Genomic DNA, 71,834 nt, shown 5'->3' with positions numbered 1-71,834 from the left:
TTCCCAGAGCCGGGGACCCCGCCGCTGGAATGGCATTGCCCACCCTGAAAGTGAGAAGGTAAAGTTTATTTTTTCTGGTTTTTTCCTCCCCTTTCTCTCATATACAGAAGGGATCAAGACCACCAAGAGCGGCCCTCTTTTTTTTTTTTTCCTCATTTTTTTTCCCTCTTTTTTAATTTTTTTTTCTTTTTTGTCACGATGATGTACAATTTGCATTTGTTAATAATAATAATAATAAAATCCCGCCTGAGGTCATCCACCTAGCTTTGATTTTCTTTTTTTTTTTTTTTTTTTTTCCCTTCTTTTTTTTTCTTTAAACAGGAAACGGGTTTCAGATGTTTGGAGGTTCAAAAGTAAGGCTGCTAATCTCTCTCCCAATTTACCATGCATTGACAACCGTCAGACCTTTTCTGGCTTGAGAAGAGGAGGGATTGCTTAATATTCTTATTTTTACACGGTACAATCCCTCACTCCAGGGATTTGGTTCCTAATTCCAAGGAAAAATGCCTTGGGAAGAGCAATCCAACCTTCACCCTCGGCGACTCACGGGCTGGTTGGGAAGAGCTCTCCAAGGAGGGCGTTCAAGGAAGGGTTGGTGGGGTTTGCATGAGGAGTTTGGGGTTGGATGAGCGTGGAAAATGAAACTTTTCCCTTCCCAGTGCCTGGAATAAATCTGCATTTCCAGGAAAAAAAAAAAAAAAAAAAGCCCTTAGATAAAATAATGAGCTTTTCCAGATTCCCTTCCCGCCGTCAGCGCCACGCACTCGGAATCCGAATAATCGCTGGTTTTCCTTCATTTATTTAACTGCCGTAGGAAAGGCTGGTGATATTCCACTGATATTCCCCAGGAATTCCTCTCTGGGCACTGCAGGTGATGCCCGAGGCTCTGGAGAGGAGGGCTCTGCCTCACCCAGGATTTCTGCCTGGGTTTGGGGTTTCCCAGTGGTTATTCCCATTTTTCACATGGATGTTGTCCCAATTTCTGCTGAGCTCGCTATTCCTGTTTCCCATCTCAAATACGCACCAGATTTTTGTGTCTTTACAGAGCCCAAACCCAGTTCATGATGTTGAACGAGCGTGAGGATAACATTAAATTAGTGAAGTGTTTCAATGAAAAAATAATAAAACTGACAGCTAAATTCTTTCAGTTAATTATCTTGTCTTGCAGATAAATGCTGTGGACTCCAGTGCAGATTTATCTGGAAAAAATGCTGAAGGATCATTCTAATATTCTATTAAAATCTATTACTTTGAGAATATTGCTGAACTATGTATTTATAATTATAATAACATTTTACTGGGATGTGGAAAACCTGTGTGGATCCGAGTGCTAAAGGAGAAGGTTTTTTGCTGTTCCTGCAGAGGCAAATTGAGCTCCACAAAATATTTTTCCTTCTGAATTAAAACAACAATATCCTGAGTTACTTTGTGCCCCCTAATAAATGACAGTTTTTCTTTCTAAGCCTTCCAGAAGCAAAACTTGCCTTCTGACCTGGAATGCAAAGGCAGCGCTAATCCAGCGTTAAAAATCGATGTTAAACTTACATAGAATTGAAAATAAATTGAAAAAATTTGGTTTATTTTTCACATTTTGGCAACCTCAGGGTATGCCCTGCCTTGGTTCTATGAAAAGCTTCGCGTTGAAAATACAACTGGGTGTTATGAAGATAAAATATAAAAATATAAAATACTTTTAATTGCATAAATAATATTCATTTGTTGTGTGATGATAATTTGGATTCTTCATAAAAAAAGGTGAAAAACAAAACTATAAAAGATGTTTAACCCCTATTTTAGGTTAAATATTGGCTGCTTTTGTCAAGAAAAGTGCACCACAAGCACAAGACTGATACTCAGTCTATGGGAAAAAAATACCCTCATTTAATCTTAAATATGGATCTTGGGAATTTTATTAATTCTGTCAATAAATTACCTGGTTCTTTTTAAAATTAAAAACCCCAAATTTTGCTGTTGAGTTCCAGATACAAATTACACCCCCTTATTCCGGACACATCCCTATAACAAATGGGGGAATTTGCTGATGACCACAAACATATTGGAAAAAATGTGTAAACCTCAGGCAGGGATATTTTCCAAGAGAAGCACCTGGAAGGTGTAAATCAAACTCCTGTAAACACGTCAGCGGGAACACACGGCAGGCACAGGGCTGGCTGTGCACCCAGCCCACGGAGCCCTGGAAATCCCAATGGATAAATCCGGGATCAACCCCGGGCTAATGAACGGCTCTTGTGTGAAAAGGAGGGATCCTCTGCCCCGGCAGAGACAGCAGGAGATGGATTTGGTACCTCTGGAGAAACCCCGGGGGTCATTCAAAATAATGGGACTTAAAAATAAAAGGAATTTTGAGAGTCAAGCTCGTGTGGCTTTGTGATTTGTTCAAATCAGCAGAGAAATGAATAGCTTCAATAATTTATTTATTTTCTTAGAAAGGCTTTTCAAGCCTTTATTTCCCCAATTTAAGCTTCCTAATTGCCAATGAAATATCTTTTATAGTTTTTATATAAACTATATTTATTTTTTATTTTATATAAACTATATTTATTTTTTATATCTTTTATCAATGAAAGATCTTTTATACCTACATCACATTTAACATCTACATTATATTTTACCTCTGCATGGTATTTTACCATAATATAAATTATAAAAACAATCTACATTATTTTTAAATCTAAATTGTATTCTACATCTAAATTGTATTTTACACCCACATTGTATTTTTTATCTACATTATATTTTACATCTGTATTGTATTTTCTACCTAGGTTTGATTTTCTATTTACATTGTATTTCACATCTACATTTTACACCTAAATTGTATTTTCTAGCTACATTGTCATTTATATCTACACCATATTTCACATCTATGTAATATTTTATATCCACGTTATATTTTACATTACATTTCACATCTCCCTTGTATTTTACACCTACATGTTAAATCTCTTCTATGTCATATTTTAAATTTCCATGACCAAAAGCTCCCAGCGAAGCCAAAGGGACGGAGGAAGAAATTTGGGGAGCAGATTGCTGAAAAACCACTGTGCTGAAAAACCCCTAAAACTGAGATTTTCCCTTACAAACTGAAAGAAGCCCTATTAAAATCCTATCTTCTGGAAAGCGTCAGAGAAGCAGGAGGTTGGTAAACATTATAAAAACAACCCCTCATAAAATTTTTATTGCTTTACATTTCTGTACATTTTACGGCCGGCGCGGGGGGAAAGAAGCCACAGCGATTTCTCCGCCTTGAGAACGGGCAGGAACTTTTTTTCCCCCTCACTTTTGTGCTCATCCAAATAAATAAAAATGTTGAAGCCTGTTCATTGCTCAGGCATTCGGGGGAATGATTCCACGCTCAGAAGGAGCCAAGGAAAAGCTGAAGGCTAAATGAACCTCATGATGTTAATCTGGGTGTAATAAACAAGTACTGTCCTTTTTGGACGCTGCAACATTTATTGCAGAGTGTTTTATTTCATATCCACGTGTTTTCTGATTTCCAAAAAGCAGGGAAAGCACTGCTGGAATTATTAACCCTTGGAATAATTAACTCTTGGTAAAATTATTAAGCCAGGGACTTAAAATTTCTCCCCAAAATCCAGAGTAGACGTTTGCTTCCTGAAGAAGTATTTTTAGCTTCTGAATGAAACAAGTCACGGATTTAAAAAAAAAAAAGGTAATTGTGCTTGCAAGTAAGTATTTAAATATTTACATTTGAAATATATTTGCTGCCAGCTTCTGTTAGCGAGAAGAAAAGTAATTTGGGAAATTACAACCCTTCCTATTTCCCACATTTTTTAGGATAATAAATGCGGGGCTGAATTTAGCATGCCCCGGAGCTTGGCTGGCCGGAGTGGAAGGCAAAGAGGGAGCCCGGGATAACTCATGGAGCAAAGATGCTGCTGGGGAGGGAGGTCTGCAGAGCCTGGGAGGTGCTGGGGATGGAGATGAGTTTCCTTTGGGCTGGGAAGTGCCTGGATCGCTCGGAGCAGCTGCTCCCAGCATGTGGAACCCGGCCGAGCTGATTTCTCATGTGCTGACCTCCAGATATGGTGGATCTGCTCATCCTCACCAGCTGGCAGCCTCAGGGCCTGAGTCATGTTCTCCAAACCCTCCAGCAGGGCAGCACGTGGAGATGATGGTTGGGGTCATGGTCCTTTCCCTGTGTCCCAGCCCACGCTCCATGGGAAGCCAACGCAGAAAATCCAGGAGGTGCTGGGGCGTCAGAGGGATGAGTAAAAGGAGGTGTCGTGAGGCCAAGGGGAGATGATTCCTGTAGATCCCAGCCCTGGGTAAGGACATCACCCCCAGCACCTTCTGCAGGTGTCACATTTGCATAATTGCTGATTTATTTTGCTATTTTTATTTCTCTTGGCTTCCTTGGCATTTATATAGACAGGGGTTTCCAGGGAAAATTTCCTCCTCCTGAGCAGAATGAGGAAGGAGCTCGTTGAGGTCACACAAGGTTTGAAACCAAAGGGGTGTTTTGGGTCCTTCCCAGTGAGGATCTTCACATTTTTCAGATGCTGAGAAGCCACCAAGGTGTCTTCCAAAATGATGTACAGGTGTCCAGGTCACACCCCACCATGAGCTCAGGGACTCTGTGACCTGAGTCACCACCACTGCACACCGAGTTCTGGAGTGATTCTGGAAATTCCTCATTCTTCCTTGGACTGAAGTGCAGTTCTGAGGGAACTCAGCCTTGCTTAGAGCATTGTCCAGAGCCTGGAGCTGCTTGCAGCAGTTCCTCCTTCTCTGAGGTGTGGGACAGACGTGGGATGGGACCCTCCTGTGTGACCAGAGGATAAATGTTTGGGAAGCCTGGTGAGCTTCAAGGACAGTCCAAAGTGTTATCCACCTTGTTATCCAAACCTGAGAATAGCAGATTCCATTTTATCCAGGGAAAATGTTTCTTTTATTATCGCAATTCCAGCCTGTTGTGTTCCTGCTGGTTGCCAGAGGGGACATTTCCATGGCCCAACAAGCCAGCTTCTCTCTTTTGCCCTCAGTCCTTAGAATCCCAGGATCATCAAGGTTGGAAAAGCCCTCCAAGACCATCAAATCCAACCTGTCCCAAATCCCCACCTCATCACCAGCCCAGAGCACTGAGTGCCACCTCCAGGAATTCCTGGGACACCTCCAGGGATGGGCACTCCAAACCTCCCTGGGCAGTTCCCATCCCTGAGCTCCCTTTCCATGGGAAAATTCCTGCTCTGCCCACCCTGAGCCTCTCCTGAGGCCTTTCCCTCTCCTCCTGTCCCTGTTCCCTGGGAGCAGAGCCCGATCCTCCCTCATTGTCCCCTTCTGTCAGGAGCAGAGGACACCAGGAAGGTCCCCCCTGAGCCTCCTTTGTCCCCCAGCTGCTCCTCACACGAGGGACTCTTGGTTCTCCTCTCCAGACATCCCATCCCACGGTCTGGGCCCTCATTCCTCGGGATGCCTCACTGGATTCCGAAATCCACGCTAACCAAACAGTCCTGATGACACATTTGTGGTCACATCTGCCCGCTCACCTTCCTCGTGTGACGAAAGGGAAAAACCCCAGAGCCCTCCGTGATGACGCTCGGCTGCTGTTGATTTAATCGGGTTTGGGTAAATCCGTCCTTCTGCAAACGCTCGCCGGGGCAAGCTGTCCCTTCTTGAGCTTGTGCAAATAAAACAAGGATGCAAACATGACTGCAAACACTCCAAGTGTGTGGTTCATCCTGATATCAAGTTTCATTCTAGAACTCAGTTTCAATTTTTGCAGTGTTTAATAAATGCTGTTGTGGTTTTGCTTTTTTTTTTAATCCCAGGCCAAAGCCACCAGCTTTGCTCCCTTTTTTTAGCTCCCAAATTATTATTATTATTATTATTATTATTATTATTATTATTATTATTATTATCATTATCATCATCATTATCATTATCATCATTATCATCATTATCATTATATATTTATATTTATATTTATATTTATATTTATATTTATATTTATATTTATATTTATATTTATATTTATATTTATATTTATATTTATATTTATATTTATTTTTATTTTTATTTTTATTTTTATTTTTATTTTTATTTTTATTTTTATTTTTATTTTTATTTTTATTTTTATTTTTATTTTTATTTTTATAATTTCCCAATTTATAGAGCTTTTTATAGAGGTTTTTGGGCAAAACTCGGAGCTGTTAAAATCAGTGACCTCTTTCCCACTGCCTTCAGTCAGGCTGGAATTTCACTCTCCCTGCTTTACCTTTCCATGGTTGCTCCCAGTGTGAAAAGCTTTGGTTTGGGAATTTACCAAAGCCAGAAAAATCAGCCTGAACTCTGGAAATTGTATTGTTTACTTTAAAGCATATTTTGTTTCCATTTTGCTGTAAATATGGATGAAGTGAAAATCTGCTGTTGTGGAGGGCCTGTCACTCCAGCAGCAGTTCCAGCAGGATTTCTCACATGGTCTCTCCAACCCATGGAAATTCATCCAGGGGATGGTGGCCACGGCCCTGGGAGGCATCAGCACATCCTTTGAGTTCCTCTGCAAATCAGAGCTTAAAATTACTCTGACAGAAAATAAAAATGGAATAAAATCTCACTTCTTGAGATCAATTAGTGTGTGTGTCCCACAGAGAGGAAAAATGGCAGGAAAAATTTAGAAAGAAGACAGAAATTTGTGTTTTCAGCAAATCCCTTTAATTACAGTGCAGGTTCACATGAGATGTGTTTAGATATTGGGTCTGGAGTCAAAGCTTGGAGTGGAAGGATTTATTTTAATTCATATTTAAATGAGACAACACAGATGATGAGCAGAGAAACCAGGCTGGTAGGGAAGAAAAACAGAAAATAAAAGCGAGCTGTTGGCATTCAGCTTCCTGGAAGGGTTTTGTAATATCTTAAGCCCTTGTTTATTCAAATTAAAATGCACCTGATCCTTGGATAAGCAGAGCAAGCCGAGCCCTGCCCTCCCCAGCAGACCTGGCACGTGCAGAGCAGGGCTCTGCTTTGGGTCCAGGAAGGGTTGGGAGAGTCCTGGGAGAATCCTGGGAGAGGCAAAGAGGGAGTTTAATTCACTTTCCAACCCCTCACTGCAACCTCTGCCCCTGAGAGCCCTGAGGGAAGAGGTGACTTTTCAGCCCTCCCCTCCTGGAGGCTCCCTGATAATTCCCAGGACATTCTTATGGAAGTGGGATCACCCTTCCCACCCAAATCCCAAATCCCAAATCCCACCCTGCTGCCCAAGACCTGGGACTGAGGAGCACTCACACCCTCAACGTGCAACCTGGAGAATTTTATTCTGATTTTAAAGGAAAACCTCAGTTTTACGGTGTAAATCCCAAACATGCAGAGGAGAGGGGCAGTGTGAGGAGATTTGATCCTTTTCCACGCGTTTTCTCCCCGCTGCAGATGCAGGGACACACAAGCTCGAGGTTCTGCCGGCATCTCCATGCAAAGTTGCTGTTTACAGATCTGTCAGAGATTTAGCTTTGATGATGTAACGTTGGCAAATGTCACATGGACCTTCCCTGACACTGTTTTTCTAATAAATGGCTCTTTTTCTCTGCCGTGACTTGGAAGAAAAAGAAGGAGTTTGAAAGGATTCTGAACCTTAAAACCATCTGAGCTTTGTTCAGTGTGTACCAGATTCAGTTTGGTAAAATATCTGACTCCCACTCCAAAGTTATCTCCTGGGTTTGCTATCCCAGTGCTCTCACTTACAGGAAAAATTCTCTTTTATTAAATATTGTGAAACCCTGGGTAAAAGTAGAGTTAGACAGGAACTCTGCTGTATTTATAGGATGGTTGAGGGTTTCAGGATGAGCAGGGATTTTTAGCAAGACCTCAGGTATCACAAATAGTGGTTCAGCAGGGAGAAAAACTATTCTGAAGATGGGAAAGACACCTCCAAACAGCAGAGGGAGGAATTCAGCCCTGGAGCTGGAAAAATCAGGTGAATTTAAGGAAAAGGAGCACAGAAGAAGCCAGGAGAGCAGGAAGGAGAACAAAACCCCTAAAACTGTGAGCAGCAGGATTTCTCTCAGGGTTTAGCATCTCTTCTTTTAGAGGAGGAGTCAGGGAAATGGGGAAGACGCTCTGGATTTCCAGGAAGCTTCTCCAGCCCACAAAATACCTCCCACAGCTCCCATCTGGTACCAATATTCCCCTCTTATTTTAGGAGCTGCCTGGGGAGATGCCACAGCCCAGATGCTCCCAGCCGTGCCTGGGGAAGGCAGAGGGGTGGGACAGGTAAATTTTCGCTCCTACTTTGCCACCTCTTTGCTGGTGTCACCTCTGCCACCTCACCCTGCCCTGGGGCACTGCTGGGAAATCATCCAAGGGTTGGGGACAGAAAGAGGAGAATCTGGGAGTGCAAGGGGGGCCTAATTCATTAAAGATGTGTGTCATTAATTAAGGGCACAGGGGATGAGTGTCCTGCAGGATTTTATGAGGTTGCCTGACTGAGCTCAGAATGAGGGACCAGGTTTGTGGTGGAGGGAAACTCTTCCCCCACAGCAACAATTTCGTAGACTGCCCACAAAACGCAACCCAAGGCCAAGAGAAATTCCTTGGTTTTGATCATCTGAGGCTGTAAATGAGCTGTCAACTTCCAAAAATGCGTTAATTTAGCCCACAAAAATGCGCGCTGAGCAATCAAGGAGGAGGAGGAGAACACCTCAGAGGTTGGTTTGGAGCGAGGCAAACCAGCTGGATCTGGAGAAGTGGGATGACGCTGCTCCAGCTGCATCCAGAGTTCTTCCTTTGGGGAAGAAAATTTAGGTTTTGGGGGGCCAGGTGGAGATGCTGAGGTCTCCAATTTTCATCTGAGTTGTCAGAGAGGCTTGGGCTTGGTTCATGAAGAACAGGGCTCAAATTTCTCTGTAGAGATCAATGCAAGAACTTCATCCTTTTTTTTTTTTTTTTCTTGGATGTGGGAAAAAACACAATCCTCCCAAAAATTTCTAGGGGTTCTGCTGGATCTGCCCACCACCAGCAGACTTGGCACGAAGCAGGAGGTGCTCCCTGCATCCAACCTCTGCCTCTTTACCTGTGTGAGGGAAAATCTCATCAAACCCTCGCTGTCATCCCTCTCCCAAGCAGGAAAGGTTCCCTGGACATTATCCAGAGCTGAACTCACTTGGCTCCAACATAAAAAACAACCAGTCTGGGCTCCAATTTTATTTACCACTCAAGCTCACTCTCCTTAAAAAGCACATTACACTGGATTTCTGGCCAGTTATCCGTTTTTTTTTTTAAATTGTCATTATTTTCTCCAGCTCATCAGTCCTGGCAAACAGGAAATCCATTATTCACAGCAAAGCACCAGCGAGATGCAAACACATCCCTGTTGCTGCTCCAGCTGTGTGTGGGGTGGAAAAGGACTCACTGAGATTTGTTCATAATTAGTAATTATTGCCCTGTAATGATCTTGATGACAAAAAATTGCCTTGAAATAGTTTTTGTTGATGTGGATCTTGGAAATTTAAATAGGATGACATAAATGAAGCAAGATGGAAAATTGCAGGGTCAGGTTTATGAGTGATCTCTGAAAATACAAAGTGTCATAATTTCACCACTTAAAAATTGTAAAAATCCACTTTTTTCCAACCTTTAAGTGTCTGAGACCCAGGAGAGGAAAAGCATTTGCTGCTGGGAAGTGATGCACACATCTTTCCTCCCCTGTGTTGCAATAAGCTCATTCCCCTGGCAAGGCAGTGCCTGCTCCGGGGGCATCACACCCTCAAATTCACTTCAAATGTCTGAAAGTTGAGTGTTTGCCTTCATTTCCCTGCTGCCCTCTAAGCTAAGAAAAGAAAAAAAGAAGAAAAAAAACCTGGATAAATACATTTGTGACAAATGCAGGTTGGCTCTGTTGGAGGAGTCCAGCAGAGAGTGGATGGAGATCTGAGGAGGGAAGAGAACCCACAGGGATGGGGAATTTTCAAATCCTGTCACTCATCCCCAACAATCCCAGTGCACTGAGAGCCACATCCAGGCATTCCCTGAACATCTCCAGGGGTGGGGACTCCACCACCTCCCTGGAAAACCCATTCCAATGCTTAACAACCCTTTCCAAGAAGAAATTCTCCCTGAATCCATCAGAGAATTTACCTCGGGTGTTGCTACCCATCCCAAATTGGTGCTGGTGGGGAAAGGGAAACGGGGACAATGAGGGACAACTCTTCATGAGAATCTCCCACAGAATTCCACCCCTGTGCTGGCTGCCTGCTGGGCAGGATTTTCCTTCAACTTTCTGAGTTTCCAAAGGAGAGTTTCTCCGCTTCTCCATGTTTTCGTGGTGCTCTAGGGAAGATGCTGGCATTAAAGGGAGGAAAAAAATTCTCTTCCCTCTGCAAGTGGCCTTTCCATGGTGAGCTCATGCTCTTCCCAAAAGTGCGTGCTCACTGCTGCTGGGCCACGGCCAAAGGCAGCCTCCCCTCTCCTTCTGGAGGTGGCAACAATGCACATGTGTGTCATTTCCTGATCCCACTGGAAACGGCAGGATCTGATATCCACAACCAAAAAATAAAAAAACAATAAAACATTTGGAAAACCAACGCCCACTCCCCTCAAAAAATTCCACCTTCCAGATTGCTTCACTTCTCTGTCCCGTGCCCCAGCACCTCTTGCTCTGCAGGGCCAAGGCCGTGTCCTCCTCTGGTGGCTCAGCCCCGCGTTGTCCTGCGGGTCCCCGCGGGAGGGGACGGAGCCGTGGTGGCTTGGGGACATCTCGTGTTCCCCACCTCCCGCTCTCAGCACCTCATGGGGGTCTCCAGGGGATCGTTCTGAGTGTGACAACAAAGCTGGAACCCAAAACAATCCCTAAATTATCAAAATGCATCAAGGCAGGGCGGTACATCCCCAGCGCATCTGCAAGAGCTGTCCTGCATCCAACGCTTCCCTGAGGACCTTCCCTCTTCCAATGTGCCCTCAGCCTGAGGCAAACCTGCTTCAGCATTTGGGATGTTGAAAAGGAGGGGAATCTCCTCCTGGTTGTCCATTTCCCTGCTAGAATTCCTTTTGGGAAAAGGGTTTTGTGCGTGGTTATTTTGGGGCACCGCGCTGCTGGAAACGCTCCACGCAGTAGGAGCCTGGGGAAGGAAAGCTTGAATCCCTTCCAGTCACTCTATCTCGTGTTGCTGCATTTTGGCAAACCCCAGAACAAATGAGTGGCAGAGGCAGATAAACAAGCTTAAGGTAAACATCATCTGCATCTCTCTGCTGATTTATAACCTACGTGCATCGCTGAAAAATTGACTCGGGTTTACCACAGTGCTCGGAGTAATGTTGTTAAGAATGTAACTTCTTAGGAAAACTCAGCCTGTTTTTAGCCCAGACATGCAATTAGGGGGATTAGTAACACGATACGTCATCCCCAGGAACACAGGGATCCAGTTCAGGAACCTCATGCAACCCTCTGCGAGGCAGGGCTGCTCCCAGCGTGTGTGAGCGTTCCTACAATCCTGATTCCCACTGAGGAATTCTGCTCTGAGCCAGCACAGGGCCTGCTCTGAGCGCTCTGAGGGTGAGGAGTGGCCTCCTTTTTCCACGAGAAAAAAGGAGAATGGAAGGGGCTTCAAAGTGTCCATGCAAAGCGAATTGTGAGGAATCTGTAGTGGAAAGAAGGAGATCTCATAATTCTTGTAATTCCCAGCTCGTGGAGGTGGGATCAGGGTTTGGTTCACGCTCCTTGCACAGAGTTTTTGGGTGTTTAGGTGTGAGGACTGACAGGGAAGTCCAGGGTGAGTTTTGGACAGGGTGTGCAGGCGTGTGACAGTGCTGGGTTTGGAAAGCAGCGCGGTGACTTTGGGATATTTCTGAAACATAAATCAAATCACACCTGAGCCCCAAACTGCAGCAAACCTTGCCACATTCTCCTCTTCTTTTTTGACCTAAATGAAGGGGTAAAAGCTTGGGAGGACAGGGAAAAGAGAACATCTCCTGCCACCACCGTGCAGGGTCTTGGATCCTCTCCCAGAGCTGCTGCCCTGCAGCTCCTCCACACCACCCCTCTGCCATCAGGAAAATTACAGAAAAAAAGGCCAAATCTCTCCGTCCTTTCTTCCTTCCGAGAGTCCCAGACACTCCAGCTGAATTTCACAAATTCAGGAGGCTTTTGACTGGTTTGCCTAAGCCAGAATCCAAATTTTTGGTGGCTGAACCAATCCTTGAGAAGAGGCTTTGAGGTTTTGTGTCACTGGCAGCGATCTTTGCTTTTGGTTTTGTTTTGTTTCAGGCCCGTGGTGCTACGGGATGAGGAGCTGATCCTATGTGGACCTACGTGAGGACAGCTAAGAGGATTGGGGTCTTCCCAGTAATCACTGCAAATAACAAAAAAAATCCCACAAAAATGCTGGAAAATATGAAAAGGTCAATGAAGCAGGGAAAAAGAGCCATCCAATGCTTCTGGGTTGGTTTTTTTGTTAATTTCTTCCCTTAAGGAATAATGCATTATCTGGAAATCCCACTTTATAGCTTGGAATTTGTTTTTGTGTTGGTGTCTTTCAGTCACTGAATAAAGTTCGACCACAGAAATCGGACACCAAAGCAACAGCAGTGGGTGGCAGATTTCTCCCTCACCACAAACATCCTTCCATCCTTGACAGCCCAGGCTGAAAACGTTTTGTTGTTGCTGTTGTGCATCTCATCTTCAAGCAGGCTGAAAGAGAAATTATCAATTTTTGGGGTTTTGACCCCAAAATGTTGCTGAGTTCTCTTCCCCCAAATGTCGATGGGATCATTGCAGGGTGAAATACCCAGGGGTGTTCTGGTCCCTGGGAATGGCTGTGGTCCCTCTCTGTTAGCCAGATTTGAAAGCACTGTTGGTTCCCTCGTGTGGGATTCCTGCAGGATTGGAGTTTCCTGGCCCAAAATGGGTTTCTCACCTGCTGGACCTGCCTGAAGAAGGTGAAGTGCAAAGTCACTGCAATTTCCCTAAACTTCAAAGTTTTGGCTGAAAAAAAATAAAGTCAGGGAAATGCATCTCCACAACGAGGATCCATTTCCCCCCACCCCAAACACAGATTTGTACCTCCAGCCATTCACACCTGCATTATTCACCACATTTATTTCTGCAGCTGAGCTCTTGCACCATCAACTGTGGCAGGGAAGACTCTGGCCAGGCATCCCCGCAACCCCCAGCGTGCTCCAGCCCTGATTTGTGTCAGGATCCCTGCAAGGCATAAAAACATCACCCAAACAGAGCCCCTTGGAGCTCTGCTGGCTCTGCTCCCTGCCCAACCTCTCGTTTTTTACCCCCTGTGACAGAAAGCATCCCCCACTGCCCTTGGCTCCTGCACAGCGTCAAGGCTTGTCCTTGGAGGAGTTGCTGCAGAATGAAAAAGCTCCTGGAAACACCAACCTGTGACAGGAGCTGTGATCCAGCCCTGCTTCCACGAGTCGTGGGTGATTCCAGCGGATTTTGCTGCAAACATTGGATTTTACAAACCTGATCCAAGACTAAACTGAAGCAGCTCAGTGGGGGCCAAGTGGAGATGACTGAAGGGGAAAAAACTTCCCAGAGCACGAGGCTGTTGCTTAATTTGGGATTTTACTGGAGGTGGAGACATTTTATTTGAAATTTCTCCGTTTCTCTTGATTCGAAAAGGCTCATTTTCCCTGGCTTCTCTTTGTGGGTTTTGTGTGGAGTTCAAAACTGAATCTGGGTGGTTAAAAACGTAACGGGATATGTGCTGTCCTCAGCTCTTCCCTTGCAGGCTCTCCTGCAGTCCCTGGAATTCATGGTGAGAACAGTTTTCAGCTTAAGAACAACTCTCTGCAGTCATTTCTGCACGTAATTCCAAAGTGTGTTGGCCCAGCTCTGCAGCTGCTGGAATTCCTCTTCCTTAGCAAAACTTTGGATTTTCCCAGCTCTCAGGTGGTCCCCTTGTAGTTATTTCTTTTTTTTTTTTTTTTTTTTTTTTTTTTTTTTTTTTTTTTTTTTTTGGATGACAGGCAGTTAAATCCTGCACAATAATTTATTTTTCCAGGTGAAATGATGCCTTTGTGTACCCCCAGCTGAGTGGGAAGCCTAATCTGCCCCTCAAGCACTAAAGGTTTACCACTATAACATCCCTGGCTGTTTTAATAATCAGATTAAATCACAGTAATCATTTAAAATATCAGAATATGAGAAAAACCCCACAGGTCTGATTCAAAGCTCTGTGGAGCATGGAAAAGGCTGGAATTTTTACACCAACCAATGGAACAACTCAATTTTGTTGTGTAAACTCTCCTTGGTCTGGTGTAAGAGCTGTGAATTGTCTTTAGGGAAGCATCTCCATCCAACAGAAAATATCATTAAGTCAGGATTCTTCCAGAAAGTTCCATCCTCTTCCTTTTTCCTGTTTCCCCTCCCATCTGGGATGAGGGCAGCACTGAGAGGTGAGCCCTGGGATGCTCGGGATGTGATGTCTCCACCTCCAAAGAGGAATTTTGGGAACAGCCCGGCCCTGCTGGCAAAGGGGTCTCTGCCCTCCGCCCTCCTCCCGCTCGGCTGCCAGGAAAAGCCAGGGGAGCTTTGTGGAAGGCTCCAGCATCAACAGCCCGAGTCTGAGGGCTGACAGCTCCCACCAGGCAGAAAACAGCCCCAGTTACCCCAATTACCCCAATCAGCCTTGCCAGCAGCACGCTGGGATGCTCTGGTCCCCCTCCCAGGGGACAGCAGGGACATCGTGGTCCCCACTCAACGCCCTTTGCCATCCATGGATTCCAGCATCCCATTTTGACAGAGGTGTGGAAGAGCTCTGTTAATTCCCCTGCCAGCTCAGCCCTTTTTGTTGTTGTTTTCCATGAGAACAGGATATGTTTATCTAGCTTTGATTTTTTTTCTTTTTTTTTTCTTTTTTTAATTTTCTCTTTGTAGCTGAATGAACTGATTATTGCTTTCATCTGCTTCCCTCTGCAGGGTCAGCTGAAGCCCAAATAATCAGATGGGATGTGAGTGTGTGTATGGATTTGTAATTAATAGTTTGCATACTGAGAGATGTGGGGTCCTGAAAGAATGAACGTGTAAAGAGAAAATGATCTAAAACTCGATCCTGATTTTGGTTCAACCTCAACAATTTCCTGCAGAGGAGAAGTGGTGAGATAATCTGGGGCAGATCAAACCAAACCCTGATTCTCTTCTGCTTCTCATGCCAAATGTCATCCCCTTAAGATGTGCTTTTCTCCATCTGGTGATTTTGGCTTCTCTGTGCTCCCTGTAAATCTTTGGACCTTTTTGCAGAGATGTTTGTGAGATGACTCAGAGGAACAAACAAAACAGGCAGGACCTTCGTGGAGCCGAGCACAGCGCTGGCAATAAATGGAGCTGGCTCCACCAGAGGGTTTCATAGAGGAAACCCCAAAAGGAGGACAGATAATTCAGCAAACAATGTTTCACTTGATATTTTTTTAAAAATTCTAAATATTTTTTTTAGAGAAATCAGAGCTGTTTTTCAGCAAAACCCAAACTCTTCCACATTTTCACCAAAACAAACAGAAAGCAGGTGCGTGCTGAGGGGATTTTGGCTGGGCGAGCACAGAGTGGTGCACATGGGCTTTCCTGGGCTCGGGTTTGTTCCTGTCAGTGCAGGTTTTGCTGATCCCTTCAAAGAGAGCAGGCACAGCTCTGGAGTCGTGGTATTCCTCAGGGAAGAGAGGCTGAGGCGTGCAGAGGGGGTTTTCTGTGGTCTGTGTATTTTAAGGCTTGTCACAATCCCATCCAAGTCTGGATGCAAAATGGTGCTCAGCGTTTACTCTGTAAAATGAGATTTTCCTTCGTATTTCTGGAGAGAACAGGAATAAAATGTGATCCTGTTTTCCAGCAGTTCTCTGCCACCCTTTTTTTTTATTGGCAGTGGTTTGGGTTTTGCCATGTGGAATCTGGTGCCGCTCAAAGCCATGTGGGTTTTTCCATGGGTTGGATGCCTCTTCCTGGGAATTCCTCCCTTTGTCCTGTATTTCCAGGAGGAGGAAATTCCTCTGGATTCCCAGGAGGAATTCAGAGAAGAAGACAAAAGACAAAATTTCCCATCATTTTTTCCACAGGAAAAATACAAAAAGGCAAAATTTTCATCATTTTCCACAGGAATCTTTGTCGCTGCCACAACCACCTAAGGATGCAAACCTGGAACTATAGGCTGTATTTATTTATTTATTGGGACAAACCAGGACAGACTCAGGTCCATGAGTGCTTAGATAAGGGATGGCTCATCCCAGGGCTGCTCTGTGCCAGCCCCTCCGTGATCACCTCCGAGGGATGTCTGAGCCAACACATCTCAACACACAGAGATCCCGAGTGCTCCGAGCCTCCTGAATCCATGCCCATAAAAGTCCAGCAATTCCAGGAGCGTGGATGCCTCACACGTGTGCCTGGCTGGGGACAGGGTGCCAGGCTGGCACTTGGCAGACACTGCCTGACGCGGGCATTCGTCACCCAGGGCCGGATTTAGGCTGTGCTTAGAGAAATCCTAAAGCCTGGCAAAAGGGTTTTCCCACATGTGAGGGCATGAATGGGAAATGGATTTTTAGGGGGATACCCACGAGGGGTAACTTTAGATTATTAACTTTAAGCCATTAACAGCATTGTGTGGCAAAAGCTGATAGGCCAAGAAACGCTTATAATGCATTATAATTAGGAAATAGTTTGGCTTTTGATTGTGATGGTGTAAATTATAACACCTGTACTGTCTCACCCTTCACATGGGACTGAAAATGGAATAAAAGTCTCTAAAACACCTCTCAGTTGCCCCATCTCTGGGTCAGAAAAAGGGATAATCCCACAGGCACAGATGGAATATCTGGCAGCGCTGCCATGAGGAGAGGTGGGGTTTAGGAGCTCTGCAGAAATCCCCTTCCGAAATCCAGCCTCTCCCAGTGGCTTCCTGCAAGAAAAAGGATCACAGCCCTTTCCTGTCCCAGTCCTGTCCTCCTGACGTGGCCATTCCTCTGGGAGGGGGTCACAGCTTTAATGTCCTTCCCACCAGGAAGGGGCAGGAGAAGACCTGGCTGCTGGCCCTGGGAGCCTTCGGGAAGAAAAGACTGAGAAGAGCGGGGCTGAAAGGCTCCAAAAGCAGAAAACAACTCTGTTTTCCACTCTCCTGGCATGGGATTTGTTAAAGAAAGCCCTGGGCTGTGAGGAAAGAAGAGCAGCTGGATTTTGGTGCTTTTGGAGGTTTTATTTACCTGGAGGTTGGAAGACAGCTCTGCACTGGGTGGGATCTCAGCAGGGAAACATCCCCACTCCCACACGTGCCATGGATATTTTATTCCTGTGTTGCTCAGGAGCTGGGTGAAGATACCTAAAACTTCAAGTCAGGACCTAATAAACCACCACCAAATCATAAATTGAGGTTGATTTTATCATTGTTGCCATCCAGGAGGGTTCTGGAGTGACCTTGCACAACCCAGAACCCCCTTCCAAATCTGCTTCCCCCTTCCCACCTCTGGAACTTGTATGGTTTAGCAGCTCTGGATTACTGATAATCCCAGAATTTAGGCAGAATTCTTCCCTTTTGACATGTGGAAGAATTTACACGGATCCTGTTTGCCCCCTAAACTTCAGCCATAAATGTGAAAAATTTTTAAACACGACAAAACCCAACCAGATTTCCCAGCCATGACTTCTAAGCCCTGGTGTGGATAAACAAAATGAGGCTGTAGATGAAGAAAAAATCCCAAATTGGCCAGAGGAGGAGCAAAAATGCCAAAAAAAGGTTCAGATGTGACACTGAAATGTTGCTGGAGAGTATTTTATAACCCTGAACGTGTTTTTTCTACCCTTCAAGTTATAGAAATGGGATTATTTACAGGACTTGATTGTTCTTGCTTTAGGCAGATTTATTGCTCTTTGCTCCTGGAGGATCCCAGCAATTTTCCTGTGGGGAAATCAAAGGAAAGGGAGGCAAATCTGCAAGGGAAAAGCAGGTTGCAGTGAGGTCTGTCCATGTGCCAACACTGCTGCTTCTCGAGGTGTTTTCCTGGTCGGATTTGGTGGCGCTGGAAGGATTCCAGAGCCAAGGTTCCCACGTGGGACTGTGGGATGAACTGGGACACGGCAGGGAGAAAGAGAGAGAAAAACCCAGGAATTGTTTTGGGTGCTTTAGGTTTGGAGTTGTCTCTTGGACACTCCTGGGCTCGTCCTGCACTGTTTGCATCTCGCAGAGGATCCCAATCCGACTTTTTTGTGTCTTCCTGGGATTGCAGCACTTCTCATCCGTGAGCTCCCGGTGGAAATCCTCCCATCTGATAAGGGAATGACGCTCGTTTGGAAGGGTTTTAAAAAGACCCAGAAAATCGTGGGTGCAGCCTCCAGGAATCAGATGAATTTTCCTTAAATGGGGAGTGAGCAAGAGGGAATGGGAAAGCAAAAAATACCCCAGCTGTAAGGTTTGGCCAAGGGATTTGTAATTAGGGGGATGCTTCCAAGATTCCAAACTGATTGAAGGCATTTCCTTCCCCCAGGAAACTCCAGGACTGTGTCGAGGAGGATCAATGTGCAGCCAAACTGGGCTTTAAAATCCTGGAAACAGCAGATCCTGGAAGGAAAAGGTGCCAGAGCAAGGGCTGAATGAGAGTGTTTGTAGGACAGAGGGGCTTCCCTCCCTCATTCCCACCTGGAGAGGGGAAACAGGTGAACTTTCAGGCTTGAAAGAACTTTTTAGGAGATTTCTGAGCATTTTTGTGATTGATCCTTTTCTCCCTGAGTCACCAAAATGCCCTGAAGCAGGAGCTGATCACCCTCAGGGCGAGCTGTCCCAGGCTGATCCCATCCAGCCCCAATTTCTTCCTGTTTCACTTTTTCCAGTAAAAGGTAGTCATGCATTTATAGCCACCCCCCACTTTTATTCCTGGATGTTATTTGGTGTCACTTTGGATTCTCTCCTTTGGAAAGTCCCTGCAGAAGCATCGTCCAGACTGCACAACAACCGGAAACAATGAAATGGAGAAAGATAAAATCAGGAAGAAAGAGCTTTGTTTAGAGATCTGAACAGCTTTTCCAGTAAACCAGCAAATAAAGGGATGCTTCAGACTTGGAAAGGCTGAAAATGGCATGGATGGGAAAAACAACTGGGGAAAAAAAGAAATAAAGAATATTTTCTCCCAAAGAGAATTTTTTTTGAGAGTATTGAATGAGAGACAGGAATGAGGCAAAATATCACAGATGTGGCATCATCAGGGTGATGCCTGGAGGGAAAAGGGGGATGCTCCATGGAAGCAAAAGGAATTTTTGGAAACTGCTCTTTGCCTTCTTTTGAGCTTCTAAATGGTTTCTAAAAGAAGAGGAACCAAAATGAGGTGGAAAATGCCACCAGAGGTGGTTTGGATGCAGCTGAAGACAGCAGTGAATGTGTGTCTGTGTCCAGGAGAGCAAAAGGGGAATCAAGGAATGGTCTGGGGGGGAAGGGACTCAAAGCTCATCCAGTGCCACCCCTGCCATGGCAGGGACACCTCCCACTGCCCCAGGGTGCTCCAGCCTGGCCTTGGACACTGCCAGGGATCCAGGGGCAGCCACAGCTGCTCTGGGCACCTGTGCCAGGGCCTCCCACCCTCCCAGGGAATTATTTCCTCCTGATATCCAACCTAAACCCATCCTCCTAAAGTCCCCGTGGCTCTTAAAGCCAGGAGCAGAGAGCTGAGCTGCTGCTCCTCGGGGGAAGGGGCTCCATGGCTGGCGTTCCCTGGGGATGCTCTCAGGACACTCTGCAGGGACAAAGCTGCACTGGAAGCAGAGAAGTTCTTGGTGGCAGGGAGTGCACCAGGATTTTCTCCATCCAAAGTTACCAAAAGGAGCTGCCCCAGGCACACCCCCTCTAAATACTTTTTATTGCAGTTTTTTTTTACTTCAAGGCAGACTAAGTAGGGCATTCCTAAAGCCTGGAGCATCCCAAGCACAAACCTGTTGGGTTCCACGAGCTGGACAGAGCTCCCAGTTTGTGCTCCAAGCTCATTCCCAGCCTGTTGGTTCAATTCTGCAGCTAATCTGGGAATCTTTGTGTTCCCAGCATCTTTTAATCAAGCTCAGCTCTAATCAGCACCAGAGCATTAATAATTGTGAGCCTCCACGGTCCCGAGCATCCATGGGAAATGCTGGATACAGTCATTTTCCCCGCTGGTCTTCCTGGTCCTGAAATCCCCCAGTTGGGTTTTGTAGCAAGACGTGAGTAATGGTCACTGCGAGCTCCTGGTGGCAGGACAATTCCAAGATTTCCCACTCCTGTGACACACTCAGAATGTGGGAATCAAAGCAAAGCCCACGTGTGGAAGGACCAGGAGTCGCCTCTGTGGCACCCACTCCCCTTCTCAGGAGACTCCACAGCCTCAAGGCTCCTTTCCTGTCCTCCCCAAAGGGTAGAATTAATAAAATAGTTCATAAAATTAACCACCCCCCTCACTTTCTGGACTTTCTCATCTCTTTGGAGTAAGTGATCAGCAGCAGAGCCTGGTTTGTTTGTGGGCAGGTAATTCCAGGTGCAGAGGTAGGGAAGCTTCCTCACCCATCCCAGGAAGCATCTGGGACTGGCTCCTGTCAGGGGTTACACAGAACATTTATCTGGGAATCCCGAGGATCCTGAGGAATTTTTGGGATCCTAACTCCATCCTGTCCACCCAACATCTCAGGACCTAAGCCTGAAAAAACACATTGTCAAATTAACAGGGAGCAGAATGAGAGCAGGAGGGAGAAAATGATGATTTTCCTTTAAGGGTTCAAAAATTGGTGAATTAAAAAAGAACCCAAACAGCATTTTTATGTTAAAAATGGAGAATAGAGTGTTAGAAGATGTAAATCCCCGTGGTAAGACCTGTTCATGGGCCCCAGGTGAGCGAGGCACCTATGGCAGGGCAGAGCAGGGCTGCACTCCCCAAAAATGAGTGGAATTTCCTCTGGCAGGGAGGCAGAGCAGGGACTCACTGGGCTGGACCTGGAGCCCAAATTTTGTCCAGCCTTGAGATGTTGACACAACAAATGGGGACACAAAATAACCGGGACTTGAGGGAATTTTGCCTCAATCCATTGAATTCCTCCTCCAAGGCTTGCTCCTTCCCAGGATAGACCAAGAACTGATCCAGCTCCCCATCAGAGCCTCTCCCTCCCAATCCCAGCTGGATTTCAACCCGACCCTCATCTCTGCCTGTTTCTGTGCCATTTTTCCCGTGCTTTGGTTATCTTTTCCAGGAAAATGCCATTTTGAGCTGCAGTCTGGTGCTCCAGCAGCTTTCTGCTGTCCCTGGCTGCTTTGATTCCGTGTCAGGAGCGTTCCAAAGGGGCCTGAGGGCTCCCAGTGCCCTGCCTGGCTCATCCCAGCAGCCTGACCTCCCACAGCCCAGCCTCCGAGTGTTTAAGGGTTTGTTGTTGCTTTTTTGTTATCATTAATATTATTACTCTGCTTGTTCTGGCACAAGAAAAAAAAAACAACCAAACAACCAACCCTTTTCTATTCTCTTGCCCCGCTTAGAATTTTGGTCAAAGTTTAATTAAATTTAGAGGAGCTGGAAAAACCGCATAATTCCAAAGTAAATGAAAGCCGCGGCTGCTGCCGGGGGTGGCAGCCCTGGGGACACGGGTGCTGCCGGAGCGGGAAATACCCCTGGAAATGTGGATTTTCCTGGCTGGAGAAGCAGGAAAGGGGCGAAGGGCTGTGCTTGGAGGGTCCTGGAAGGTGGGGAAGCATCGCGGGCCGGCAGAACGGAGCCCTTGTTGGTGCTGCCCGTGCGGTCAGGCGCCGTGGGTGGGAGCAGGGGGGATCTGTTTTCCCAGGCTCGCTGCCATCGGGAATTACTGAGCTGCCATGAAATGGGAGGAAATATTTCATTATAGGCACATGCGCTTCAATTTCACGTGATGGAAACTTCAGGATCGGCTTTCCCCGCCCGCCCTCGCTCCTGCCGGGCAGGGGGAGCCGGGCATCCCCCGGCTGCTCCTCCCGGGGGGCTCCGGGGCTCCTTTCTTCCACCAGAATTTTCTCCTCACAGTCCGCGATGCAGCCCCAGTTCCCCGTGGAGGTGCTGCCGAATGGAAATCCCAGCCTGAAAGCAGTTTAAAAAAAAATTAAAATACACGAGATGTGGCAGAAATGGGGTTTGGGGAGGAGAAGATGGGAGGGAAATCTCACTGTTCCCCGTGTCCAGAGGTAAAAAGGAGCTGCAAGCACCTGGCAAGGAGATATCCCCAAGGCTTTTTTTTTTCCTTTTGTTTGTTTGTTTGTTTGTTTGTTTGTTTGTTTTTTGTAAAAACCTCGTTATTTTGGAGTGACATCTGTCAGGGCTGGTGTGGCAAAGCACCGGGGACTCCCGAGATCCCTCTACCACACAATTCCTGCAGGACAGGATGCGGGTGACAAACCCCACCAGCCACCAAACCCAGCCTGGTGGGATTGAATCTTTTTGTCCCCCAGACTGTAACACTTTTCTTTCCCCGAACTCTCTCTTCTCCAGTCATTTCATCACTTTCCTATCCCCAAACTCTCTTTTCTCCCACCATTTAACCCCTTTTCCGTCTCCAAATTCTCTCTTCTCCCCCATTTAACCCCTTTTTTAATCTCCAAACTCCCTTTTCTCCCATCATTTAACCACTTTTTTATCCCCAAACTCCCTTTTCTCCCATCATTTAACCTCTTTTCCGCCCCCAAACTGCTTCTTCCTCCCATTTAAACGAACGCCCTTCTCTCCCGCAAATTGAAGCCAGACCAGGAAAAAAAAAAATTAAAAAAAGAGGGAAACGCAGCGAGGCAGGGAAGGGAAGGGACAAATTCTCAAATCCTCCTTTTCTCCTCGGTGGGCTGCGAGCCCCGAGAAGCGGCGGTGCTGCGGGGGCATCTCCCGGGGGGCGCGGCGGCGCCCGCCCGTGTCAGCGGGGTTAATGCCGGGGTCGGGGGCAGCGCCTGGCGCCGCCCGGGGGGGCCCGGCCCGGGACGGCTCCCCCGGACCCCTCCGGGCCTCGCTGCCCTGCCCGGCTCCGATCCGAGCCCCGATCCGATCCCGGCCCCGCTCCCGGCCCCGCCGACACCGGGAACCCCGGCCTGGAGCCCCCCGGTGACTCCGCTCCGGCGTGGGGAGGGACGGGAATGGTGAGAAAAATGAGAATAAAAATTGAAATAAGGATATGAGAATGAGAATGAGAATGAGAATGAGAATGAGAATGAGAATGAGAATGAGAATAAGAATAAGAATAAAAGAAGGAGAAGAAGAAGAAAAAGAAGAAGAAGAAGAAGAAAAGAATGAAAATAAGAATAGGAATAGGAATAGGAATAGGAATAGGAATAGGAATAGGAATAGGAATAGGAATAGGAATAGGAATAGGAATAGGAATAGGAATAGGAATAGGAATAGGAATAGGAATAGGAATAGGAATAGGAATAGGAATAGGAATAGGAATAGGAATAGGAATAGGAATAGGAATAGGAATAGGAATAGGAATAGGAATAGGAATAGGAATAGGAATAGGAATAGGAATAGGGATAGGAATAGGAAGAAGAAGAAGAAGAAGAAGGAGAAGAAGAGAAAAAAAAGGTGAAAATGGGGAAAGAAAGGAAAGGAAAGGAAAGGAAAGGAAAGGAAAGGAAAGGAAAGGAAAGGAAAGGAAAGGAAAGGAAAGGAAAGGAAAGGAAAGGAAAGGAAAGGAAAGGAAAGGAAAGGAAAGGAAAGGAAAGGAAAGGAAAGGAAAGGAAAGGAAAGGAAAGGAAAGGAAAGGAAAGGAAAGGAAAGGAAAGGAAAGGAAAGGAAAGGAAAGGAAAGGAAAGGATAAAGGGATAAAAATATGATGAAAATATGATGAAAATATGATAAAAATATGATAAAAATATGAAAGGAAAAGGAAAATGGAAGGCAGGAGAGAAAGGAAAAGGGGAAAAGAATCTCGTTTGAAATCAAGCACAGGTGGTTGATGTCTGAGGATGCTCTTTGCTCGCAGGGGCTCATTCCCACCCTGTGGATAAGCAGAGCATTCCCAGTGCCCCAGGGCACCCGCTGGGAGCTGCCCCGTCCCAGCAGGAGCTTTCCAGACCCCCCTCCAGCCCTCACTCCAGCAGTCCCTGATTCCATTCCTCTGCTGTAGCTGTAAGAAAGAACATTTCTTTCTGCATAAAACACTGGTTTTGCACTTTGTTGCACTCCATATCTTTTTTCCAGCCTCGAAACCATCATGCATGCAAAGGCAAAACCTGGGAGGAAAAAAAAAAAAAAAAAAAAAAAAAAGAACAGAAAAATGGAAAAAGATTTATGATGGAAAGCTGACACAACCTTAAGTGGATAATTCAATTTTTGGTCTCTTTCTTTGTTCCCTACAGAGGCACTTAGAGCTACAAAGGCCAGGCACACCCGGGGCTGTCGGGAACATCCCAGCGCTGTTTTCCAGCGGCTCCTGCCTGGGGACATTCACTGTGAGCCAGCAGGGCTGAAAAATCCCGACTTGGGTTTCCAGAGGCTCCTCTCTCTTTTTCACACTCCTGTCGCTGCTTGGGGTTTGTCGGGATTTTCTTTTAACTCCATTTTTTTTGTTGTTGTTGGAAAAACTCTCTGGGCAGGTTGAAGTCTCTGTGTCTTTTCCCAACAAATCTCCATAAATGACAGGATGTGGATTTTGGGGCGCTTTGATTGTAACTAAATTCTGATTTCTATCCCCCTGTGTTACTCTGCACCTTCTTCATCAATTTTCTGATTTTTTTTTTACCCGAGAAAATCTTTCCAAACTGGTAGAGACACAAACCCTCCCAAGCGAATTTTTGATAAAGGTAGAGAAAAACCAAACTGGGCCAGGGCAAAATGCAGAAACAGAGGGAAAAAAATTCCCTCCACAGACCAAAACTCCCGAGGTTTTGTGGGCAACACTTTGTACCCCCTGAAACTTGCTGGGCTGTTGCTTCCCATTAAATTTCTTGTGGGAATAAGGCCATTCAAAAAGGAGAATATGGAGAAGTGATGACAAGGAGAAAGCTGTTTCCTAGGAATCCTGTGGCTGAGCGTGGTTTCCTCCCACACTGGCTGGCAGGAACGAGATTATTTCCATTACAGCTGCAAAATTTACTGCTTGAATCCAAATTTCATTGCATTGAAAAGTTCCATCGCCCGGGCTTATCCACTCAGTTGACTCAGAGTCTCAAAATTGAAGCTAAAAATAGCCTGGAGAAATTCCCATCAGAAAAATTACTCTGGTTGACCCAGTCCAAAAATCGATTTATGTTTGTTTAGGGAGTGTTTTTATTAAATAAGGGCATGATTTGCCTATTTTTTTAATCCTGATTTTTTTTTTTTTAATCAACATCTCAAACATTCCCCTGTGTTGAAAAAGCATTACAGCAGGAATGTGCAATCACAGCACCCACAAACAGGGAATCACAGCAAAATATGGAATTACAGTGTTCACACACAGGGAATCATAGTAAAATATGGAATTACAGCATTCATATGCAGGGAATCACAGCAAAATATGGAATTACAACATCCACACACAGGGAATCACAGCAAAATATGGAATTATAACATTCACACACAGGGAATCATAGCAAAATATGGAATTACAGCATTCACACACAGGAAATCATAGTAAAATATGGAATTACAACAGGAAAGTGCAATCAGAGAACCCACAAACATGGAATGGCAAAATATTGAATTACAACATTCACACACATGGAATCACAGCACAAACTTGGAATTACAGCAGAAATATGGAATTACAGCAGGAATGTGCAACCAGGGCACCCACAAATGAGGAATCACAGCAAAATATGGAATTACAGCACAAACATGGAATCATAGTAAAATATGGAATTAAAACAATAATGTGCAATCAGAGCACCCACAAACAGGGAATCACAGCAAAAAAAAAAAAAAAAAAAAGGGAATCATGGCACAAAAATGGGATCACAGCATTCCCAAATGTGGAATCACAGCAGAAATATGGAATCACGGCAGGAATATGGAATCACAGCAGGAATATGGAATCACGGCAGGAATATGGAATTACAGCAGGAATATGAAATCACAGCAGGAATATAGAATCACGGCAGGAATATGGAATCACAGCAGAAATATGGAATCACAGCAGGAATATGGAATCATGGCAGGAATATGGAATCACAGCAGGAATATGGAATTACAGCAGGAATATGGAATTACAGCAGGAATATGAAATCACAGCAGGAATATGGAATCACGGCAGGAATATGAAATCACAGCAGGAATATGGAATCACAGCAGGAATATGGAATCACGGCAGGAATATGGAATCACAGCAGGAATATGAAATCACGGCAGGAATATGGAATCACAGCAGGAATATGGAATCACGGCAGGAATATGGAATTACAGCAGGAATATGGAATCATGGCAGGAATATGGAATCACGGCAGGAATATGGAATTACAGCAGGAATATGAAATCACGGCAGGAATATGGAATCACAGCAGGAATATGGAATCACGGCAGGAATATGGAATTACAGCAGGAATATGGAATCACGGTAGGAATATGGAATCACAGCAGGAATATGGAATCACAGCAGGAATATGGAATCACGGCAGGAATATGGAATCACGGCAGGAATATGGAATTACAGCAGGAATATGGAATTACAGCAGGAATGTGCCCTCAGAGCAGCCCCACACCCCTGGAGCCGTGGCACACACACGGAATCCCAGAGGAACCCCTGATCTCTCCCCACACCCCTGGGCACAGCCGGCGCTCACAGCGCACCTTGGGGTCACCCCGTGTCCCCCAGAGCCCCTCACAGCCCCGTGCCCACCCTGGGCACCCCGCAGGGGCACCCAGCCCTCCCCTCCCGCAGCCACCAGACACACAGACATATTTTTATTGCAGCTGTCAGGAACATGAAAAACCTTTCTGCCAGCACTCAGCACGGGCAATTTATGAGCCTGCTCTGTTTGAGTGAAGAAAGGAGGGGAGGGGGGCGGGCTGGGGGATCAGAGCAGAAATGATGGGAGACAAAATGGCCCATAAATTGTTCGCCATGATTTACACTGGAGTCCATTTGCAGCCTATTCTTTTAATTTTTTTTTTTTTTTTAGAGCCTCACACACACAGAGAGATCCCTGGCCCGCTCTCCTCCTCCTCCTCTGAGCCGGCCCAGCTGGAGGAAGGCAGCGCTCAGGGTTCAGGCGGTGCAGACAGAGCTAAAGTAAACAGCCGTGGTCATTCAGCAGGCAGGCAGCAGCCTCCGGACAGATGAGCGCGGCTCGGCGGGACCACACACGCCACAGCCCCGCGGACCACACAGGCACCGCACGCAGCTCCCGCCGGACCCTCCGGGGCTCCCCCGGGCCATCAGCGCTGTCCCCCCGGGCGGTGCTCCTGGAAAAATGCCACCGCTGCTTCCACGGCTCCTCAAGGCAGCTGCTGAGCTTCTCCTGTCTGCGCTCAGACCCTGCCTGGAGCTGTCACCTCCATGGGTCCCTAGCCAGGTCCCAAAATCCAGTCCACAGCCCTTCTCCACTCCCAGTTTTTGAGCAAAAAGGCCCTTTTGGGAGCAGTGCTCTGTGCCGAGGCTGAAAAGCTTCTTGACCTTTCCTGAAGCTTCACCTTGGCTAGGGAGCCCTTCCCCTGGGCTGGGCAGTGTGTGGGGCTAATTCAGCTGGAAATTACAGGTAAACAGCACGCTCGGGAACATCACAGCACCCTTCCTCTTGAGGAGATCCAGGAGGAAAGGAGAGCATCCCGGACCCCAGGATGAAAGGAGAGCATCTCTGACCCCAGGATAAAGGGAGAAGCATCCCTGAACCCCGGGATGAAGGGAGAGCATCCCTGACCCCTAGGATGAAGGGACAAATATCCCTGAATATCTCAGGATAAAGGGAGAAGCATCCCTGAACCCTGGGATGAAGGGAGAAATATCCCCAAATGCCCAGGAGGAAGGGAGAGCATCCCTGACCCCTAGGATGGAGGCAGAAATATCCCCAGACCCCCAGGATGAAGGAAGAAGCATCCCTGAACCCCACTGGGCTGCTGGGCCTCCTCCTCCTCCAGTCCCTGCAGTTTTTGCCATCATCCCCAAACCCCTTCCCTCCATCCCCGTCTGTTTTCACACCAGGAGCATCCCCCCAGTTCTTGTCCTTCCCCGGGATTTGTGGCTCAGAAGCTGCTCCACGTTTTGTGCTGGTGCTGCTGGAGCCATGGAAGTGTCAAACACTGGGAATCCCCAAGAGCTCTTGATCCCTACCCTGACCCAGCGTCCCTCCTGGACGTGCCACGGGGTCAGGCAGCTTCTCCAGCACTGCTGCTCCCGACTGGCTGAGCAGAGGAGGGAGCAGGGATTTCCTGGAAGGGGCTGAGGTAGGAGGGAGCTGGAGGTCACAGGAAGGGGCTGCCATCCCTCCCAGGTCACTGCTCACAGCTCCCAGCACCTTCAGCTGCACCTTTCAGCTGGGACATGGCCCCTTCTCCAGCCCTGCCCAGGGCGGTGAGGATCCCAGCTCTCCTCTTCTGCCACCTCCTCCCAAACTCCCCCTCAAAGCCCTGAGCTCGTTCTCCTTCTCCTCATCCCAAACACGGCCCTGCCTTCCCACCCTCCCCTCAGGAAAGCTCCTCAGGGTTCCCCCACCATTCCAGCAGAGCTCCAAGGGGAATTTCCCCGCTCCTCCATCCCCTCCTGCAGCAGCCCCGGAGCTGCAGCCAGGCCAGAGATTATAAACCAGATCAGTGTTGGCTGGAGTGAACCCTGAGAAATCACATTTGCCTGTCAGGATCATGTTAAAGCATAACACAGACTCTCATTTTCCCACTCCTTTGGCTCCGAGGGCGTTTCGGTCCCTGCTGAGAAACACGAAGGTCGTGGCCCCCAGGTTTCCAGATCTGCCCTTACAAACCACGGGGAGATCTGACAACAGCCTTATTATTTATGTACCCAGCCAGGGGCTGCCTAATGAAACCCAGAGACTTTTATTGACACATGCTGGGGCTCTGGGCAGGAGAGAAGCAATCTGGAGGCTCCTGCCCATAAACACAGTGGCCATTCATGGAGGGTCAGTGCTCAGGGTGGACTTTCCACGCCAGCTTTGACAGCCCCTAATTCGCACACTTAAGCTCGGGAGCTGCTGATGGGGCTCAGCCGGGTGCGGGGCAGCCCCTGCCAGCAGGGCTGAGTTTTTTGCTGGGTGTTTGGGGAGGATGAGTGACAGGGAGAGACCCAATTCCCTGCTGGAAATGAGGGGGGGAAAGTGGGTTTGGAAATGTGGTCGTAGGGGCCTGTGGAGGGGAAAGCGGTCTTGAGAAATCTGAAGATTTTTCACGATGATTCAGCAGAGGAAAAAGAGATGCAGTCCATGATTTTTCTACCCAGAGAGATATTACGGTTTCTCAGCCCAGAGCTCACCATTCTTACACAGTGGAGGTTTCTCAGTGGTGTTTTGAGCGTTATTTTGGTATTTTAGCCCTCCAGATTGCTTTGCTGCTGCTGGAACAGCCTCCTGCTTCGGGGTGCCCTGCAGATCCCCGTTGCGAGGTCTCATCCCTCGTGACCTGACCCCTGACTCTGCCGGGAGCTGCCTGGGTCTATCCCGGGTTCAGGAGGAAAGAGAAGCTTTTCTTGGCAAGGAAATGCCTCCTAAGCAGCCTCCTCACAAACCAGGGATGTGCAGGAAAGTTGTGCATCGGAGCCTGGCGTTTAAAGGGCTGAAAAATGATCGCAGCTTCCTTTGGTGGCTGCGGCGGGAGCCCGAGGAGGTGACCTTTGAGGAGATTCTGTTTTTACTGCGGCCCCGGGCTGGGAGCCTTGCGTGAGCTGGGCTGAGCTCTGTTCCCTGCCTTGGCTCTGACCCCTCCGGGGCTGCTCCGAGCTCGGAAAACAATGGAGAGGATACCTTGCAAGTGCTGGGGGAAAAATAAATCACTCCCAGCCCTCCCCCGAGGGTCCCGGCAGATGAGAATCCCACATGGCTGCACATCCTGTGCCCGGCGTCAGGTGCGAGGCCAGGGCTGGATTTTGGGTGATGCCACCTTCGGTTTTCAGGGATAAAGCTGCCAAAAAACCTCACAAAAACCCCCAAAACCCAGGGTTTGTTCCAAAGGTATTGATGACAGGAGTCCTCCCTGCTCTGGCTGGAAGCCACCGTGGATTTAGGAGTTTGTTGATCACCCTAATTCCATTAAATGCCTGGAAAATCCTCTTTTAGGGTCATCACAAGCACCCACCCCGCTGTCTCACAGCATTTCCAGCTCCATCCAGGAGCCTGGCACCAAAAATCTCCCACCTCCTCCCCATTTCTAAGAGTTTGTGGCTTTTTGGGGTCTCCAACATCTGGATCCAGGGGGTTGTGTCCTTTTGGGGGGGTCTTCAATCCCCTTTCCCAGGAATTTAGTGTCCCTTTAGGGATTCTCAATCCCCTTTTCCAGGTTTTTCTGTCCCCCAATCCCTTTTCCCAGGAATTTCATATCTCTTGTGGGAACCTGAAGGTCCCCAATCTCTTTTCCCAGGTTTTTTGAGACCTTTGGGTTGTCCTCAATCCCCCTTTTCCAGGAATTTTGTGTCCCTCATCCCTTTTCCCAGGAATTTCATCTCCCTTGGGAGCTTCTACATCCCTTTTTATGTCCCCCAATTCTTGTCATCAGGAATTTTTTCTCCTTTGGGGTGTCCCCAACCCCTTTTCCCATCTTTTTTTTGTGTCTCTTCCAGTCTTAAAATGAGCAGTTCAGTTTTTTACCACACAACACCCAGGTCCCCTTTCCTCCTCCCTCGCCTGGGCTTTCTTCCCTCCAAAAACATCCTAATTCCCAAAGGTATAAAACCCAAAAAATTCATGAAATCCGGCTGAAAGGCACGTGTGAGGAATGCCATCCCTAATTATCCCCGTGCCAAATGGCTCCTCCTGAATTTCACGGGGGCTGGAGCAGAGGATGAGCTGCTGGGATCTGTTTGTAATTCATGAGGAAATCTCCAGACCTGCTTTTCCTGCTGGACACTAAATCGAGCCCGTGCTGGAACAATGCTGAGAAGGTTCCCACTGCAAAAAGCACTTTCTAATAAACGGGAGGTGGAAATTTAGATCCGCTGCTGGCTTCTTTTGGTGGTGGCTGGAGGCATCCCTTGTTTCTATTCCAGCTTGGTGACAATTATAGACCCGCACTTAAGGCTGAAAAACAGCCAAAGGTGTTGCAGCTTCTTTTCCTTTTCCCAATTTCCTTGTTTTAGGTGTCCAGCACTGTCCCCTGTGTGTCCCAGGGCCTGTGTGTGGTTGGGACTGGGGACAGGCAGTCTGCCTCAGCTTCCTGGCCTGCAGTGGGTCGCCTTGCAATGGAAATTTGGGTTGGTTTCCTGAATTTCGCAGGAAAAATATATTAAAAAAATAAATTATTTCCTTTTTGTCTTTCTTTGGAGCTCCAGAGTCCTGTTCCAGCCCGGCCACCTGCAGCAGCACACGTACACATCCATTCCCCTGGCTCGTGTTTGATGCTGGCCCAAAAAGAGAAGCCCAAACCCTCCGTGCCCATCCCTGTTCCCCTGAGCCAAATCCTCGGGATTCCCAGAGCCCGGGGTGGGATGCAATGGATCCCGTGGGATTCAAAGTGGATTTTGCCTGCTGCCACCCCAGGACGAGGTGGGGTGACCTTCACTCCTTGCCTTCTCCAGCTGCTGCCAGCTCCGTGCTCCGAGGCAGAGGGAGGATTTAGGATATTCCAAGTGGAACTGGGATGGCACCTGCCAAGCAGCATTCCCCCCTGGCAAAATCCCAAACTGACTCTGGAATAAGGATGTGGCTCCTCCAGGGAGCTTTCAGCCCCCTGTGGATGGTGATGGCCGAAAAGAAGGAATATTTTTATTTTTGCTGCCTTCTCCCCATGGATAGAGAATAATAATTGGAGTTTGAGGAGAGGTTTGTTCCCTGGACCTCCAAAAGTTCCCACTCTTGCCTCAAACGATGCTCTCAAATTCTACTGAAATTTTAGGGAGCTACTTATAAACACTTAATAACATTTTTTTCTTACATTTTTGGAAAACTTTTCACCAAAACCTGGAAACTCCGTGGCCCAATTGATGTCAGATGGCAGAGCCAGGGGAGCCAGCTCCTCCCTCCCATCCCCTCATCCCTGCCGTGCAAACCAAAACAAGAGGAAAAGTTTTTAGCCCCAAGTCTTTGCTAATGAGCTGCTGTATCCATAACAGGGAATTAGCTCGGTGTCTTCCAGCAGAGCCTGCACACCCAGCGAGGGCTGGGATAGGTTTCCCTGCAATTACAGCACGAGATTGAGTTTGCAGTTGATTTGGGAATGGATAACCTCGGGTTTATTCATTTCCTTTCTGCTGGAAATCGAGAGCTGAGGGCGGAATGTGGGGTGGGATCCCTCTCCAGAGCCAGGTATTCCAAACACATCTGATGCACCTCCGGGGCCCACAGCGATTTTTGGGGAAGGTGGAAGCTGGGATTCTTTATTTTGGGCTGCAAACACGGAATTAACTCTTTCCCTGCTTTGTTGTACATCACGAATCTTCTACTTGTGTTGCTGGAAGATTTGTTCAAGTGGAAAATGTCCCTGCCCACACCAGGGGCTCTTCAAGATCCCTTCCAACCCAAACCATTCCAAATTTTCTTTTTTTTTTAATCATTCTAAAACCTTTGTTGTGTTTGGTGAGCAGGGAGTAAAATTAAATTAAAATTAAAGCTTTCATTGCAAAACAGCTCAAGCAACAGTGACAAAAAAAATATAATTATTGCACTTCAACTTTTACACAGTGATTGTTAAAAGTGATAACAATGATCTGTACGACAATAACTGGTATGGCCTCGATGTACCGGGGCTGGCTGGGCGATAAGAGTGTGATAAGAGCGATTTGTGTTTATTTTGGTGCTCTGGGAGGGTTCCAGAGGTGCTGCCGCTCGCCCAAAATGAAGTTTAAATCGCTGCCAGCCTCTGAGCGCGGGGCTCCGATGGAAATCCCGGGAGCCTCGGGGCTGCCCGTGCTGGAGAGTGAGAAATCCTTTGGAAAACAGGGGAATTCGGACAGGGCTCGCCTTGGCTCGGCCCGGCTCCTCGCATTCCAGGAGGATTTATGCGTCCCACCAGGAGAAAAACCTCCCTCGCATTTATTAACGGGGAGAGCGGCGCCTCCTTCCCCTCCACCGTAATTCCTGCAGGGCTGAGCCCAGCCGACATCCCTGCCCGAAATTCCCCTTTTAATGGGCTTCTCCTTCGCTCGGGTGGACGTGGTTTTGGTGTTTCTTCGAATTTATTCGCTCCCGGCATCCCAGATTCGGATTTGGTATTTCTTCTCCTAAAGTTATCTCTGCTTATCGCGGGGATTCGCACCTCTACGTCTTTAAAAACAATAAATCTTAATGGTAATAATATTAATATTAATAATAGTATTGATATTAATAATATCGATAATATCAATAATAATATTAATAATAATAGCAACAACAACAATAATAGTAATAGTAGTAATAGTAATAGTAATAGTAATAGTAATAGTAATAGTAATAGTAATAGTAATAGTAATAGTAATAGTAATAGTAATAGTAATAATAATAATAATGGGCTGAGTGCTAAAATCCGAGAGAAAGGAAGAATGAGTTTTTTGTTATTTAAAAAGCAGCGATTTGAGGGATGATGTCACAGCAGCAGATCCCCCTGCCCCGGGGATGGGAATATTTGTTCTTTAAATAACTGGACCTTGACCAAACTCGAGGGAAACGAAAGAGAACCCTCGATTTCCACGTGTTTGGAACAGCGTCCTGATGAAGATTTCTTCTTAATTAATTGGAAAAGCTAAATGAACTGTCAGGGTCCTGCATCTGCTTGAAATCCTGCTCAGGCTTTTATTAATTTCCACTCTCTGCTTTTGGATTCATCTGTCTAACTCAGCCTTGATTGCAAGCCTAGGAACAATTTGTCTTTTCGATCCCCCCCTGACAGGACATTTGCTTCCTGCCAGGATTACAAGGAATTTAAGAGTGACTTTCACACCCAGGTTGTGTTTTACCATTTACAGAGTCCAGCTTTGACCTTTATTTATGGAGTTTTTAACTGGAGAAATGTCATTTTTGAGTTTTGTCTCTGGATACCTGCTGTGTGCAGAGCTCCGTGTTAGTGCTGTGTTGATGCTGCAGCTATTCCTCGGAAAAAACAGGAATTTTAAAATTGTGGCAGCATGATTAAGGAAGCTCATATGGATAAAAGTAAAAGATATGTTTTTTAAAAAGAAGATAAATTCTTAAGGTGAATACAAAATTAAGAGATCAAGAAATATCTTGATAACTCTTCCACCCTACTTTCCTCCTTGGAATATGTTTTCCAGACTGAGCAAAACATTTTATTTGAAGGAAATTAGAAATACATTTAGGGCTGCTGGGTTGTTTCGGTTTTGGTTTGCAGGGAGACATGATCTGAAAGAGAAATGATCTGAAGGAGAAATGATCTGAAGGAGAAATGGTCTGAAGGAAAAATGCTGCTTTTTGAGAGGAAAAAGGGTGAGCTGCAGCTCAGGGCTGGAAAAGAAGCACTGGGCAGCCAAAGGGAGTTTGTCCTGATTTATAGGCAGCAACATTTAGGGCACAGAGGGGAAAATTCCCAGATCCTCAGGCAGAGGATAAGCAAGGAATGAGACCTGGATTTTCCTTCTCAACAGTGCCAGTGGGCAGTCAAACTGTCATTATTAGCCTGAGTTTGAATTTATGCTTTCTTATTTATTCCACGGAAGTGCTCTAATAAATTAATAAATTGACCTGTACCTGCATTTAGATGTGTCCTTCCATAGGTTTTTATTTTTCCATGGATTTTTATGTTGTCCACTGTGCACAGAAGACTATGGTTAATTAAATATTCTATATTTAGCAGCACCAAGGGGAATTGGGAGGGTGCAAAGAGAGTTTAGCTCCTGTATTTCACTTTATAAAGGTTCTCCTTTCACTTCTGGGGGGGACTCTGCCACCTCCATCTCCTAAATCCCATTTTAAAGGTTCAAATCTTTCTCTCCTCTGTGACAAGGATCAACTTTCTTTTAAAATCAAGCAGGAGGAGCCGTGCCTGGGATCCAAAGCCCAGCTCCAGGAGCATCCCTCATCCTGAAGGCTTCAGCTCCAGATGTGTCCCTGTCCCCACAGCTGTGGGCAGCGATAAGGGACGGAGCCGGGCGGATTCCAGGTCAGGATTTTACCCCCTTATCTCCCTCTGCTGCAGCTCTGCTTTTGCTGAGGTTTTGCACACTGGGGTTGTTCCTGCAGCACTATTAATTAATAATTACAGCCACTTATTATCTGATTTAATCACGGGGTTATATAAATAAAAATCTGTATATTAAGCTTTGTAATCCTTTCAGTAAAATTAAAACAAAATTGTTCATTATTTTTTTCCCCTCTCTCCAGAGCAATTAAAGGCGTAGAGATTTTTTTTTGGACAGTCTGGAAGTTCAGCTTGGAGTTTATTAAATCAGCCCCAAGCTTATCTAAACCTCCCTGGAATTGCATGATAAGAAACTCTTATCACCCGGAGTTTACAGCCCGGCCAGAGGAGCCTCTTATTTTCTTCTCCATTTCCTGCTGCTTCTGCTGCCCTCAGCTGAAAGCAGCAACACCCCCGAATTCTGATCCTTTTTTTGGGAGGACAACTTCAACCATCCCCAAAAAACTCCCCAAAACAACAACTGACCCCCAAAACCCAAACAAACAAAACCAAACCAAAACAAAAAACCCACACAAAAAACAACCAAAACAAAACAAAAAAAAAAGGGTTAATTGAAGTCCTTCAGACTTAAAAAAATATCTTTTTTTTGGGGTCGTCTGCTGGTAAAGAGGTTGATGCTTCCATTTGATCTCAACAGGTTTTTCCCATCTGGTGAGACAAGGGTTCAACTCAAAAAACCCCGGACACTTTGAATATGAAATGTTTGGCAAAATCCAGACATTGGAACATCTGTTTCAACCTGATTCGAGTCCTGCTTTCCCCCGAAGCCGCCGCCCCCGGCGCATCTGGGATTTCTCCCTTATCTCCCCAATTCCAACACCCTCCCGCCTGTGGTTTCACTCTTCGCTGGGAAATCGAGTTTTATTTTCCAAACTCAGGGAAACCACCACGAACAAGATGCCAGACAGGGGCTTTGCCCCTTCTTTACCAAGGGGTGTGAGAGAAGTTAATTTATTACAAAATATGTGGCACTGAAAGCAAAATATGAGGTTTTTGGGTGGGTTTTTTTTTTTTTTTTCTTTTTTTACCCCGTGTCTGTCACTGCAGGCTCCGTGCTCTTATCAACTTATCTCCGGCTTTTATCCTAGAGAGAAAAACCCCCTCTTTTCTCCTAGAAATACAAAATCTCCTTCTCCAGAAGGGAGCAGTGGTGCGCGCCTGCTGCATCCCGGCTCCATCCCGAGCCCCCCGGGAATTCCGTGCCCCTGGGATGGGGAAGAGGAGGATGAGGGTGGTTTGGGGTGTTTTAGGGTGATTTGGGGTGGTTTAGGGTGGAGAGCCAGCACGGGAGGACCGGGAGCCGCAAATGCCCGCAGGACACTGATAAATGACCCGATCGCTGCTCCTGCGGTTTGAAGGGGAAGGGAAAGGGCAGAGGGAGAGATAAGGAAGGGGGATGAGGAGGAGAAGAGGCCAACAGCAGGTCCAAACCCGCTGTGATTTTGCAATCAGGCAGCTTTGCTGAGTGCTATTTTCTTTTTTGATTTTTTTTTTTTTTTTTTTTTTTTTTGTTCATGCTGGATTTGTTCTCAGTGCTGAGCAGGGGAAAGTTTTCAAAATCCCTCTGAAATTCTTATTGCACAGCACTGGAGCTGGGAAGGAGAGAAAACTCTTTACAAGGATGGGTTGCTACAGCCCTACATCAGGAAAAGGGGCTCCTAAAGCAAACCCAGACCATTTTGCTCCTGATTCACCCCAAATTTAAAATGGAAATGGGGAGCAATCCAGGTTACTCTCTCTGTATCAGCTTTCCTCAGCCCCACGACACGAGAACACGGCTAACAAAGATCTTTTGAGGGCAGCAGACGGAGCTGGAACCTTGGAGCCAAGTCCAGCCCCAAGCTCAGCGAGGTCCAGGGGAGGTTTACCTCGGTCTGGGACTCATAACGGGGCCTTTCATGTGCGACCCTGGCTGGACACACACAGACACACCGGGCTCATCCCCCAAAAAACTCCCCGGATATCTGAGATAACAAAACTACCTCACCTCACTGGTCCCCTGGGGACGCTCCAAAAGCTGAGGGAAGGACATTTATTGACATTTATTGACATTTATTGACATTTATTGACATTTATTGACATTTATTGACATTTATTGACATTTATTGACTTTTATTGACCCAAGGCAAACCACTGGGTGGCCACTGCAGATCCCCACATGTGAGAACAGCGGCGGCGTTTGTTGCCTCTGGCTTGTGAGAGATTTTTGAGGGTGAAATGGGTTTAAAAGGACATGAATCCCTTAAAAACGAGCTCAGAATACCCCAGGCATGATCTGAAGGAAGTTAGAGGTGTGTAGCTGGTATCTGGATCTGATTAATGCACAGCCAGGAGGAGACAGCCGTGAGGAAATGGGGTAAATTCAGCTGGAACAAGCAGAGGCAGCAATGCTCACCAGCTTTCCTGGGACATGATGTGTTTTTCAGGGATGCTGTTGGAGACCCAGTGCCCTCTGTTCCGGCTTTTAATGCATATTCCTTCACACAGGAAAAGAAATCCCTGCATTCCCAGTGTTTTAGTGTTAACCAGAAGGAAAGGAGTGGCACAGGTTTGTCTTCGTATCTGGAATGGAAACCTGGGGATGGAAACATTTTTCCTCAAATGCCCTGGAGATGCCCAGAGCTGCCAGGGAAAGGGGGACTGAACTCAATTCTCAAAGTTTCTTCATCTCCACTGCAGGAACACCCAGGGCACCTTGTCTGGGGGATCTCTGCATCTTGTACCCTGCTGGTCCATCCTGTCCTCACTCACATCCAAAAGAGGATGTCTGAGGGTTGCAGGTCCCTTTTCACCATCAGATGGGAGGAAAAAAAAACTATTCCCAGCTGTGATTTCCTTGTGGGATGGGGGATAAACACCCAGTGCAGCCCAAGGTCAGCACATTTGGGATGGAGCCTGTGTCCATCAGTGGATGTCACATCAATGCTGAGGTGAGAGACAAATATAACACCAGGCACCTGCAGCAATCAGATCCATGGAAATGAGGAGAAAAACAAGATGAAGTACACAGATAATATTTTTTTCATGTTTCTTATCAGGGTTTTCTTTTAATTTTTGGAAGTTGGGATGCTTCCTCTTACCCATTCAGCTGAAATTCACTGTTTTGCCTGGAAAGCAAAGCCAGTGGAGAATGGGAGAGCAGCTAATTTTGTTATAAAAATAATCTTTTATCTGTGCACGACAGCAATATTTATTCAGGAAGGGTACACAGACAGCAGGAGGTCAGCACTCCCACTGCTTGGCTCAAAGGCTCCACCACACTCTTTATTTTGTTTTATTTCTCCTTTTTTTTTTTTTTTTTTTTTTTTTTTTTTTTTTTTTTTTTTTTTTGACAATTAGTTCCCATTGATATTTATTTTTTTCCCTGAAAAGCCTTGAGCTGATTTCACCCGTCCTCATTTCAAACCAATAAACTCATGGTGGCTCCCTGAGTTGGGGCTTTTAGGTCACAATTTATGCTTGTACTTGATGGTCCCACATAACTTCCCCCTGCCTTTCCACAACAAAAAAGACTTTATTCCTTCAATCCAGGCTCCTGGAATTTGTGGTGGCTGTAGCTGTACACATTTCCCTTGAACTAAAACCTGAGAACTTGGTGAGATGTTGCAACACTCTTTATTTTTTTAATACACACCAATATTTTTTACGCTTCTCCTTTTCCCCATTCCAGTCCTGGGAGGTGTTGGTGCCTCCTCCAGCGTCTCTCCAAACACTCTGCAAAAACACATCAGTTAAGAGCAACCTTTTTGTCAGCACAGAGATGCCAAAACCTAAATAGAATTTGTCATCTCATTAAGAAGGAAGGGAATTTGGTGTTGCTTCACTCCCCTGCCGTAGCTCCAGGATGCTCCTCTTGGTGGGTGACGGAGACGAGCAGGGAGGAGATGACATTTAGGGCACAGGAGAAAAAATTGGATTGAAAACCTGAAAAAATCCCTCTGTTTCAGGTGAACAGCTCTAAACTTGAAGGCTGTGTTTCAACCTCATTAAAATACTGCCTGGGCTCTGGAGGAACAGGGATCTGTCAGTGGAGGAACTAAAGGAGGATGTTATTCCAATGTTCGCTGTCTCTTTCTATCCATTTTCATCCCACGTCGTGATATAAGGCTTTAAAAAGCCTTTAAGCACCTGTAATAACATTCACCTTTTCATCAAAATCTCCTTGGAGCATGAGAAATGATGTTTATTTAAATTTTGCAACGGGCTAACGATAAAGTCCTCTCTCTATTTTCCTGCTTCTGTGATTTGCACATGAAAAGTTTTAGCCGGGCTGGGTTTTGTTTGGGCTCCTCTCTCACTTTATTAGGGGGAACACAGCCTCCCCTCAGACTGGAGCGATGTGGTCCAAAAAACTCTGTTATATACAACAAAATAACCTAATTTTTGTTTTATTTTGTTCCAGCTAACCCGGGCAATGCAGGATAACTCCCACCTCCCTGCAAAGATAACCCTGCGAGGTTATTTTGACTCTTTCTGCAGCGGTTCTGATGCAGCAAATCCTGCTTGTAGAAAGCAAATAAATCCCTGGAAGGCTCACCAACCAGGAAAGCAAAATTACAACTATTTAAACCTCTTGTTCAGGAGGGTTTTTTTATTTTTGCCTTGCTGCACTGCAAAGAACGCCTCGCTTTGCTGATGGAGCACGTCCTGAGCGCTGCTCGGCGGTGTCAGCAGAGAAAGGGGGAGTGAGAAGAAGGAGAAAAAGATCTGGGTTTGACAGACCTAATCTCAGCCCTGCTGAAAGACGGGGCTGGCTGAGCGCGCCCCATCCGTCACCATCTTCTCGCCTTTCAAACCTCCACGGGGGTGTTCCCTCCTGGATTCCCTCCTGGATTCCCTCCTGGATGGAGGGACAGGCTCTGCTCAGCCTCCAGCCCTTCCTGGCTCTACCCCACCACCCCAGGCAGGAACCAAGACTCCCCCAAGCTGTAGAAAATTGGGGTAAAATCCCATTTTTGCCTCCTTTCTGAGCAGAATGGCTCCGACCCCTCAGAGCAGCTCCAGGCAAGGCGTTTCCCTCCTGATTTTTTGTGAGTGCCAGGGGCTGAGCAGCCCTTGGGTTTCCCTCAGCTGAGCCTGGCAGGGTGGTGGAGCAGGGGAGACGCTGGGGATGGCTGGAGACAGACGGCGACAGCGGGAGGAAGCGCTCGGTTGACATTAGCGCGATGGGAACAACAACAATTCCGGCTGCTGTCATGTTTTGTTTTGTCTTCGAGGCACCACGGTGCTGGAGAGCTTCGCACAGGGGGCCGAGGAGCCTGGAGATGCTTTGCAGATGTTGAAAGGGGGACCCCTCACACCCAGAGGAGGAGCCTGGCAGGGAGCGGGGAGGTCCCGGTTGGAATGCAAGGCAGGGATGGAGGTGGGATCAGGGCAGATCCAGAGGTCAGGACTGAAACCTGGGGACAGAGGAGGGCAAGGGTGGGGATGGGCTGCCAGGTGAGGACAGAAAGGAACATCCAATACCACAGAGAAGAGCCAGAGTGGGAGCTCCACACAGAAGGGAGATGCTGCCAAAGGGGCAGGCTAGAGAAACATCCTTGGCAGGGATGTCCTGGAGGTGAAGCAGCTGGAAGGGCAGGGATATTCCCTGAGCAGGGATGGGAGCCTTGGCACAACTTCTGAACACGTCTTGCCAGAGAGCCGTGTGCCTGAGCTCAGATGTTGGCTTCAAACTGAAAAAGAGCAGGTTTAGATGGGATTTTAGGGAGAAATTCCTCCCTGTGAGGGTGGGCAGGCCCTGGCACAGGATTTCCAGAGAAGCTGTGGCTGCTCCTGGATCCCTGGAAGTGTCCAAGGCCAGGCTGGACAGGGCTTGGAGCAACCTGGGACAGTGGAAAATGTCCCCCATGCCAGGGGTAGCACTGGATGAGCTTTAAGGTCCTTTCCAACCCAAACCATTCCATGTACAAATAGACACAGGAGCATTTTCAGGAATTCTTTGTGGAAATAGATACATTTACCTCCCCAAAATTAAATCTGGGATCACTGAGTGTTCAGGCAGAGGGGAAACAAACCCGTTTTTAGGTTTGCCTCCTTCCATGCACACATTTCGGTTTCTTTGAGTTTTCTCCAGGCTTAACCTCCCTCTTTCATCACCATTTTGCCTGTTCCCCACAAAGCACCCAACTGGGAGCCATCAGAGCTGCAAGGACGGAAAACTGTGGAGGAAACGCCGCTGAAACAAATTCTTCTGCAGTTTCGGACTCGTTTTGTGGCTGAACAAAAGGTTGTCAGCACGCTGGGAGTATTGATATTTCCAGTGGGAAAATCTGGATTTAGAAGAGAAAATTGCCTGTGACATTATTATTATTATTACTATTATTATTGCCAGTATTAATATTATTAGTACGATCATTATAATTATGGCTTTACCATATCATTACTGGTTTTCATTATGATTATAATTATCATACCAATTTAGATTATTTTTATTACGATAATTATTAGTGTTATGCTTTGGTTGCTTTGCTCTCAATGGCAGAGAAACTTTCTCCTTTAGGATTTCTCCTGCAATCCCTGGAAATCCCCAAGGATGGGAACCAGGAGGAGCTGCTGGGGCCATTCCTCTCTTTCCCGAGCGTGTCACCAAACCCTTCCCAGGAAACCACGGCTGTAACAGAGCCCTCCAGCAAAACTTCACCAGGCTTTCCTCCCCAGCAGGGTAAAATTAGCCGAGCTCTCCTGAGATGACAGCTAAGAACTCCAGCTTCCCTCAGATGACCTCAATGGAGTCATTTGTTGCTCAAATGACAGACAAACGCAGTAATTAGGTCTATTTAGTAAAGGGGAGGTGAAAGGTCAAACTACTGGGCAAACTGTCTCCAGCGCTTGGCTTGGGGACCACGCCGGGGCTTTGCGGGAGGCGATGTTTGTACAACAACCTGACACGGGCAGCAACAGGTCCCTGCCTGGCCCCGGGGGCTGCCCAGCCTGAAATCCCCTGTTTCTGCTCAAAAACCCCTGAATTCCCTCATTTGTGCTCGAAGGGATTGGAGGCAGAGGGAGGAAGAGCTGGTGAAAAGATGGGCGGTTGTGTTACGGGTTTGGGGTGGGTGCTCGGGAGGGGGATCCGCAGAGAGGGCAGGGAGGTGTGGGCTGAGGGAAGTGGGAAATCACCAACATTCCCCTCCTCACTCCCCCTTTCTCCTTGGCAGTTCTCCCTTCTGTCCTCTTTGCTTTGTTTCCTAAACTTGTTTGTGTTTTGTGTCACCAGCCCAGCACAGACCAGCCACATCTGGATCTCTCTCTGCTGATTTTTGGTTTGGGTGCCACAGGATGGAGGTTGAACATCATTCCTGCACGGAAGCATTGCTTGCCATGCATCCCACACCTCCAGAACACCCCTGAAACAAAATGTTTGGCAGAAGAGGCTGTTTTTGGCAGTGGAGTTCCTGCTGGCTGCCCATCCTCAGAGCCCAGAGCAAACCCAGCACCCTTTTACCCAGGGAGAATTTGTAGGATGTCCCTCAGCTGTTTCATAAAGGAGGGAAAATCTTTAGGATTTATAAGCAGTGGAAACTGCAAATGAAGAGCTCCAATTTGCAAAGAGAGGTGGTAGAAGGTGACCAGGATTTTGGTTTTGAACGCAACGAGCTTGGAGTGCTCCTCTCCAAAAGAAGTGCCACATTTCTGGATTTTTCTCTGAGTTTCCTCCAGATTTCCCTGCCATGATTTTCTTCTGTGCTTGTGTGGGTAGAAGTCAGATTATCCCTTTTTCTGATCCAGAGACGGGGCAACTGAGAGGCTTTTTAAAAATTTTTATTCCATTTTCAGTCCCATGAGAAAGATGAGATAGTTCAGATGTTACAATTCACAGCATCACAATCAGAAACCAAACTATTTCTTAATTACAGTACATTATAAGCGTTTCTTGGTCTACCAGCTTTTCCCACACAATGCTGTTAATGCCTTAAAGTTAATAATCTAAAATTACTCCTCTTGGATCCTACTACAATGCACCTTTCATAGTTCTATTTCTCCAAAATATCTGGTCTATTTGCATGGCCACAATTTGAAACTTGTTTCCAGTTCCATTTCTCTCTCAACAATGTCTGTCCTATCCTGTGGCATTCTATTCCATGGCATTCCATGGCATTCCATGGCATTCCGGGGCATTCCAGGGCATTCCATGGCATTCCATGGTATTCCTTGGCATTCCATGGCATTCCAGGGCATTCCATGGCATTCCATGGCATTCCATGGCATTCCAGGGCATTCCAGGGCATTCCAGGGCATTCCAGGGCATTCCATGCTATCCCACGGCCTTTCTAAATCAGCATTTCTAATCTCAGAGTTTGCACACACATGCACAAGGCTGTGTGAGCCTTCTGCCAGGCTTTGAGGACCCTCCCCAAATCCTTTCCCAGGGCAGAGAAGAAGCTGCCCTCTCTCCGTGGAGGTGCTCAGGAGTCCCGGAGGTGGCCAGGACCTCTCCCGTGCTCCGTCCCTGTGGTGGTCACTGCTCTGGGGCACTTTTGGGTGTCTGGGCATTTCCATCCCCACACCCCGTCTACCTGAGCCCCTGCCTGTCTCCTGCAGACCCCTCTGTGCATCCGCCTTCCCTCGGGAGGCCTCTTCACCCCTGTCTGGGGGCCCCGGGGAGAGGTGCTGGTGATGCTGCTGAGAGAGGGGCTCACCCAGAGCCTGACGTGAGAGTGAAAAGAAAATTAGAAAACAAACAGAGGCGAGGTGGAAACGCGCCCGCCCTTGAAGTGCAAAGACCTCCCCGTGCCCACCCCCCCGAAGAGGGGCTTATCTTCAAAAAAAGGGCCCTTGCGATGATACAAGAAAGAGCAGACTTCTCACACCTTGTCTTCACTTCCCGCAGATCCTATCTGCCCGCAAGTGCCTGTGATCTCGGGCAGACCTCTCTGCCTCGCCCCTCGCCTTTCAAGTCTCCCGCAGCTGTTTGGCTAAGCCGGAGCCCTCCCCACTCCATCCTTTTCTCCCGGGCTGATGGAGAGGCGGGCGGCGTTTCTGACGGGCTCGGGGAGCGGGAAATGTCATGCCAGAGACTTTCTTTTGTGTATTTTCTCGTGGATGGATTAGTTTGTTTGAAGAGCATCTCCCATTTAACACCTCATTGAGCACACAGACACGTAGGGACAGGAGTTTTTTTAACGGGCTGTGTGTAAGGAGTTTAAAGTGCACGCTGAGTACTTTAATTATTTGCTCCGTTTTCAGGGATGCTGATCACACAGGAGTTAGAGTGAGTCATGAAACTTATACTTTTTATAATGATATAATCCATATTTTTCCGCTGTTTCTCAGCCCAAAAGCAGACGGATCATGACACTCTGGATGAACACACAGGGTGTGAGTGAAGAATTCCAAACTGGAACGAGGATTTGTTCTGCTGGTCTGTTCACCTCAGGGTCTGGTTGGGGTCCCATGGCTCCTGTGCTGGCGGCAGCGGCAGGGATGTCCCTCAGCCAAGAGCGAGGAGCAGCCCCTGTCCGGATTGAGTCATTCCTGCAGGGCGATTGTTGCTTTTCCATCCACAGCAGTGACCTCCCACCCCCCAAAATGCCGAGGTTCTCTCAGGAGACCTCCCTTCATCTGTTCCGTGTCTTCCTCTGACACAAAGCACCCAGCAGGTCCCCTGTGATGGGATTACATGGGTGAAATCCGCTTTATCGGGAGATCTCGGAGTGTTTATCGGTCCTTTGTGACGCTCCCGGGAGAGAAGTGCCCGATTCAGGTTGATAACATTTCAGATTGATAACATTTCAGATTGATAACATTTCAGATTGATAACATTCCTCCCTCCTGGAGCAGCCTTTCCCCGGCTGCACAAGGACTGCCCATGGGATAAAGTCCAAATCCCTTCCCATGGAGCAGGTTTCTTTCACAAAGCAGGCAAAACTGTTTCTTCCTTGGGGAAAAATTAGCTCCAACAGCCCTCTCAAACCCTTCCAGCCCAATCAACTCTTATTCTGTGCTTTGTAGGTCACTGCAATTTCCTATGAACTTCAGGGGAGATTTTCCTGGGAAAAGCTCTTTTTTTTTTTTTTTTTCCTGTAAATATTCCAGCTGTTGATTTTCCCCTAGGAAAGTCAAATTATACTTGAGCATTGTATCAGCAGCAGGATTAAAAAGCTGATCTGTCACACAAGAAAAAACCTGAACTGAACAGCTTCCTGCATTTCCTGGGCTGGGAACCTTAGGAAATAAGACCCAGACTATTTTTCTTCTCGCACAAAACATCCAGGATGAAATCAAACCGCTACCCCTGGGGTTTTGGAGGACGTTTGGGATTTGGTGACCTTGATGTACACAATCTACAAGGGAGGGGAAGCCATTGGCCAAAATTTGAGCGTTTCAGGGAGCAGAGTCAATTGTAACCACGTTCCAGGGAGCTTGCCAGGGAGGCCAACAGCCTGATCTCATCCACCTTGATGTAAATCCAGCCCAGCTCCAGGAAAGCCAATAGCATTACCCTGAGATCACAAATGAGACATTTCTAATTAAGACAAAGTGAAGGGAACACGTGGAGAGAGAGGGTGTAGCAATGTCCCAGGCTTTGGATCTCAGAGGAAGTGGAACTGGATGAAGTATGAAGGATTTTGGAGGTGTTCTTCCACTGATTTGCTGTGTGTGAGCCCTTTGGGGTCTGCTGCTCCTCCTTGCTGAACCTTGGAGATGTCTTAAGATGCCCTCCCACAACCTGATTAAACCCAGGCAAGGGTTTTTCTGAAGTGTTTTGCCTGAATCGAAAGAGATCAGCTCAAGCAAGAAAGAAGCAGTGCCATGAACTCATTTTCCAAAATTTTAGTTGAACATGGTTTAAAAAAAACAAAACAAAACCAAAACAAAGCTGTGAGAAGCCTGGACAGGCTCCTTCCTTGGATGCACAGAAAAACCTCACTGTGAGCTCCCCAAGGATGCTGCCTCTGGTTTGAAATCTCATGCGAGAGAGAGAATAAATGCAGACCCCTTCCCCCTCCTCCCCTGACATTTCAGTTGTGATTAAGGCACCATTCATCGCCCCTCGTCTCCCAAAGCCTTTACTATTTATGGGCCTGCTGTTTTTCCAGGGGTTGACACTAGCGTGCATTCAGCTCCCTTCTTCTCTCCCCGTCCCATCCTGTCCCCCCTCTCCCCTCCCTGCAGGCATTTCTCCATTTCAGTAGAGAAACCACGAGTGACTGGAGTGTCTGTGACCTCCGGGCTGTCAAACTCCCACTGACTAAATAAAAGCAGCCCGAGAGGGAGAGAGAGCTGCCATAAATCACCCCCGGTGACAGAGACCACCTGGGATTCGCTCACTGCGCAGAGGTGCCCGGCCCATTCCAGCTGCTGAGCCTGCACTTTCCCGCATTTTTTATGGACACCCTTGGAGAGATACGTGGTGTTTACACAAGGAATGGAAATTTCAGTTTCTCTGCACGGGACTGATTTGCTCAGCTCGAGGTGGGCGAGCTCTGTGGTTGGGGAAGGGGTGAGGCCCGTGGCACCCCGGGGGTGTGGGGAGAGCCTGCTCCCAGGTAGGATTGGGGGTGATTCCAGCCTTTGGGCTGTTCATCCACAGGGAAGCTTTCTCCACGCTGAGGGAAGGTGAAGGTGCTCATGTCAAAGGAAAGCGGGGTCAGATCCAGGTCTAGACAGGCTTGGTTGTGGCCAAGGGTGGAATTTGCAGCTTCTGGATCTGTTTGAGGGCCCCCAGGACATCACTCGCTCTGTCAGGGTGCCCAGACCCTTCAAAATCACCCCAAACCTCCACGGGGCCTTCAGCCACCCTGAACATCAGCAGGGATAAACTGAAGGGGATCACGGAACCATGGAAAGGTTTGGGTTGGAAGGGACCTTAAAGCTCACCCAGTTCTGTCCCTGCCATGGGCAGGGACAATTTCCACTGTCCCAGGGTGCTCCAAACCCTGTCCAACCTGGCCTTGGACACTTCCAGGGATCCAGGGGCAGCCACAGCGGCTCTGGACACCCCAGAGGACTCCCCACCTTCACAGGGAAATATTTCTCCCCAAAATCCCATTTAAACCTAATCCCATCTTTCAGTTTCAATCCATTCCCTCCTTGATGTGAAGATCAGCTGAGGATCTGCCCCTGCTGAGTGAGGAGCCCTTTCTAAGGTCAGATATCTCAATTTCCAGCAACTCCACTTCATCCATGTGGCTGTGACAAAGTGAATTTGGGATTTGCCCCTGCCCTACACATCTGGCAATGTTGCTTTAAATTACATCCAGCCAGGGTTGCAAGGCTCATCTGTTGAAGCCTCAGCATTTGTTATTAAGTAGCATCACCATTTTTAAACAAAAAGATGTATATTTCAAGCCATGTTTATCAAAAAAAAAGACTTTCACTAACAAGAAAGGAATTTTGTTGATGGTCTTCCCCGAACAAAGAAAATGGGGGCTGGGAGGTGAACAACCAGAAAGGCCAGGAACATTAATCCCGTGAAATAAAGTTTTAAGTGGAGAAATTAGGCTTAGATAAAAATGATCCAGAAAGGAGGAACATTTCCCAGCCGTTTCTCTAATAATAATAATACTAAAAAAAGAAATATAAATGGTATTTGGAAACAGCAACTAACAGGTGTGTGAACTTTCTTATGATTGCCGTTTTTCCTGACAGTAAAGTTTCAAAGTAACTTTATTTCAATTTTTTTTTATTTCATGTGAAGAGTTCTTCCCACCAGCATCTTGAATGAACAAGAGGCTAAGACAGATTTTAGGACAGGAACACATTTTTCCATCTTGGAGGCTGTTGCAGCCAAAATTCAGCTTGGGAAACCCTGAAGCCAGCTGATAAAGTGAAACCGTAGGATTTGGTGCAAAAAATGATTTTTTTCAGACTGAGTCCAAACTCAAGCAACTCAGAGGAAAAGCAGCTTGGAAATAATTCAGGTGAGATCAGCCAGCAATGGTATTCTGTTTTGAACAGATAAACAAAGCCAGAAATCAGAGTTGCAGTGAACGAACCCATTCATGGTGAACCTGCTCATGGGGGAAGCTCCCTTCCAACCCAGTCCTGCTGACCCTTCCCACCTCATGCTGTGCCTGACTTGGTTTTCCCAAAAAACTGAGGATGATGTCCAAGGAGTATCATGAATGACTCAGTTCGCAGAGGAATGGCACTCCCAGGCTGTCCCTCCACTCTTCCAGCCCAGCCTTGCCCCTGCCCCTGTGGAGTTCCCAAGCCCCCTGCACTTCTGGATCTCAAAGGAGGAGAAGATGGAGAAGAGAAGCTGGAGAGGAGCCTGAAGAGGGCTGGGAGCTGTCCAGTTGGAAGTTGGGCAGCTGGAAGCTGGTCTGAAGCTCCTTGATATTTAAAAGGATCTAATTTTTGTGCCTCTTTTCCCTCCTTTCCCCCTTTAACAGAACTGAGGTCTTGCCATGGGACACCAAAACGCTGGAGACCTGAGAGAGCCCCCAGCTTGAGGAAGATCTCCTTTGGTTTTTTGTATTTATTGGAGGTGTTCAAATATCTGGATATCCTACTAGGACATCCTCTGGACTAACAGAGACCATGCCAGCACTTGGAGAGCCCCAGGGACACCGTAGTGCTCAGCACCAGCTCACTGCTGGTGGCTCGCACAATTTTGGGACCATCCCCTGACGTCCATCCCTTTTCCCTGTGCCAGTGAGTTTTGCTTTTCCCTGGAGCCCCTTCAGCCGTGGGATGCCAGAGAATGTGCCAGGAGGAGAAAACTCCTTGCTGATGAAAGTGCAGGAACAGCCCTGGCTGGTGATTGTGTGTGTGCTCCCTGCCAGGCTGAGAGGGGCTGGGGGTTCCTCAGAACAGCCTCTCTGTGTCCCCTTCACACACAAAAAAACCCTGAACCCTTTCCACCAACTCCACAAATTTAATTTAGGAGAATTGCACGTTCTCAGATAAGGGTTTGGTTCGCTCGGGTTTACAGAGTTACATTTAATTGGAGAGCTCTGCAAAATCTGAGAGGTCTTCACAAAGACTTGGGCAGCCGGGGACATTAATTGCATTATTTTCTTTATAGATAAATCTTATTTGGTGGAGCCACCGTAATCAGATAAAGAATAGATAAGATCAAACCTTGCTTTTAAATTCCAGATCTCCTGGCTTGAGAAAATATGGAGCTCAGATTACGGTGAAACTTTTAATGGGCTTCAGAGATTTCTGCCCAAGCGGGATGGGAAAAAAATGTAGATCCTTGGAGATCCTGGAAGGAGCAGAAATCCCGGGTTTGTGCAGTAGTCAGCAGGTTCAGATAAGGAACAGAGGACTTTCAGGTCTGATTGCTGATGTTTTCCACATAAAATCTGTGTTCTCCTCCAGGAACAGGACCCGAGTCTCTTCAGCAATCACGAACGCCAGCCCTGACACGCGGCCTAATTCTCCTTGTGGGCTTTGATCCATAACATTCTCTGAGCAGGAGAAGCCTGGGGAAGGGAGAGGGGAAGGGACCAGGGAAGGCTGAATAAGGGAGCCAAGAGGCTGCTCTGGAAAATCACGGCTGAAGCAACAGGAGGGGAATTAATCCTGAGAGGCCGCGTGTAACAGTTCCATCCATCAGCACGACACCGGTACCGTTATTAGAGGAGATGGAAAATTAAATTGCAAAATTATCTGTTCTGTTTCATTGACCTTTTTTTTTTTTTTTTTTTTTTTTTTTCTGTCTTTCTTTCATCCCCCTTCTCATTCCAGGCATCCCTTGCAGCAATACCACAGGCAGCTGGCAGAGGGTTATTAAAAGCACCTGGCCATGAAAGGAAATGAGATCCCAGGGCACGTTGGGTGCCGTGGCAGAGCTCCTGCTCCAAACGTGGCAGCAGAGGGGGACCCAGCTGGGCGGGGAGAGGAGCAGGGGCCCTGTGTGGGATGCCCTGATGTGCCAAAGCTCCTGGGCATCATCTCCCTCGGGATCGTGGCTGACTGCCAGGCTCCAGGCCCTGCCCATCTCTAAACATGGGAGAGGTGTTGGAGAGGAGAAACCTTGTTATTATTAAACCCGTGTTATTATTCTCCTCTGCTTCTCCCTGGTGTTCCCGACCTCCATTTTTTGTTTTGGGGGGTTTTGTTGTCCCTCTCCTCACATTTCATCCTAAATTCCCCACTCCTTCATCTTCCACAGCCTCTCCTCTGCAGCTTCCAAACCCAATTCGAGACCAGTGGGAATGAAATAATTTAAAACAATGACTCAAAAAAAAAAAAAAGGATCCCCATAGGAATGTAATTTTAAACATGCCACCCCCATCCCAGCAGCCTTTTCCTTGGCATTCCAAACAACCTGTGTCAAGGGCAGGTTGGACAGGGCTTGGAGCAACCTGGGACAGTGGGAGGTGTCCCTGCCATGGCAGGGGATGGAATGAGATGGGCTTTAGGGTCCCTTCCAACCCAAACCATTCCAGGATTCCATAATCCTAAAATCATGGGAATCCAGGAGAAGAGGGATTAGCAGGGAGCTGTTCCTGAAGTTCAACAGCCCAAGCCGTGTTTTCTTCCAACTGATGTGCAAAAAGTAAATACGAAGAATAAAGCATAAAACTGATTAAAAACCCTCAAAAATGGAATTTCTTTGTAAACCATAAGGCAGAATTTATCAAGAAGTGTCAGGAGTGGATCAAGCCCTAATGAGTGGAAGAGTTCTGGTTGGTTTTGAGTGCTAATTGACCATTATCTCATAAAGAAAATAGGGAAAAAGATGACCTGAGTATCTCTGTGTTGTGCTGGTGGAAAGATCAATCCATGAAAGGAGAAATGTAAATAAAATGTCCATCTCGGTAGGAGCTGAGCCCTGGGCTGCCACCAAAGATAATTTCTTTCTGCTGCATGTATCCATTTATGTTTATTAATTTTTTTAGTCACACAGTAGAATTTGTGGACATTTATGGGGCAGTACCCTGGTGAAAGTGCATTATGTGTAGACTGCATTATGCACAGCACTGAGGTTTGTACAAACCTTGTCTCCCTTGTTTTTCCTCTGCCTGATTCCTGTATTTTCCTGGCTGTTGCGTTGATGGGTAATTTGTAGGGGTCAAGGCACAAACTGCAATTCCAGCAGTGTATTTTATGCTGCTACTGTTTCCCTGACAGGGGAGATGTCTGTAAAATAACAGTAAATAGAAATATCCGGTGCTCGAGAAGCTCTTTAATCAGAGATTCTCAAAGTATTTTGCAAAGGGAAAAGGAATTGCAGTGGTTACTCAAACTGAGAAAACTTTTCAGCAGCTTCAGTCAGGGGTTTCTGCCAGTCCTGATGGAGATTGTGTGGCTTTTGTGGGTGTCAAACTCACAGCTCCTGGGGGGACCTGAGCATCCACCTCCATGAAATATTTTAATAACCTACCTTGGCTTTAGTATCAAAAAATCTCATGGAGGTGGATGCTCAGATCCCCCAGGAGCTCCTGTGACCAGAAACCTCCCTCAAAGGCCAGGAGATCCCTCTCCATGACATGATTCAGAGATGGAGAGGCTGAAACTGGGATTTTAATTATTTTTTTACATTTTTGTGGCCTGTTTTTCCATCAAACTTGGAGGACACAGCTTCTTTGCATTGGTCCTCTCACAGTGATAGAGAAATTCCTGAATCCAAAGAAAGCAAAGTGACCTAGCAGAGCTTGTTGCTCCCTCTCAGGAACTGGGAGAGAAGATCCTGGTGGAGTTTGGGTTTCCTGACTTGGATCTTTGCAAGTTTGGCAGAGCCCTCTGGGGCTGCCTCTGGCAGAAAATGTCCTGCTGAGCAAAAGATGAAGGATGGGTGGAAAAAATGGTGGATGGATGGAAGAAAAATGAAATTAATTAAAATGGATGAAAAATGAAATGAATGAAAAAAAAAGATGAATGGATGGATGGATGTAAGGATGGATGGATGGATGGATGGATGGATGGAGGAAGGGATGGATGGATGGATGGATAGATGATGGATGGATGGATGGATGGATGGATGGATGGATGGATGGAGGGATGGAGGAAGGGATGGATGGATGGATGGATGGATGGAGGGATGGATGGATGGATGGAGGGATGGATGGATGATGGATGGATGGATGGATGGAGGAAGGGATGGATGGATGGATGGAGGGATGGATGGATGGAGGAAGGGATGGATGGATGGATGGATGGATGGATGGATGGATGGATGGATGGAGGAAGGGATGGATGGATGGATGGATGGATGGATGGATGGATGGAGGAAGGGATGGATGGATGATGGATGGATGGATGGATGTAAGGATGGATGGATGATGGATGGATGGATGGATGGATGGATGGATGGATGGATGGATGGAGGAAGGGATGGATGGATGGATGATGGATGGATGGATGTAAGGATGGATGGATGGTTGTGTAGATGGACCTCACTCACAGCTCTGCTTGCTAAGCTGGAAGAAAAAAATCAAAACTCCAGCAACAAAACTCTACCAAAAGAAAATAATTCCAATTTTTCTCCAGAGCTGCACATAACCCTGAACCAGCAGTGATGATCTGGTGTTAAAAACCAAGATCAGAACAGGAGGCACAATGAGAGGGTGGGGTCAGTAGCTGCCTCTGGGGTGACTTATCTGTGTCTGCCTGGCCCCCTCAAGTGCCTCCATCACCATAAAGAAGTCAGAAATGCCCCTCTGCCCTCACCCCAACCTCTGGCAATAAATCCAGGGAAATGCAACGTAGAGCACAGCCAGGGCCTGTGCCAGAAGTGTCTCTGGAGCAGCACAGCCGGGCCAGCAGTACCAGGAGAACATAAATTTCAGCCTGTTCTGCCTTATACCAGAAAGGCTGAGGGAGGGAAATGTAACACAAACCTCTCCCAGGCCATTCCCGTGCCAAACAGCAGCCTCTCTATCATTTGGTGGTTTATTATAAACAGGCTCCCACTGCAGTTTTGAAGCAGAATTTTTTATGAATAAACGTGGAGCTTTTTTTTTTTTTTTTTTTTTTTTTTTTCCCCTCCTTCCCCCTGCAAAGCCGCTGCTTGAAACCTTCACGTGTCACTGTGAGCGCCCCTGCAAACCGTGGATGTTTGACTTTTGGAGGGTTATTTTGGGGTTACTCCTGGAAAACCCTACTCTGAGATTGTCATCATTTGCCTTTCCCAGAGCTGCCCGTGCAGGGAATTTTCCTTTCAGGAATGATCAGCAGCAGTTTTTGTGCTCAGCCCCAGATTCCCTGTTTACTACTTATGCAAAGGGGCTTTTTTTTTTTTAAATTTTCTCTCAGTGTAAACACAGTTGCTCACTTTATATCCTCTGTATATTGTTTCTTAATATGAATGAAGTGAGGCAGCCTCGCAGCCGTCATCCAGATCAGGGCCTAAAATAAACTTACAGCAACTTGGGGAGTGTTTGGCTTTGCAAACTGTGAAAACGGCTTCAACCTCTGCAACAAGAACAGGGGCATATTTTTAGCACTTAGCATTTGGTATTTCATGAAAAATTAGGGCAAGGATATCGCAAATTTGATCTGTTTACCTTGCTTTTGTTGGGTTTTAGGTTCTTTTTAAACAACTCTCACTGGACAAATGTTTTATCTGCTACTGCATAATCCAAGACAAACAAACCTGCTGGGAGTGCATTAAAAGAAGTAGGTCCTTGCATTCAAATGAGGTAAAGAGAAAGAAATATTTGACCTTTTTGCCAAAAATATTATGGCTTACATTTGTTTTATATTTTCCTTTTATTAAATCACTCTTCTAAACCACTCTAAAGTCTCAGTTCCTTCGGTGACAATTCGTTTATGGTGTTCCTGAAGTGGATTTAGATTGGAGTGATAAAATTACAGGCCAGAATTACAACCATCATGGAAAATACTGGTTCATGTTTGGCTTTGCATACCACAGCTGAAAGATTACCAGGCATTGCCAATAAGCAGGAGGAAGTGAAGATAATAATATATGCATTTATAGACACGAGCTGGGTTCCAGCACAGGCCACAGTAGATTTGTGGAAGGTGAACTGGAATATTTAACTGTGTCTCATTAATGGGGAAAAATCTGGCAGGTTGTGAAGAGGTAACTACAGTTCACACGTTGGATTTGCAGGATCTTTCCAGGAAAAATGAAGGTCTTGCAAACCCTGAAATTAAACACTTTCTGAATTGCAGTTCAGCTGATGACATCATGGAGTAATTCCCTCTTTTCTCTGCGTTTTCACAAAAACCCCTGAGGTGGCTGTGGTGTTTTCAGGGGAATGATTAAAAAATGTTTTGCTTTACGTGATCAAGTGGAAGTGCAGAGCCAAGAAGGGAAAACCCCAAACCAGAATATTAATCCTCCACAGGTACCCATGAGAACACAGCCCTAAAATCCTAAACTTTCCAATATCACAGAATCGTTTAGACAGGAAAAGACCTCCAAGATCATCAACTTTTGGCCAATCACCACCCTGTCAACCAGACCAGAGCTCTGAGTGCCAGGTTCAGTCAATCCTTGAACATCTCCAGGGATGGAGACTCCACCACCTCCCTGGGCAGCCCCTTCCAACGCTTCACAATTTACCCTCGAATATATTGGATGCTCATAGGTCATTTTCTGGGTCTCAAACTTCCTGAATTTTGTTTATTCAAAGCACATCCACAATGAAATTGAGCCCAGCTGAGGTCTTCGTTTTCCAAGAGCTTCCAAAGTTGTTGTAATACAGGAATTATTACACTGAACTCAGTGATCTTATGGGTCTTTTCCAACCTAAATGATTGGACAATTTCTAGGAATTAGCGGAGCCCTTGGGCAACAGGAAAGGCAAACAAGTAACTCAGGCCATGAGAAAGCTCAGAGGAAGAAATTCACATTTAATGGTCCCAGGTAAGTGGGCTTTGATGGATGCAGATGGCTCAGAATCAGTGCAGCGTCCAATTAGCCCTGAGAAGGGGTTTAATCTGATTATCCGTGTGAAATCATTGCTGCTGCCATCAGCACTGGCTAAAAAGAATTCTTGGAGAACTTTGAGGAGGGTTTTTCTAAAAAAAAAAAAAAAAAAAAAGATCAGCCCACGTTGTTGAGAAACTGCAAACATTAGTGGTCTGAAAGAGTGTCATTATTTCTGCTGTAAAAATGTACGGGGTAGTTTGGCATCTCTGGCTGACATCTGCTCCTCATTGTCTTGTGCCAATGCAAACTCATCAAGTCAGAGAAGATGAAATATTCCCCTCTGCTCCCAAACCCACCTCTCCTCTGGCTGGCTCTGCAGCTGTCAGCAGCTCGGCCACCTTGGTTTCATTACGGGGCCATTCCCCCCGTGCAGCCACTTCTGCTGCTGACAGTTCTGCTCAGAGCCCTGCTGAGCCTCCTCGAGATGCAGCTTCCCCACGGCTCTCCACGTGTCCTTCCCTCCCAGCAGAGCCGTGTGGGACAAACCCCCCGAGAAAATCCCCTGGCTTTGTGTAAACTCACGCTGGGGAAGGCAGAAGTTGAGAGTTTGGACCTCCTCCCCTCACTGGGGAAAACTCAGAAATGTCAGACATAAAGTATGCCCAGGAAGATGGACAGCGTAGAAATGTAGCCATGGAAGAAAGTCAGAGAATCCAAGGTCTAAAGGAGTAGGGAAAAATAACAAATATTGGAAATTAAAATGCATTCAAGGCTCTGAGATTTGACACAGCCCATTGTCTTAGTTTTGCTTGAGAGAGTGTCTTGTTGCCAACTGAATTAACAGCCTTGCAGCGATCAAAAGGGGAAAAGGTTGGAGGGGAAGGAAGGCCCTCAGGAGATGCTGGAGGGTTCTGTAGAAATCCTAAAGCAGCAGGAGTTGCCAGAAGAAGAGTTTGGAGGAAGCAGACGAGCTCAGGATGTCAATTTGTGCTGAAGAGCCGGGGCTGTGTTTTCCAATCCAAAATAAACTCTCCCTAAAACAACCCGAAGACCCAGTGGATCCAGGCTTCTGGATACAGCATTTGAAAATGCTGGCTTGAGCGATGCCTGGATGGATTGTAAATCCCTGGGACTGCACACACACAGCCGTGCTCACCCTCACGGGGAGGCCCATAAAACCCAGCTTTATGGGAGCTGAGCCTGAGCTCAGGAGATGAAGGGAGCTGGGAGTCCCTCCTGGCCCATCTGTGCAGCTCAGCCACTGCTGCTGCTGCACCAGTGAAATGCAGCTGCAGAGCAGCTGTGCTGAGCCCAGCCTGGGGTGTCTGCAGGGAACTCGGGAGACCTGCTGGGCTGGGAGCTGCATCAGCCAGCCTGGAACCCCGTTAATCCAGGAGCTCTTCACCGCCCCAAGCCCTGCAGAGGCATCCAAGTCCAGCATCCGAGCCAAACTGTTCTCCTGAGGAGCTCAGGGCTCTCAGCTGCCGGTGGCTCCTTCTCCCCATCACAGAGGTGACCCAAACTCATCAGCGCTGCATTCCTGGCCTCTGTTTTTATCAGCTCAGCCCTGAGTGCCCTTATTCCCCTTGGCCTGGCCACAGCTGCTGGGAATGGACTCTGGGATGGTGCCCAGCCCACAGGCACTGCTGGTTCCTCCTCTGGGCTGGGCTCCTGGCTCTGCTTCCAGTCCAAGTCATGCATGAGTAACACCTTTGATTACTTCAACTCCTCACTTTGGTTATCTCTGCTGTTGGCACCTGGATTTAAACATGGCTCAGTCTGCTGAGCTTGGCTCTTGTCTTGGTCGAGATCCTCCCGTGGGCTCTGTTCCCAGAGCACTGCTGGGCATGCCTGGCACATGGAAATCTGTGCCCAAAATGTGAGCCTGGCCCTGAACGTGGGCTCATGCCACAGCTGAGGGCTCAGCAGGGCTTGTAGAGCTTCATTCAGGAGCTCTTTGGGATCACTGCCCCACTGAATATTCGTTTTGGAGGGAAGGAAGCTTTGCTCGAGGCGCCTCTACCAGGATCAATCCGACTTTTTCTGCATGTGTGCACACAGCAGCCTGGGTTAGGAATGTGCAGCCATGGAGCTCCAAGATATATTTTAAGACCTGAGCTTTGGGGAGCCAAACTATTGAGCTCCTCTCTTGGCAAAGAGCTCTTTAATTTCAGATTTTTCACGGCTGCGAGCATTTATCCTGGTTTGGACTTTTCAATGTTCTTATTTCCACGGAGTCAGTACCATTTCTGGATTGCAGCTGAGAAGTGCAGTCTTCCCCCAAGATCTGCAAGCAAACCAGCAAAGTGCCTCTTACTCCAAACTGGAATATATCCCAAACCTTTCACCACTCAGCGCAGGGTATTGACAGCTCCAAGTGTTTTCTCTAAACTGTTGATGTTGTTGGGATGGTTGTGATATTTTCTCCTCAGTCTCCAACTCTCGTGCCTCATTTCTTTGTTTATACAAAAACCTCACAGTGTCCTTTAGGAAAGCGTGGGCTGGAAAAAATGTCTCGTGCCTAGAGGAGTTTGTTGGGGGAAGGAAAAGCAAATGGAAGGCTGGGCAGTGGTGGATCCATAGGGTGTGATTTATCCCACTCCAGTTTTTGGGGTGTTGATGGAATATCAGGAAGGACAGGCTCAGAGTCAGTGCTGGCTGAGTGAGGGCACAGCTCTCCTGCCCCTGGCAGTGCACATGGAGATCTCCAGCACCTGGAAGTGGGCTGCAGTGTAGGGCTGATGGCTGGAAATCCTGGAAGGCTTTGAGGTGACCATAAATGTGTCCAGATCCAGGCTCCTGCCTGCCTGGGAAGGCTGATTCCACTGAAGGCTGATTCAGTGTTTGTTACCTCATGGAGTCTGTACAGGACAATTGGGCAGAGGTCCCAAAGGAAGCTCTCTCAGCTCTCAGCAGTCCCAAACCCCCTCTGGAATGGTTTTCCAGGTCTGGGCTTGCAAGTGGCTCCTGATGTTGGGCAGACAGACCGAGTGCCCGGCTCCCTGAAGGGCTGATACAGTGGAGGTGCAATGCTCAGGCTGATGCTCCCCTGAACCCATCCACAGAGGTGGGAAAGGGGGAGTTGTGCCTTGTAGATCTTCCCTGAAAAACTTTGGATGTCCCACCAGCTCTAAACCCCTTTTCCAGGCTTTTATGTGGCAGAATTTGCCATAACCCTGTAAGAGCTCTGACATTTTCTGAGACTTTTGTGTGTCAAAGCCAGCTCTGGTCTGGGTATCTCCTTTCTCCTGTCAGCCGGGTGATCTCCGGAGGGGTTAAGTTCCCTGTGGGAGATGCTGATTTCATTACAACCCCGGGCTATAAACACTGCCTGCTGCGGCACTGACAAATTGCTGGGTGTTATTGGCAGATGGAAAAGCCTGCATGGGCCAGGAGATCAATTCAGCCCCTCGCTCCCTGCCAGCGAGTGAGTTATCTCCAGCTCAAGTGATTTTTATTTCGCTCCTTAATCTCATTTTTAACTGCCATCCCTGATGACACACGTCTGAAACTTTGGCTTGCAGCACAACTTTGCTGAGGTGGAGCTGGAAGGAGCTCCAAAATCCATAAGCTGTTTTAAACATGGACTTAAAATCCTTCTTTGATTTCTCCCTGTTTGGACTTATTTGGGCTAAGTGGGTGAATGAGAAGGGGAGATGTTACCTTGGGACTTAAAGGGGTTGGGGAAGAGGGAAATGTGCCCTGTGCCTAAATGAGGAACCAGAATCTTGGTGGGAGCTGATTTCTTCTCCCAACTCTGTTGTTTTCCCAAGTGCAACTGAGTGGGTCACCCTCACCTGTTGAAGATCTGCCCATGAGAAATTGCAGGGATGATAGAGAGGATGATTTTAGCTAAAAACTGTTAAAATTCTTGTTCAGCTTGGTACTGAAATACTATGTTGTAGCTTGGGGTGATTGTATGGGGAGGAAGAATTCTGTGGAGCCTGGGCTTTCCTTAGCTTCAAGCTAGGATGCGTTTAATTATAGAAGCTTATATCTAATTCCACATGGATATTGAAAGTGCTAATTCCATCTTCAAACACGTCTAAGTAACGCTTGGATCTCAGAGGGAGCTATGAACACAGATCTAGTCTGGATCAAATGTGATTTCACATCACCTGCACTCCTGGGCTTGTCTTTGCTCAGGTGAGCAATTTTTTTATAAAATCAGAGGAGTGGTTCTGTGTCAGTTCAGGGAGGTTTGGTCTGGAAATGCTGCTGTTGGACACTGATAAATTGGAAGGATGATTAAGATGATTAAGAAAATCCAATTCCAACTCCCCTGCCATGAGCAAGGACACTTTCCCCTGTCCCAGGTTGCTCCAAACCCCATCCAGCCTGGCCTTGGACACTCCCAAGGGTGCACCCATGAGTGCATCCTACCCAGGACTGTTGTGTGCAGCCCCGTGTGGGATCTGCCCTGAACTCTCTTGGGAATGGTGCAGGAGAGGATCCTGCCTTGCACCAGGAAGAGGGGCTGGGGGCAGCATTGTAATTTCCAGGGAAATCCCAGCCAGCCTTTCTCTGAATTCATGTCCAGATAGGGCTGGGAGATAACTCCCTCCACCATCCAACAGCTAGGATTTCCTCAGAGCATGAGAAACAGCCTCTGAATCCCTCTGACCTTGCTCTAAATTTGTTTCCTTTTAAGCTGCTATTTAAAGGGAGGGGGTGCAAGAGCAAGAAGGAAAGTTTGATTTCTTTAATGTTCATGGAAGCAGGCGATTGATAACACTTGCAAGGGCCAGGCAGGGAGCCAGAGGGATCCTGCTCGAGGCAGCTCTGCCAGCAAAGCTCAGCCTTGCTGGCTGGGGATGCAAAGCTCTGCTTGTTTACAGCTCCAGGCCACCCCTCGAGGTGCTCTTGCCAATCCCTCCAGGCTGGAGGGGGTGTCGTGCCCTGAGCTGGATGATCTGAACAAACACTCACCAGGGACCATGGCAGGAGCAGCACCTCCGGGTCCTTCCCAAAGGCTGCAGGCAGATGGGAGGCACAGGGATTAACTCCTTCCACCTTGGCTGCTGCTGTCCTGATGGCTCTGCCTTCAGGCAAAGGGCTGTGGGTTTGGCTTTTTCTTTTTAAGAAAAGAGGAGAAATGCACGGGGAAAAAGAATTTTAAAAAAAATCATCATTGCATTTTTATTTGTGAGTAGAGAATAGTTCTTATCACAGCTCTGGGAAGCTATTGTTCTGATTTTTATAAATATGCTTGTATTCCCCTTGACTTTTTTCCTCTCCCTTCCCACTTGCTATCTCCTCTGCTGCGTGCCCTTGGCTGCTTCCCAGACACTTGTTGATGCAAAAGGAGATAAGCTCTTACAAGTTATAAACCTCAGAGGTGCTGCACATCTCACACTCCCCTAAATCAAATCCTGGCCTGGGTGATCCCACACCTTCAGAGCAAATCCCCATGATTCCCACTGGGATATAAATGATCCCAGCCACCTTCTCTCCTGGCTGGGGAGCTGTGGATGGACCTGGAGCTGGGAATCTCGTGTTCCCTGCCAGTGAACAAAGGCTGGGAAACCTTCCTGACATCTGCCCTTGGCCAGGCGCCCTTTCCAACAGCCTTTATTGTGCTGGGCAAGGCCTGGAGGTTAGAGGGGAGCAGGGACCAAGAGCCCTCAGGAATAACAAGATTTTCAACAGTGATAGGAAACCTGGAGGGAGCATGTAGATTCCCAGGAGTTGGGCAAGTGAAAACCCTTTGTGGTGTTTTGAAGCCACTGTTTGCAATGCTATGGACCAGTGAAAAGGCAGGGGAGAGAAACTTCAAGGGTGTTTGAAAACAGGAGGGAGAAATCCCTGGCCATGCTGTTTTCAAGCTTTGGCCCCGAGGATTCAATTTTATTCTTCCGGTGACTCACAGCATGACATTGGCTCTGCTCTCCTTCCTTGGAAAGGAAGCAAGGAAGGCTAGCAATCCATCTTCGGCAGATTTTAACAGCACATATCGTGTTCCCTTTTGCAAAGTGCAAGAGTTGCTGGGGCTGGAGGGTGCTGAGCACAAGCCAGGCGGATTCAGGGGGTGTAAATCTCTGATGGGAGCAGGTTTCTAAGAATCCCTGGATCCTTGCGGGTCCGGGATTCCCTCTGCAGCTCAACAGCGCTCTGCAGGGCTTGATCCAGCTACTCCTCATCATCCCCGTGAGCCCAGGGAAGAAGGGAAGCACCTTCAGGGCAGATTTTGGGGGGATTTGCAGGATTTTCCCAGAAAAGCTCACGCTCCTCTTGCAGCGTGTGGAGAGTCCCAGGACACGGGGGAAGGAGGCAGAGCGGGCAGGGATGGAGTGGCAGGGCTGGGCAGGGGGGGTTTGATCCTTTCCCATGCGAGGAGAGGGGATGAGCAGGAGAGAGGAGGAGGAGGAGGAGGAGGAGGAGGAGGAGGAGGGCCCCGGTGTCACCCCGCCGTGCCTGCTCTGTGTTAAGGAGCGCTCCCGTCGCTGCTCGCCTCTCCCGCAGGGCTCTGCCTTGCCTTAAAAGAAGCACAAATCTAAATCCCTGCGTAACTTCAAAGTAACTCGGGGCAGATTAGGCTCTCCCGGCAGCAGATGAGCGGGAGGGAGGAGGGATTTGGAGGTTCAGATGCCGCTGGGGACCCTTCAAGCTCGCTCTCTCTGGGGAGGAGGGGGGGCCTGACCCCTCTGCTTTGGAGATGCTCCTAGCAGAGCAGGACCTTGTTATTCCCTGTTTTTGTTTCCCAAGCTGCTGGCTCTTATTTCCTTTCTAGCTGCTCCCTGCTCCTCTTCATTAGCAGCTCTCAACAGCGCAAAGGAATCGTACTCAGAAGTATGAGTTCATCTCCTAAAACTTTGTGCTGGTGCCAGAGGGTCAGTCACTTTGCAAAAAGAAACTTCCCTTGGAGAAACTCTATCCCTTTGGAGAAAAGGCCAACAAGCCAGAAAAACAAACTCTCAAAAACGCTGCCTTCAAAAACACTCCTCAATTTGAGTCTTTTTCTGGTGTCATCCAGTGGGATGGGTGCTGGGAACAGCAGAGCCTCCCGTGCTCTGGCAGCTCTGCCAGTGACCTACAAGCCTGCTTCTGGTGGGTTTGTGAACCTGGCCAGCCCTGCAGAGGATGGGCAGAGGTTTCTGGGAGAGGTAAATCAAAGTTTTGCGCAGTTCCTGTCCCGTTAGAGAAGCACAGGTGCTGTGTAAGTTATTGATCTCTATCCACGTCCCAGCCCCCCTTGGCTTTGGGCTGGGGCTGGCTGGGGAGGCTGGTGGCTACCACAGGATTGTTACTTCTAGAAGGGGATGTGTGGAATTCTGGAATTCTAATTTCCAGGACCAGGGTAGTCCAAGGTGTGTCAGATCCACCTGACATTGAGCACACCCACGTCTCACAGCAGTTCCAGGTGGAGCTTTCAAGATTTCCCTTTGATGTTCAGAGCCAGAGCCTCCCTGGGAGGAGCTGTGCTGTCAGCTCGCTCCTCTTGCAGTCACTGACCCCTCTGAGGAGCAGCACAGCCTGGCTAACACCGAGTTTAAAATGTTATCCAGTGCCTCTGTGCCTCAAACCTCCCAGATCCCAAATCCCAGTTTCTTCTAGAAATCCCTTTACTTCTAAATCCCTTTATTTCCTCACAAAGCCCTCTTTCTGCTGCAAAAGGGGTTTTTTTCCCACCGAGCAGCAGCGAAGGCAGCTGAAATGTGTTATTCCTGTAGTGAAATAATGTTTCCCTAATCTCAACATCTTTTTTAAAGCATGTCCACATGTAGTGCACTTCCAGAGCAATTCAAGTTCCAGGCACAGCTGCAGAGAGCACTGAGAAAGGTTTAATTCCGTGATCTTGGAGGTCTTTTCCACCCTTAATGATTCTGTAACTGCTGGCATGCTCCAGCCCTGCTCCTCTCTGTGCTGGACACTAAGAAACTAAAACAACTCGCCTGTCCCGGTGCTTGAGTGGTTTTTATTTATGGTTTTTGGTTATTTCCTTCTTGTTCTCTTGAACGTAAGCCAAGGTGGGTGGAGGGAGGAACAAAATAAAAAAGGTGTAATTGGAATGGCAGCCCTTTCCCTGGGGTTGATCATTCTGGCTGCATCAGAAAATCCCTGGCAGGGAAGTGCAGGAGACCCAGAGCAGCTGCAGGTCAGGGGGGCTCGGGCAGGGAGATGTCCCTTGGATTTCCAACTGCTGGGTGAGGGTTTGGGCAGAAGTGGAGATGCACTTTCTGCTTTTAAGGCCGGTGACTCTCAGCCAAGTCTCCTCTGAGTTTCCCCCTCAATCCTTTCTCTCCTCCAAACACCTGGGTCTGAGTCACACCAACAGAAATGCTCCGGGCTGGGCTTCTTATGTGGGCAACAAGGAGGGGACTCCTGGTTTTGGGCTAGGGACCAGAGCCTGTCAGTAGCCAAAAACCCAAAATTTTGGAAATCCAGGGCTGAGGAGTTCAGTCAACCATTGTCTGCCTCCCTGCTGATGCTCTTTCCTTGTTTTCCATGATTCCTCTGGTGGGTAATAGGGATAATCCACTGTGGAATCAGGAATGGTCCCTGATTTTCACCCCTAACAAAACCTGGCCATTGCCATGGCAGAGGGCTGGGACACGAGGTCACATTTCTGTGATGCTGTAATTATTTAATGGTCACTCTACTAATGACAGATTCAATTAAGCACCAAAGTATTTGTCTGATATATCCCCAGCAAGAAATAACTCCTTTTGATTCCTCAGCTGCTTCTGAACTGGAGAATCACCCTGATGCCACTGCCAGCTGCCCTGGGCTCTGGATAAAGGAGGATAAATCCCAACATATCCAACCTCAAGCTGTGAAAATGAGTCCTTCACTGTGCTCAGTACATCAAATAATCCAGTGCTTTCCTTCCAGATAACTACTCTAGATCAGCCTTATCTACTCACTTGTGAATTGTAGCCTGTAAAGCAGCCATAAAAAACAACAGGGACCACGGATTTGATCCAACATGTCCATTTATTTTCCCCCACAGGCAGAGATGAAGATGCAGCGATCTGGGGAGTGCGCAGCACACGCTGCTGTTTTGAGCCCAAGTAGACTTTTAGTGTCAGCCCTTATCCCCTGCTCAGTGTGGGCTCTGAGGCTGATGCTGTACATCACAATCACACTTGGATCTGTAGGGTACCACCTCATTTGTCAGCTGCCACAAAGCATTTTTGCTGTCAGCCAGCACAAGGTCCGCATTCAAGCCATGATCAAACCTTGGACGGAGCGTGAGCAACAGCTCCAGTGAATATTCCTGTCAGAACATGGATTAGAATCTTCTCTAAAGCACCTCCTGCCAAGGGGCTGATGTCATCTGTCTTCTCGGAGCAGGGGAATGGTGCGAATTCAATTTTTGTGATGAACAAATCCCTTTCTGTGCGAGCACTCAGGCTTGAGACCAAGAATTCAACTGATTCCTTTTTTCCCTTCTCCCCTTCCCCCATCCCCACCCTGATGAGGTCGGTGCTGGCCTTTGCTGGGGCTGCAGACACAGGAGGAGATGTTGGGTTATGTCATGACATGGACAAAACTCAATGGAACAGCAAGGACTGGGCTCAAAATGGGGAATTTTGAATGCTGAAAGGTAAGAACAGCTGAAAGATATTGTGGATCCCACCCATCATCCAGTCGTGGGCATAAGCACCTGGTTTGGATTGGTACCAAGAACTGAGGGCAAAGAATCCTGCTCAGGTTAGGCTGCACCTCAGGCTTTGCTCTAAAATGACCCAGCAGAAGTGTAGGGGCTGTTTTCCTTGAGAACCTGTACCAGTGCTACGGATGCTGAAAACCTGATCAGAGAGAGACAGCAGACAGCAACAGCAGAGTCTGAGTTTGTGTGAAATGAAGTCCCACAGCTTTCTCACCCTGGGCGGGGAAAGTGTGAGGAGGAATCAAAAACAATCCTTGGAAGGTGAACAAACCGCTAGCAGGTGGTGTTTTTGTAACTTTTTATTTACTTGGATAAAACGGTCAAGGAGTGTTGTTCTGAGTGTCCAGTAGTGTTTCTTTCTTACAAATAAAAGAATGGAGAAACAATAAAGATTGTCTCTCTTTGCCTTCTGAGGATGGGGAGTCCATTTTGTGGTTTTCTGCTGTCCCTAATCAAACGACACCAGTGCCTCCAGCCCTGCTCCAGTCCTGTGTCTCAGGACCTGCACTGACACCTGAAACCACAGGGAAAAACCTCCAGTCCCAACCAAAATTCATTGCTTGGCCTCACGCTCTCAGAACTATGGGCCAAGTCAAAGACAGGATTGAAGATTTAATTTAAATCACACCCAGCTCTTCGTACCGTGGAGTGGAAGGTGGAATGTGCAGGTTGGGCATGACCTCCCTGAGGTCCCACTGCCAGGCACCAAAGCAGATTTCTCTGTGTCCTCACGTCTTCACACCCACCTGAGGGATTTTCCCAGGAGCTTGTGCGTGGCTTTCCCGTAAAACTCATCAGATTCATGGGTTTCCTGTAAAACTCATCAGATTCATGGGTTTTATTCCTCTTTGGGAATCACATGTTGGATTAATACACGTTGCTTTTATATGTTTGTCACCTTTTATCCTCTGAGTACTTTTCTCTCTTGAATTTTTGGGTGAGAATGAGGCAGAATTTCCAGCTGACAAACTCCTCCTGATCTTTCTTGGGAACGCAGCTTGTGTTGTCCCATCCAAGTTGGTTTAAACCCTGTGGCTGCAGCAGAGCTGGAATGTGAGCTCGTGTCAGGATCTCCCCAGCTCCTTGGAAGGGATTTGCAGCTCATTTGTGTTTCTGCACAGAGCTCTCCTGATTTATGTCCATCCTGGACATGCTGACATGAACTACAGCATCAGCAGATGCCCAGAGTTGATTTTTCCAAGGAAATCCTGGCTCACAGCAGCACAGCCTTGCTCAGGTGACAGGCACAGCCTCCCCCAGGCTTAGGGCTCTAAACCCCAGCTCAGAGTGGGGTTTGATGACAACCCTTGAGTATGGATTTAAAATCTCTTCTTGAGGGCTGCTGCCAAATATTAAAAATCAATTTTCAGTGTTAGGTCCTTTCCCCTCACTGAAAATGTTCAACAGGACTGGGATTGCTGCTAAACTCTCAGTGAGAGCTGCTGAGACACAACCAAAAGAACCTTTTATAAAATAATCCCCCCGTCTTCGTTCTGTCACTGCTACCAAGCTGAATAAAGCCAGGAATTTAGGCCTTGATTCAGCAAAGCACTTAAATGAGTGCTCACGTTTTAGTGAGCACGCTTGCCATGGGCAGAGTCTGTTCCAGTGTGGCCTTTCCAAAGGATTATTAGGTATTTCTTTGGGATATACCTTTCAAAAGAAACTCCTCCTCCTCCCATAGTGTTTAGCCATCAATCTGTGCCTTCTGCAACAGAGTGAGGTCCAGAAATGGATTGTAAGGAAAGATAAGTGGATTTTGGAAAAGCCTTTACTGAAAATGGATTATTTTTTGAATAGGAAACAGAGTATTTTGCTCTATAGGCTGAAATTTGAGAGGTGGTTTGACTACAATAATCAAGATATTGCAGGGAATTGAAAGCATCTTCGCCAAACTTTCAGCTTGGGTAATGTTAATCTAGAAATGGATGAATTAAATAAGAATAGAGGAATAGAAATAGAATTAAGGGAGAAGAGGCAGTGCCTAAATGAAGTATTTTATATCCTGACTGCCCGACCCATGACTCTCCAAACTCTCGTCACAGGTGGTGGCTGCCCCAGCAGTGTGAGGTCTGAGGAAGCAGCTCACGAGAAACTGCAGGGTAACTGGGGATGAAGCAATGTTATTTGTCATAATAATTACTAATCCCTTAAGAAAGCAGAACAATGTTTGGGTTGGATGTACGGAAAGATTAAAATTTCAGCCCGCACTTGAGCTTAATTCTTTTGATTCCAAGTTGTTGGTGCTGAGGAGCCCAGAGGACACCCAAAACTTGTCCTTTAGCAGACCCTTCCCCAGCTGAACACCCACCCAACCCTCGGAGGGAATGCCCTCATCGGAAACAGATAATCCTTCCCCAAACAAATCCTTCCTTTCCTTCTTTCCCTCTGTTCCCCGGCCTGGCTCTGTGGTATCCTGCCCTATTGTGTTACATTATCATATCAAGTCGTGGCATGGCACAGAGCAGCTTAATGTGCTGAAGGAATGCAGCTCTGTCTGCGGTAATCCCTGTCAGCTTTGCTTCCCGGAGCCTCTTCCATGGATTTTGGGAGAGGTGCCATCCGTCAAAGCTTCTCATTTCCATATTTACCTGGTGTCGTGTTGCCTAAACCCGCCAAAACCCCGTGTGTGCCATATCAAAGAGCAGCCCTGATGCCCAGGAGTGTTTTTGTTGGAGCATCAATGCCTGCCCGCAGCCAGAGGAACGGCTTATCCCCAATTTTCCCTTTCCAGAGATCTGAAATGTGTCAAAGAGCTGCAGGGCCTAAATCCTCCTCGTCCTGTCTCCGTTTTCTCTGACAATGGAAACGGGATCCGTCATGTGAACCTGGATGGTTTGCAAAGCTTTACCCACATCAGCGGAGGGATTTCAATCCCTATAAAGACTTGGGAAAGAAGCACCCATGAGGATTTTTTCCTTCAGATCAGTTTCTCCCATAAACCTTTCTCTTCTATTTTAATTGCACAGGAATTCCAGTGACATCTTTACTTCTCAGTAAAGTGCAAGGGGAGGAATTCCTTATTGAACTTCCCTGCCTGAGTTGCACAAAAATTCATCCTGCCAAGAAAGTGAGTGCATTTTGCATGCATTTCCATCTGTTTATGTGGCTTTTATTCCTCTTGCTGGACCTCTTATCACATTTCATCCTCAAAAGTGGTTGGACTTCTCCTTATTTCTCCCCTTGGTGGTAGGGATGGTAACAGGAGAAGAGTACATTCTATTCTGGGTTATTTTTAGGTCTAAAATCAGAACATTTGAAGTCGTAACCCAAGTGGATTAAACAGTTCAGAGTAAAGCAGGCCTCATTTCTGGGTTGTTTGTGCAGATAGCTACAAGCATTGTGTTCATGCAGATGATGACAAAAGGGGCTTGTTCTGCCCACTTTCAAACATCCCAAAGCTTTGCCAAAATCCCCATTTCGAAGAAAACCGGGCTGTCAGATTTACAGCTTCTAGAGGGAGAATGCTGGGGCTGAAGGAGGTAAATTAAGGTCAGCCCAGAGAAGGAAGAAGGCCTCGAGCTGCTGAGCTGTGTGTGAACATCCAACCCCAGATTCCTGCCTGGATAACGGGCCTGCCCTAGGAACAGACTCCTCTGAATTAATCCTACAGGAGGCTCCGAATTATTCCCAAGCAATGCCTCATCCCAGAGTGGATCTGTGGGTGAAAAGGTTCAATCTGTGCTGTCGGAAGAGCTTTCAGGTGCAGGAAGACTCTCATCCATTTTTGGTTTTAAACTCACTTTTTCAGCTTCAGTGTGGAACCATTGATTCACCCACATAAATTCCTCGAGGTTCTGTTTCAGGATGGGTTCTGCAGAGCCATTCTGGCCCTTCCAGTGGGGATTTGACAAATTCTCCCTCTTTGGCTCTGTTTATCCACAGGATAAGTGGGTCCAGTGCCACTGAGCCAGAAGGGTGATGGGGACTGGAGGAGAGTTGGGTGTGGAAAGGAGCGAGCTCAGATCCCACCTGCTGCACAGCCAGAAGAGATTTCCACATTCTGGAGCCAGGCTCAGGGAAAGCCACCTGCAGAAAACCAGGATCTGCTGCTCCTGGGCCCCAGTTCAACGGGGAAACTCCAGCAGAATTTCTCTGGTAGCTTTACGGACATTTCTTGGCAACCCCTTGACATCAAACACATGGATTTATTTATTTTTTTTTATTCCCCCGGAATAATTCCCCCCGGGAATAACGTCAGCCCGAGCCTTTCAAGCCTTCAGGACAATTTAAGTCGCAGTTGCCCACAGAGAAACAAACACTCAGCGCTCTCCTCCCTGCAGCAGCTTTCCCTGGACAGGGAGCGGGGTGATCCCGATCCCCCGCACGTGGGAACGTGTGCAGGGGGACAGAGGTGTGCAGGACTTGGGTGCTGAGGTCCAACAGCTGAAGTCATGCCTGTGGTATCACAAATATGAGAGCCCAAAAACCGTTTCAAGGGTTTCCAAGCCAAACACTCGAGCACATTTTCGTAGCCCTTTGAAATCCATCTGGCCAAAAGCTCCTGACAGTGTGATCTATGAGGCTGTGGAATAGTTTCCCCAGGGAAGTGTTGGAAGGGCTATCATTTGAGTCATTTAGTGCTGAGGGGAATATACCACGGGGAACAATCCCTCATTAGCTGCACTAATGGAGCTTTCTGCTTCAAACTCTGGTGTTCCTACGAAAAAAAAATCCCTTGACTTCTCCTTGTTCTTCCATATGCTCAAATTGGCAGGGATGTGGGGCCATTGGCTACATTTTGGAGCTTTTGTTTATAAGGCACATAAATTTATCAGAGGAGGGGGGTTTCGTGTGTCAGGCGAAGTGTGGAGTGTCAAGAGCAATCAGAAGGAAAGAGTCCTGGGGATAAATGAAAGGCACATCCGTTATTTGCTAAAAAGCAGGGAGACGTGTGGGTCCTTCCTGAGGAGCTCTGAGCAAGTTTCAGGGATGAAGATGAAGAATCTGAGTGGGACTGAGCCTTGAGTTCCCCAGCCACCCACGGATAGCAGCTGTCTGTGTTTGGCTGGTGGATTTCTGGGACATCTCATCCTCCATTCAGATTTTTCCTGGGATAACAAAATTTCCAACAACACAATTCCAGCTCATCCTTTTCATCATGTGTTGTTTCAGATCAGTTATTTTTATGCCCTGGATGTGGAGGGATTCCAGGTCTGGTCGTGTGGGGACATCAGCACGGTGACTTTGAGGACCAGGCACCTGCTCTTTGGATGACAACTGCTTCTTTCCCTTATGATCTTCCTGAGTAACCTTGGGAATGCCACTTGGATTTTTGATATCTGAGGTGTGATTTAGCACCTCTGATGGGTGAATCACAGTCCCGGCAGGCTGGGTCCTCTCCAGCTTTGCCTTGTTTGTGGAGAACATGGAGACACCATCCCAAACTTTGTTACTAAGAGCTAGGATGGGAGTTATGGCCTTTCTCCTATGGAATGCGTAAGTTTTCCAAGGTCTGGTCACTCCAGAGAGCACCAGCTCACTCACTGCTCCCCTGACTTCACCTGTCATGAGTGCCTCAGTGGCAGTGTGACCTTTCAGAGGACAGGAGGTGACACTGACATCACTCCAGCATTTTTGGTGATTTTTTTTTTTTTTTTTTTTTTTTTTTTCCCCAAGTCTTGAATATTTTCCAGCCATGACGATTTTCCCTTCTGTGCTTCTTTTTTTAACAGCACATTTTCCAAGTGGACAATCCCAAAGGTGGCCGGCTTCACGGGCGGGAAAAAGAAAAGAGTCATAGGGGATATTTTAAATGTGACGTGAATTTTATGCCAAAAAGTGTCTTTTCCATATTTATAAGCCCCTGTCATCCCCTCTCCCTCCGCCTCCTCCTGCTTAAAAGGAAACTCCATTACAAAGGCAGGAAAGAACATCAAACAACCCTCGCTTGGCAGCTATGTCTATATGTGAAATTACTGTCAGAGTACAAAGGAAGACCCGAGATTTAGAAGGTAACATGTGACAAGAGAACGCCGTCCTTCTCAATGTCTTTACCTTTTGTTGGTGAGCACTGCGAAGGGGTTGGTGCTGGTGTTTTTTTGTTTTGGGGAGGACCGTGCCAATTATAGAAAGACACAAATCACTGCGGAAGCCTGGCGGGCTGGGGGCTGGCTGGGAGCCCCTGATCCCAGCAGTGACTCCAGCCAGGGCTGTGCAGGCACGTGCTCACCCTCAGCTCCATCCTCCGGGGCCACCCCAGGAGCTGCCGTGGTGTTTGATCCCACAGAGCTTTGATGGAGCCACTTTGGAGCTGCTGGGGGCTCTGGATGCCCTCGGCTCCCCTCGGTATAAGGCAAAATGTGTTTGGGTGAAGTGACCACATGTGCTTTCCGTGCAGCCTTTAAGCAAATGGCTTCTAGCAAATGTGTTTTATTTCACTAGGGGAGCAAATTCCTGCTCTGGAATGGGAGTTATTCCTGCTCTGTGACTGGAAATTAATTAATGGGTCAATGTAGCCGCGGTCTTGACGTAGATCTTTGTCTCATCTTTCTCTTCATCTTGGAGAGTGTCTTTATTAGCTCTATTCTTATCCATGCTCTTGCAATCCTGCTTTTTCTGCCAAAACAATGCTCCTTTTCCACGCTTCCCAAAGGCTGCAGGAGAGCAGGGCAGAGAAAGCAGTGGAGCAGCACAAGCTGCAGGTCCCCACCCCTGGGACAGGAGACATCGGACCTGCTGCCCTCACCAGCCTTGGCTGCTTGGGCTCTGCCCACAAATTCAGGTATTCAGTTGAGGATTGAATATTCTGGTATTTATAATAATAATTTTAAAAACCAACCAGGGTTTTTATTAAAAACCACAGGGTTTATGATTAAAAAACCACCAAATCATGGAGTTGGCTGCCTTGCTTGGTTGTCACCCTGTGGATTGGAGCATCTGCCCTGTTCTTCCTCTACCCCACAGTCTCACGTGAAAGTTAAGCTGAGAACAATTCCCAGCCCTAATCCTAAACTTGTTATCCACGTCAGTATTTATAAAATGTTTGTATCTTTAATCTGCTTCTTGCCCTGTGTGGTACCACGGTCTGTCCCTTCCTGGTCCCCTGTGCCAGGACTTCTGCAGGAGAAGCTGGTTCAGACTTGATGTGGCTTGTTAAGGTGTGAATCTCTTTGTTCTTTGAAGGAACATTTCTCTTCTAAAAGCATTACTTAATTCAAGAGACACTTTTAATCCCTTTTAGTTTTGAGGGCTATTGAACTTACCCGCTGTAATTCAAATGTGAATTTGACTTTCCAAAGAATAGGAGCTTTCTTTTTCGGCTGTTGTTGAAGCGTGGGTGCTACGAGGTCTTTCCTGCATTATTTCAGGGATGGAGGCATTGTTTGCTTGGAATTTTTTTAAATACAGGGTCGATCACGAGCTGCAAGTGAC

This window comes from Prinia subflava, chromosome 13 (genome assembly GCF_021018805.1).
Source record: "Prinia subflava isolate CZ2003 ecotype Zambia chromosome 13, Cam_Psub_1.2, whole genome shotgun sequence".
NCBI lineage: Eukaryota > Metazoa > Chordata > Aves > Passeriformes > Cisticolidae > Prinia > Prinia subflava.
The sequence above is the reverse complement of the archived record's forward strand: the minus strand, read 5'-3'. Positions refer to the sequence as shown.